The sequence below is a fragment of the Zingiber officinale genome, chromosome 9B (genome assembly GCF_018446385.1).
Source record: "Zingiber officinale cultivar Zhangliang chromosome 9B, Zo_v1.1, whole genome shotgun sequence".
NCBI classification, from domain to species: Eukaryota; Viridiplantae; Streptophyta; class Magnoliopsida; order Zingiberales; family Zingiberaceae; genus Zingiber; species Zingiber officinale.
Genome location: NC_056003.1, coordinates 99,742,187 through 99,814,275, shown reverse-complemented (window position 1 = coordinate 99,814,275; position 72,089 = coordinate 99,742,187). Strand labels below are relative to the sequence as shown.

The following is a 72,089-nucleotide window of genomic DNA, read 5'->3' as shown; positions in this document are numbered from 1 at the left end:
TGGGCAGAGGCTTGAAGGGTTGATTGATGTCTTGGATTGCTTGATTTGAGATCAGTGATCTGCTTGTTGATTCTTCCTTCTTGATCCGAGTGATCCAGCAGTAAGGCCCTGTTCTGTGGAAGACTTCCTGGTTCCAGCAATCAACAGCAGCTCAGTTAAGGAATTTCGGCTTGATGCATTGTTGATCCAGTGAGGTTCTGTTGCTGTGAGGCTGGGATTGTGATCTTTGAGGTGTATCCAGCAGCTTTCCCTAACCGGCAGCAACACCTTTGATTGTGATCTATTGGTGATCACTTTGGATTTGAGGTAAGGAATAGGATAATTGATCTTGTTGTAGATCATGTTTCGTATTTGAATATTAGTTTGATGATCTTGTTCTAGATGGATTAGGTTAAGGGTAATTGGTTAGTTGATTGTGATTAGATATAATTGTTTGAATTAATCTAATGGGGTAATTAGGGTTAGGGTAATTAACCCTAATTAACTATTAGATTTAAATTAGGTAGATTGTGATTGATGTGATTAGGGTTTTGCCCTAATTTAGTTTTAGGGATTTTATTTAGCTATTCATTTGATTTAGCTAAATAAAATATATATATTGTTTGTTGACACAGGACTCTGATTCGAGACGGGCGTCTCGACTTCGGATTTGGATTGACTGTACCTTCTATTTGAGGCGGGTACCCTTTGACTTATCTTTTGATAATGTCTTATGATATGTGTAGCTTATATATATTTACTAGTGGTAGATAGTAGATCATTTCTTCCCTGGTTTTAGCTAGTTGATACCTATCACATGCTTCATCTGCTAGTTGCTTTACTTCAGGATTGGATATTATATCTCTTGCCATGTGTATATATGATCATAGAGATGCATATCTATAGTGCTCTACTCTACTGGATTAGTTGCTTTACATGTGTGATACATGCTCTTGGATTCATGATACTTACATCATTGTTATATGTGATGTCTTTAGATTTATGCTGTTTATTATCCTTGTTATATATGTGTTTATCTGCTTGGCATCTACACATATGGAGGAGGATTTGTTCAGGTATGTCATATTGTAGCCGCATGCACCATATCGCATGATTACATGCTGGGCGATTGACGACTCCATTATTGTTGAGCTCGTCGGCCGGCTACATTGACCTGCACACCACGTGACCATTGCATGGGTAGTGGCACAGCACACAGGGTGTGTAGGTTGCCCGGTGGTGCTCCGCTGGAGGCTCCACTCATGGGTAGTGTGATAGGCAGCGTGGTAGCACACCGGGGTCCCTCCCCGTCATTGCGTACCGGGAGATGAGAGCATCGCGCTCCCTCCTATAGTTGAGGTTGGAGGATAGGTGTACTCCGGTGCATCCCGTCCACTCAGTCACTCTTCTGGGGTAGTGACGGCAGAGTGCACGGTGTCACAGCCCTACCCAGCCGACCATTGTGTCTGAGATTCGACGCCACTGGATTGATCCATATGCATCCGATCGTATGCATTGATTGATCATTTTGTGATTCGATGGTATGAAACATTGACCGATATTTTCTTCTTTACTATCTTGTATCTGTATGTTTACCGACGCACCTCCGCGTGAGGTTGATTTATTTCAGTTATGCATTTTCTTATTATTCTTGCTATAGACTGTACTTTATGCCTATTGCTGGTTACTACAGTTTATTTCAGCTATGTATATCTGTTATTCTGTTAGGAGACTATACCGTAGGTTGTATGGTTAGAGAACTGTACTCTTGATCCCATGGTTTAGGAGACTGTACCTTAGGCTATTACTGGTGGATATATATTGTTGTACATGTCTATTGGTTTACCTGCTGAGTTCTTTGAACTCACCCCGTTGTTACTATTTTTTCAGGTTGAGGCCGTCGGGAGATATTCCAGTCGCTAGCCCCATTAGCGCGAGGATTTTCTTTGTCGGATTTATTCTGCTTTTGCGTCTTATATACTGGTATTGTGGGTTTGTATTGTGGACTTTATGTCGAACCTTTGGGTTTGCTGCTTTTGTTTTCCGCTGCAGATTTTCACACTACTTCGTGGATTTGTTTTCTTCGTTGTAGTGGAGTATGATGTGTACGTATATCTTTGTTGGTTTTATATCGTTCTTCCTTATTAAACTGCGTGGATTGAGTATATGTTGAGCTGTGTGGAATATTGATATAAACTGCGTGGTTTGTTTCTTATTTGTATTGTATTGTTCCGGCCGAGTGTGGCCGAGGTATAGATAAATGTATACTGAGATTCATATTGTCCGCCGTACAGGGGAGATGCTGCCGAAATTTCTTCGGACAGGGACTACCTGGGGTGTGACAATTTATTTGGTATCAGAGCTAAATTTTTGATTTAGCTTGGATATTTCGGTATTTCGGATTGTACGGATTTTCGTCGATTTTATCGTTTCGGAATTCCGAGGTATTTTGACGAAGTTTTATTGGATCTATTTGGGGCTAAGCAGCGACAGGATATCTCCAGACGGCAATTTGGTAAACTAGGTAAAATTTTTCAGTTCTTATACCTGTAGTGATATTTGGGTAACATTTCTTTACAGATATGCCACCTACACGTGTACCGGCACCGAGACGTGGGCGGCCACGTAAGAGGCCGTTAGATTCTCCTGAGACAGAGTGTTCAGAGAGGTGCATCGGGTTGAGCCCGTCGAGGCGGACTCCTCAGTCATTGTGGTGCACGGTGCTTATCGGACCCGATAGCTCCGACTTAGGTACCTACCTCATTGTACCACCATGGTACCACCGTCGGCATATTCGGCACCTCCCAGAGTACCCGCGGTATACCCAAAGGCCCCTCTGGCCGCTACTACGTGCTTGGCACCCCGGATACTTGCGTTCTGCACACCACAGCGCAGTCTTACTCCTTATCCGTCTGCACCGTACCTCGATCGCCCCTACTTATGCCTACTCAGCAGTACCCATCCCAGGTTATACGACAGCACCAGTGGTACCTCTTCCGGCCTATCCCTCAGCACCACCCATAGGATCAGCTCCAGTGGCTCTACCTAGTTCCGCAGCGATCCCTACTGGTATAGTTGCGGCACGAGCACGGATCCCAGCCTTAGCTGAGTCGATGAAGAGTCGATTCACATTATTCCGCGGGGAGACTGATCCGAGCATAGCTCAGTCCTGGATTGAGACTATGGAGCGGACATTCTTTTACATGGCCTGCTCCGAGTGGGAGAAGGCCGAGCTAGCTGCTTACCACCTGCGAGATGGGGCAGAGATCTGGTGGGACACACAGCGCTCCATCATAGGTGATCAGCATATTACCTGGACGAGATTTAGGGAGGCATTCGAGAGTTAGTATTTTCCCCGAGCATATCAGATGACTCTTTGGCAGGATTTTCTTAGTCTGCGGCAGAATAACCGCTCAGTGATGGAGTATAATGCTGAATTTAATCGGTTGGCCAGATTCTGTCCTGAGTTAGTTGCCGATGACAGATCTCGTATGCTTCAGTTTGTCCAGGGGGCGGACATCTTCAGTGAAGATTTACGGTTTAGTACTTCATCATATCTTGAGACCTTTGGATAGAGCTCTCATGATTGAGTCTACTCATCGGAGAGTGAATGCGAGATAGGAAGAGGAAGCGGTGATCGGACTTGAGCTAGACCATAGTCTACGGGACGATGGCAGGCGAGACACTCGGGCGGGTGAGGTACTTGGGTCATCCGCCGACACAAGTCGGGGCGATCGGGGCGTTCCCGATGCCAGCAGAAGCAGATCCACTAGTGACTCTTTTGCACGGTCACGGATCCCGAGATCACATCACCTCGTGCTCCTTGGGACGATCGGTTTGCTATCATTGCCCGGACCTATAAGGCGAGGCTGTATCTTGAAGTCTCAACGGTAGCATCCGGGATTTCCGGGAGGCAGGTTGATCGATCCGCTACTCGTGAGGGGCGAAGGCCAATCTTATCGCCGGTGAGAGGCAGCTCCCCTGCTGCGGTGCATATGGCATGTACGGTCGGGAGCATTCGGTGTTACGATGGAGTCGAGGTTCTATTTACGGACCTCGATGTCGACTCGACCATCGGCCATGACGATTCTGACCCGACCGATTCGGTACATACTGCAGCCCATAGCCCCCGCTCTGACTCAGTATCCAGTACCGACTCAGTGGCAGGCTCAGACTCCGACATAGCAGCCTTTGGCAGTGCTACCGCCTCTACCACCGTCAGATACTGGACGAGTTCACGCGGTCACCCGAGAGGATGCACAGCGGGCCGACGGATCCGTTTTCCGCGGTACGATTTTACTTTATGCATTTTCTGCTGATATGCTAATTGATACAGGTAGTTCACATTCTTTTATATCTTGTGCATTTATGAGAGAGAATGGTAGACTACCTTCTTGTAGACCGCGACGACTGACAGTCTCCTTACCATCTGGTGATACCTTGGATGTCACTCAGGAGGTCAGAGGTTGCCCGTTAGATTTTGGTAGCATTATACTCACGGTAGATTTGTTAGTATTGGAAATGGTCGAGTTCGATATTATCCTTGGCATGGATTGGTTGTCTGCATACCATGCCACAGTTGATTGCCAGAAGAGGGTGGTTACTTTTCGACCTCCGAACCAACCCTCTTGGGATTTCACTAGCATCAGAGACGATGGGATATCGACCATTTCTACGATACAGGCACAGAAACTGCTATCACATGGATGTCAGGGATTTCTATTATTGTTGATTACTACTGATGACATCAGTAGCCCTCAGCTCTCAGACGTTCCAGTGGTCCAAGAGTATCCAGACGTTTTTCCAGACGAGTTACCAGGTTTGCCTCCTCGAAGGCAAGTGGAGTTTGCTATTGAGCTGATTCCAGGGACTGCACTAGCATCGAAAGCTCCGTATCGTATGGCACCGAAAGAGTTGGACGAACTGAAGGTTCAACTCCAGGAGTTATTAGATAGGGGATTTATTCGCCCTAGTGTATCTCCGTGGGGCTCTCCTGTACTATTCGTCAAGAAGAATGATGGTACTCTGAGGTTGTGCATTGATTACAGGCAGCTGAATGCAGTGACTATCAGAAATAAGTACCCCTTGCCACGAATTGAGGATTTATTTGATCAGCTTAGAGATACATCAGTATATTCCAAGATTGATCTGCGGTCTGGATATCATCAGCTGAGAGTCAGAGATTCTGATATTCAGAAGACAGCATTCCGCACCAGATACGGACATTATGAGTTTTTGGTAATGCCATTTGGGCTTACCAATGCTCCTGCAGTATTTATGGATCTGATGAACCGTATCTTTCTGGAGTACCTAGATCAGTTTGTTATTGTGTTTATCGATGATATATTGATCTATTCGCGTTCCGAGGAGGAGCATGCATGACATCTTCGCATAGTCTTGGAGACTCTTGACGACATCATCTGTATGCGAAGTTCAGCAAGTGTACATTTTGGCTTCCCTCGGTTGGTTTTCTAGGACACGTGGTGTCTAGCCGAGGTATTTCGTGGATCCTCGGAAGATCGAGGCTATCACTAGCTGGGAGCAGCCAAGAGATCCGTAGTTTCTTAGGACTGGCTGGATATTACAGACGATTCGTTGAGGGTTTCTCCGGCATTGCTATGCCGTTGACACGTCGACTAGGAAAGGCGTGAAGTTCACGTGGTCGAGGCTGCGAGACCGAGGAGCTGAAGCGGAGATTAGTATCGGCACCAGTCTTGGTTTTACCTTCGGTGATGACGGATTCATACTTTACACAGACGCATCTCTTCAGGGCTTGGTGTTGTTTTGATGCAACACGGTAGGGTAGTCTCCTATGCTTCTCGTCGGTTGAAGGAGCATGAGAAGAACTACCGAGTACATGATTAGAGCTAGCCGCTATTATCTTTGCTTTGAAGATTTGGCGACATCATCTTTATGGTATTACTTTTGAGATTCTTCGATCATAAGAGTCTCAAATATATTTTCACCCGGAAGGAGCTCAATCTCCGACGGAGGAGATGGATGGAGTTCTGAAGGATTATGATTGTACTATTAGCTACCATCGGGTAAAGCTAATGTGGTTCTTGATGCACTTAGCAGGAAGTCGAGAGGGACTTTAGCTTGTCATCGAGTTCTGATCACGGACTTGATTCGAGGATTCGCGAGTTAGGCCTTGAGGGCGAGGGCAGACGAGGCGGTATTCTTGTTACCATGGTGGCTCGATCGTCGATTAGGATGAGGATTCAAGAGGCCGGGCGGAGATCGGCATTCTGATTCATTAGCGGCGGATAGCTTCGGACGGATGAGTTTACGAGATGTCGGGGTATTGTTTATTTCAAGGATTATGTGTACCTCGGTCTCACCGGTCATGGAGGAGTTACTTGAGGCTCATCGTTCTAGATTTGCTATCCACCGGTGGGACCCGTATGTATCGTGATTTGAGGCGTTCCTATTGGTGGAGCGGTATGAAGAAAGACATCGCAGATTTTGTAGCTAGATGTCTTGTCAGTCAGCAGGTGAAGGCCGAGCACCAGACCTGCTGGATTACTGAGGATCCCTTTTCCCGAGTGGAAGTGGGAGCACATTACTATGGACTTCGTGGTTGGTTTGCCTAGGACTCGACGAGGCCATGATGCGATTTGGGTAATCGTGGATCGATTAACCAAATCCGCACACTTTTTAGCGATCCGGAAGACTGATTCTCTGGATCGATTAGCAGAGTTATACTGTCGTGAGATTATTAGATTACATGGTGTTCCTTTGAGCATCATATCAGATAGAGACCCACGGTTCACGTCCCGATTCTGGCAGAGTCTGCAGCAGGCCTTGGGCACACAGCTTCGTTTCAGTACGGCATTCCATCCGCAGACAGATGGGCAGTCAGAGCGGACTATTCAGACATTGGAGGACTTGCTGAGGTCTTGTGTCATGGACTTCGGAGGCAGTTGGGAGGACCACCTGCCATTAGTGGAGTTCGCCTACAACAACAGCTATCATTCGGCTATCCAGATGGCACCGTTTGAGGCGCTGTATGGTAGGCCTTGCCGGACACCCACCCTCTGGGAAGAGGTTGGGGAGGCTCAGTTGGTAGGACCTCAGAGAGCTCAGCAGGATGCAGAGCTGGTTCGCACTATCAGACGGAGGATGTCAGAGGCCCAGGACCGCCAGAAGAGTTATGCTGATCAGAGACGGAGACCCCTAGAGTTCTCCATTGGTGATCACGTATTTCTTAGAGTTTCACCCACGAAAGGGGTGAAGAGATTTGGTCTCCGAGGTAAGCTAGCTCCCCGATATATTGGACCATTCCAGATCTTGGAGAGGATTAGAGCAGTAGCTTACCGTCTGGCGCTACCACCATCTCTAGCTGGCATTCATGATGTATTCCATGTATCTATGCTGAGGAGATACGTATCCGATCCGGCACATGTTCTGTCAGATATATCTGTTCCTATTCAGCCTGATGTTACTTACGAGGAGGTTCCGGTACGGATTCTGGACCATAGAGAGTGTCAGCTGCGGAACAAGACTGTCCGACTAGTTAAAGTCGGATGGCAGCATCATTCTGATGAGGAGGCTACATGGGAGCTCGAGGATACGATCCGAGCTCGATACCCTCATCTGTTTACTTGAGGTATGTGGGTTAGAGTTCCTTTCAGCATTTATACTGTTGGTTATATTCTAGTGTTTGCCGTTGGTTATAGCGAAATTTGGGGACCAAATTTTTATTAGTAGGGGAGGATGTGAGATCTCGGAAAACTTAATTAATAGGGTTATTGGGAAAATAGCCTTATAGAATTTTTTCGAAATTTTTAGAAATTTTCTGAGAATTTTTCGGAGCTCGTACAACAGGTTTTGAGGGGATCAATTTCGGGTTCGGATAAAGCCTGTTTGGAATACCCGTTTAAGTGAGGAAAAGTTTTGAATTATAAATTCTTTTCCTTTTATTTCTTTCTCCCTTACAACGCCGATCCCAAACCCGAGCTTTCTCCTCTCTTCCCCGATCTCCCCTCTTCCTTCTCTGTTCTCTCTCTCGCGGACGAATCGGAGGCGACGGGAGCGGAGCTTCTCCGTTGGCGATCATCCTCGTTCGTCGGAGCTTGTTGGAGCACGGCGGAGCCTAGATCTTCTTCGGCCGAGGGGTTCTATCCCGTGAGTTCTGCGGCTAAGCGTCAACGGCGAGGTGGCTAGGGCACGGTGAGGAGCAAGATTCGTCGCCTCCCAACCGATCGACCTCCGTTCTTCTCTCCTCGCACTACTCATAGTGCGATCCACCTCTTCACTGTCCGAATCTGGATCGAGCCGTGCCACCCGATCGCCGGCGTGGAAGGGGCGATTAGGGCTTCAAAGGTAAGCAATCGAACCTTCTTTCTCGCTGTGGTTGTGTTCTTGTTGCAATCCCTGCCCTAGATCCATCATCAGTGCTCTGCTCTACGGATAATTGGTGCTGGATTGTTGTTACCGATACTCTATCCTTGATCCTCATCTTCTCGTGGTTGATTTAGGTTTCGGTTGATGATGATGGGATCCATTGAGTTGTTGGGCAGAGGCTTGAAGGGTTGATTGATGTCTTGGATTGCTTGATTTGAGATCAGTGATCTGCTTGTTGATTCTTCCTTCTTGATCCGAGTGATCCAGCAGTAAGGCCCTGTTCTGTGGAAGACTTCCTGGTTCCAGCAATCAACAGCAGCTCAGTTAAGGAATTTCGGCTTGATGCATTGTTGATCCAGTGAGGTTCTGTTGCTGTGAGGCTGGGATTGTGATCTTTGAGGTGTATCCAGCAGCTTTCCCTAACCGGCAGCAACACCTTTAATTGTGATCTATTGGTGATCACTTTGGATTTGAGGTAAGGAATAGGATAATTGATCTTGTTGTAGATCATGTTTCGTATTTGAATATTAGTTTGATGATCTTGTTCTAGATGGATTAGGTTAAGCGTAATTGGTTAGTTGATTGTGATTAGATATAATTGTTTGAATTAATCTAATGGGGTAATTAGGGTTAGGGTAATTAACCCTAATTAACTATTAGATTTAAATTAGGTAGATTGTGATTGATGTGATTAGGGTTTTGCCCTAATTTAGTTTTAGGGATTTTATTTAGCTATTCATTTGATTTAGCTAAATAAAATATATATATTGTTTGTTGACACAGGACTCTGATTCGAGACGGGCGTCTCGACTTCGGATTTGGATTGACTGTACCTTCTATTTGAGGCGGGTACCATTTGACTTATCTTTTGATAATGTCTTATGATATGTGTAGCTTATATATATTTACTAGTGGTAGATAGTAGATCATTTCTTCCCTGGTTTTAGCTAGTTGATACCTATCACATGCTTCATCTGCTAGTTGCTTTACTTCAGGATTGGATATTATATCTCTTGCCATGTGTATATATGATCATAGAGATGCATATCTATAGTGCTCTACTCTACTGGATTAGTTGCTTTACATGTGTGATACATGCTCTTGGATTCATGATACTTACATCATTGTTATATGTGATGTCTTTAGATTTATGTTGTTTATTATCCTTGTTATATATGTGTTTATCTGCTTGGCATCTACACATATGGAGGAGGATTTGTTCAGGTATGTCATATTGTAGCCGCATGCACCATATCGCATGATTGCATGCTGGGCGATTGACGACTCCATTATTGTTGAGCTCGTCGGCCGGCTACATTGACCTGCACACCACGTGACCATTGCATGGGTAGTGGCACAGCACACAGGGTGTGTAGGTTGCCCGGTGGTGCTCCGCTGGAGGCTCCACTCATGGGTAGTGTGATAGGCAGCGTGGTAGCACACCGGGGTCCCTCCCCGTCATTTCGTACCGGGAGATGAGAGCATCGCGCTCCCTCCTATAGTTGAGGTTGGAGGATAGGTGTACTCCGATGCATCCCGTCCACTCAGTCACTCTTCAGGGGTAGTGACGGTACCCACTCGGTCTCACCATTGTTGTGAGATCACCTCTTCACTGGCCGGATCTGGATCGATCCATATCACTGATGTGCATTGATTGATATTTAGGGATTCGATGGTATGAAACCTCGACCGATGTTTTCTTCTTTACTATCTTGTATCTGCCCTAGATTACCGACGCACCTCCGCGGTGAGGTTGATTTATTTCAGTTATGCATTTTCTTATTATTCTTGCTATAGACTGTATTTTATTGCTTGTTACTACAGTTTATTTCGGCTATGCATATCTGTTATTCTGTTAGGAGACTATACCGTAGGTTGTATGGTTAGAGAACTGTACTCTTGATCCCATGGTTTAGGAGACTGTACCTTAGGCTATTACTGGTGGATATATATTGCTGTACATGTCTATTGGTTTACCTGCTGAGTTCTTTGAACTCACCCCGTTGTTACTATTTTTCAGGTTGAGGCCGTCGGGAGATATTCCAGTCGCTAGCCCCATTAGCGCGAGGATTTTCTTTGTCGGATTTATTCTGCTTTTGCGTCTTATATACTTGTATTGTGGGTTTGTATTGTGGACTTTATGTCGAACCTTTGGGTTTGCTGCTTTTGTTTTCCGCTGCAGATTTTCACACTACTTCGTGGATTTGTTTTCTTCGTTGTAGTGGAGTATGATGTGTACGTATATCTTTGTTGGTTTTATATCGTTCTTCCTTATTAAACTGCGTGGATTGAGTATATGTTGAGCTGTGTGGAATATTGATATAAACTGCGTGGTTTGTTTCTTATTTGTATTGTATTGTTCCGGCCGAGTGTGGCCGAGGTATAGATATATGTATACTAAGATTCATTTTGTCCGCCGTACAGGGGAGATGCTGCCGAAATTTCTTCGGACAGGGACTACCTGGGGCGTGACACTAAAGATGATTTGAATTGATGTTCTGCCATTATAAAATTAGTAGACTGAATTTCATATCAGATTTGGTTTTATGTATTAGGTTTCAGATTTAGTTTGGGTGCATGTGTTATGAACAATTAGTCTCAATCTTTAGGTTCCTAAAGTATGAAATAGTTTCAGTTTTTAGGTTGTTTGTGACCTTATCTAGCTTTAGTTTTGTGTTGAATTACTAAGTGTGAACAACCTTTGGAGCTACTATACACTTTAGCTCACTGTTTAATTGCCGAGGCAATCTTAGAGCTTATAGAGCAGAATTCTGTTAGCTTAGCGTGCAGAATTTTAAGTGCACATTGCTTTCATTAAATGCAGATTTCTGTTAAGTTAGTATGCAGATTTTTATTAAGCTAGTATGAAGATTTCTGTTAAGCAAGTGCAGATTTTGTTAAGCTAGTATGCAGATTTTCGCTAAGCTATTATGCAGATTTTTATTAAGCTAGTATGCAGATTTCTGTTAAGTATTAGTGCAGATTTTTTATAACTATTGTATGTCAGATTTCTTTTGTATTCTATGCATGATTATGTGTTACATAGTTAGTTTCATTCATAGATGCATACGAAAGATACCCTAACAGTATTTTGGGTTTAAGAAAAGTATAAGAAAGATAAAGATAAGTATAAGAAAGATAAAGAAAAGAAAGAAAAGGCCGAGGCCTTAAGTAGATCCCAAAGTCGAGACTTTAGGGATTTTTGGCACACAAGGTGTCTATTAAAATGCCAAGGAATTTAAAGAAGAAGTAAATAAGCTAATAAGTATTTTACTTTTAAGAAGAGGCTAGTACCCGACTTCCGAGGTTGTCGTTAAACAAATCCAGGTGTCCAATTCCGAGGTCTTGGCCCTGGTAGACCAAGGTCTGCTCTTTTAGGATTGGTGGCTCGCACGCATAGCAAGTACAGTTGTCAGGCCCAAGAAGAAGTTGATTATTATTTTGAAGTATTATAAGTATAAGTTTTTGAAAGTTTTACATAAGTATAAAGTATTAAAGAATAAGTCTTTAAACAAGTGAAATAAGATTCAGAAAGTGTTTAGAATTCAGTAAGTTTAGTTCTTTATTCTACCATGTTTATCTAGTGGATGAGTAGTTTTCATGTTTACCTATTAGATGAGTAGCATGATTAGCGATTAGAATTACATGAGTAGATTTCTTAGCTTTTCTTTGCTATTAGTTTGACATGAGCAGTTATGTTTATGCTTTATTTCTTTTTAGAGCATATAGTTTTTAGTTCTTTTCGTATACATGCACATTCGTGATTTTGTGAGTTACATAGCGCTTACTAAGCAAATTTTGCTTATAGACTACACTTCCTCTTACTGCAGATACAGGAAAGGAAAAGATATAGAAAGGAAGGCGACAAGGTGGCGCGGATGGTATGTGATGCTAGGACTATGGAAGCCTTGGGACTTAGTTTAAGAATTTATTAAGATTGTCATTTATTAAGAATGTATTAGATGAGTCATTTAGTCTTCCGCTGTTAGTTAATTGTATGTTTTTATTTTGTTTCCACTATTCATTACTTGCATGATTTGATTTCATTAAACTGTGTGGTGATGTTATTCCTTTTGTGTGTTTGATATGTGTTTCAGCCGCCTGTGGCTGTGTATATTATGTTATGTATGTCAGTTTAAGGTCACCGGTACAGGGGAGACTCTGCCGAAATTTTTCGGTAGGGTTTCCATGTGATTTTTAATCATAAAGGTTAAGTAGAGTTAGTAGTTAAGTAACGGTCATCCTTAGAGAGTAGTAGTAGTAAGAAGGGTGGTCGTTACATTCGGTCAGTTCCACTTAGTCAAATGCACCAGGTTGAAGTCATATCTTCCTAGACATGCATAGACTAAGCTTCCCTAATGTACTATCATCCAAAATTTCACCAGTACCATTTTTCAAGTTAAACTTAGACCCCTTTTTAACTAGTCCTAGTTAACCTGTCGGGTAGGTTGATTAAGGTTACCCTATCGGGTAGGTTGGTTAGGGTTACCCTATCGGGTAGGTTGGTTTTGGAGGTGCCAGCTATTCTGGAGCCTCCCCCTGAATTATTAGCCGTTCATTTAATTTTTAGTTTTAGGTTTGTGTTTATTTCTTTTCTAGTTATAATTTACTTGGTGATAGTCCAAGTTTTGGTGAGTTTTAAAATATTTAGATTTTGAATTTTTTGGTTTAGGTTTGTATTCTTGTTTTTGATTTGGTTTATTTGACTTTACATAACATATTTTATCTTTAGGTATGTAATATTGGTTAAGTCCTACTTGTGTGGTCAAACATGCTTTCGGAACCCAGACTTTTCTCGTTGGTTTGTGTTGGGTTATTAATGATTTAAAAGTTTTATTTGAGTTTGACTTATATCCGAGTCCGATTTTATTATAACATGCTTTTTGATTATTTAAAATTAGATCTAAGTTTTTAGATCTTGTTGTAAAATTTTCTAACATTTCTTTTAAGTTATTAATTTCTAATTTTAGTGATAAATTTTCCTCCTCAAGTGTTAGATCTTGAGTTGGATTATTATTTACAATTTGTTCCTTGAGAATTTGATTTTCCTCAAGGAGTATTTTGTTTTTACTTTCTAATTTAATTAATTTACTATTCAAGCAAGAAATAATTTTAAAAAATTTCCGATTTAAGGTTAGGTATACCTCTTCGGAATCTTCGGAAACGAGTACAGACTCGTGGCTTGATTCGGGTTCGGACTCGTCTTCCGATTCGTCTTCCGACTCTGCTTCGCGGGCCATCAGCGCGAGGTGGCTCTGGTGCTTTTGATCTTCGACCTCCGATTCGTTCGAGGAGGAGTCGTCCCACGTCGCTTTGAGGGCCTTCTTGTTGGTCTACTTCGTTTTGTTGATCTTCAATCTTGGACACTCGTTCTTGTAGTGTCCCTTTTTGTTGCATCCGAAGCATGTTACATTCCTCGAATCGGCTGGAGAACTGATCTTTTGTAGATCCTTCTTGCTGAAGCTTCTCTTCCTCCTGGTGAACATCTTTCTTACCAGGTTCACCAGGTGCTCTTCATCTTCAAAGCTCTGGTCAGAGTCTTCTTCGGGTTCAGGCTTTTTCTTCTTAGAGGAACCTGCATATAAAGCAACACCTTTCTCAGCTCCGGCATTAGTCTGCTCATGTAATTCCAATTCACAAAACAATTCATCTAATTTAAGTTTAGTTAAATTCTTAGAAATTTTGTAGCCATCCACGATGGATGCCCACAAACTATTGCATGGAAATGCATTTAATGCATACCTGATTAGATCTCTATTGTCCATCTGGTGGCCTATCGCATGGAGCCCGTTGAGGATATCCTTGATCCTCGCGTGCAGCTGACTCATTGTTTCTCCATCCTGTATTTTTATATTAAATATTTTATTTAATAATAAATCCCTTTTTGTTACCTTGGCGTCGCTAGTTCCTTCATGCAGCTCGATCAATTTATCCCATAGCTCTTTAGCGTTCTGATGCGGTCCGACCCGGTTCAGTTCTTCTCTTGTTAATCCGAATTGTAATGTATTGATCGCCTTGTTCTCCTTTGATGCCTTCTTTTTTATGTCTGCTGTCTATTGTTCTGGATCGAGCAGATTTCCGGAGTTGTCAACTAGCAGTCTATAGGCTTTTGTGACGCTAAGCCATTGATCGAAGTTTGTCTTTAGATAGACTTCAATCCTTTTCTTCCAGTACGGAAAATCATCTCTGTAACGACCCGCCTTCTACTACTAGGCTGTAAGGTCGGTCGCCACAGTTATGCTGAGCTAACTGTGCGGAAAACTGGGCTAATCAAAATTTTTACTCTACTAATGATGGATACAACTGATAAGAAAGGTCTAAAGACCTTCTTTGCTAGTATACATACGCTAAGGAGGGGAAACTGAACATCCCAACTGAGCTAGGGACTAGAAACTGAACTTCCCAACTACCTACAGACATGCCGATCGATCCACAGATCGATCGGAGCTGCAGTCCTTCTGTTCCCAATTGGATCGGTCGGCTGACCGATCCAGGTATGTCTGGATCGGTCGACTGACCGATCCAGGCACCCGAAGCTCTCCTGGAACGCTACTGTATCGTGCTGGATCGGTCGGCTGACCGATCCAGGAGGATACAGTAGCATACTGTATCTGTCTGGATCGGTCGGCTGACCGATCCAGTGGCACTGCCCAGGCTCTGATCGGTCTGGAGACCGATCAGAGTTCTGATTTCGCCCGGGAACTCTGATTTCAGCACTTTGGCGTGCCAAAATCTCACACAACAATTCTAAAATCAATGGAAATACATTCTAACAACTATTAACCAGCATTCTAACATAATTACTAACAAACTAAATAAATCTCCCATGATTTTAAACACCCTATGGTTCAAAATTGCATAAAAGAAGAAATACTAAGACTTCTACTGTTTAAGCTTGCTAAAACCCCTGAGGATCTTTTATTCCAGTTCCTTCCACACACATCTTGATCTGCATTGACCTCCAGCCTCCGCTACTGGTCCACTTTTCCTTTACCTTTATCTGCAGTATAAGAAAAGTAGTATCTATAAGCTAAAAAGCTTAGTAAGAAACCATCTACCTCACAAAAACATGCAACGATGCAAATATGATTTTAAATCATGCTGTTTAAAACATATGCTGGATATACTGAATAAACTAAGCATGGCATGGCATATAAGCATACAATCATGGCATATCTAAAGCTGAACATATAAACATGTATAACTACTGCACATAAAGTTATCATGCATATTCACACGGAAAAACTAAGCTGGAGCATGATACTGAAACTGAAACTGAACTAAGCTAAAACTGATCTTAAACTATATTCACTGGATTAGATTAAGAGTTTGAAAAGTAATCATGCTGCTGTTGGGCCCGGTAACTGTACTTGCTATGCGCGCATCTCTAACTAGACCCGGGGTTGCAAATCCCGAATTTAGTAGAACTACTAGGTTATCTAAACCTAGGGACCGACTATGGGAGCTCATTGATGGATATCTAATCGATCTGATATGAAAAGTAAAATCTTGAGTATAGCTAAACTGTTCTAAATAAGTTGTTTCTAGGTTATACGAACCTAGAGCTAGGTTGTCTGAACCTAGAGGCCCACCCATTGGACCGTAGTCCCATATAAGCTAAAATAACTGATTCTTGATTTAGATGCTTCTAATGCATTCAATTGTGCTAATAAAAATACCTAGGTTGCATTTTTCTAAGCTAGTTATTTAATCGACCACTAGTGTGCTTTAACTCCCTCTCCATTAGGGAGACTACCTTTAGGCACCCAACAGCATCTAAACCTCCAACTGAAGGAGAAAAGGCGTGTCCGGCCCATCTAAAGGTACTCATTAAATCCCTAAACTTGCGAGGAAGGTTAAATACACCCTATATGTCGAAAACATACGCATATAACTAAACTAATGCACAGAAAATCCAACGGTAGCTATTATACTGCAGGTGAGGGGTTTCTTACCTCCTGTTCGTAATTTCTTACGATTCTATTCGCTAGAATTCTGGTGGAGATGACCTTCTCGACGATCCGCTCACGTCTTTGCGTTCCTCTCGCCGAGAAGAACCTTTTTCGTGTTGGAGTCGTCACCGGGAGAGTCCTTGGGGCTTGGGCGCCGAGAGAGGAGGAGGAAGAGGAGTGGGCGGCGGTGAAGGTTTTTGGGAGAGGGATAGGTCACGGTGAAATTTGATGTTGCCGAACCAAGTTCTCAAAATAAACCAACCCCCAACTTAACCTTCCTATTTATACTAAGTAACTAATTCGGCCAACCCAATTATAAATATAATTGGCCCCTTTCCTTTCAGCACGGCCCTCTGGGTTCAATTGGTTCCCAACATTATCCCTAAGCCATAGGTCTCGGGTTCGATTCCCGCCTAAGCTATTTTGCGGTTCTAATTATTTTTGTTGCTTCCGCTACTCGGAAAATTCCGGAAAAATATCTAAAAATTCCAAAAAAATCATACAATATTTATAATGCAGTTTCGAGAATTTTGGCGTTACAATCCCCCATACCTTATAAACTTAGAATAAGTCTGGGTACTTCTGTCTCATGCCTTCGTCTCCCAAGTTGCCTCTTATCTGTGTGAGTGTGCCAAATGACTTTGACTAATGGTACTTCCTTGTTCCGTAATTTCTTAACTGCTCGGTCTATTATCCGAATAGGCCGACTATCATAGCTGAGGTCCTCGCGGATCTGTCTTGACTGGGCTCAATCACCGGTGGCATCTGGGGTATGCTTCTTGACATAGAGACATGAAATACGTTGTGGACGGTGACATTTCCTGGGGTAGCTCTAGCTCGTATGCTACCTTGCCCACTCTTACGATAAGGTATGGTCCCACATATCCGGGACTAAGCTTGCCCTTCTTCCCAAAGCATCACTCCTTCATGGGAGCTACTCGAGGAACACTCTCTAAAGGTTGACGCCGTGTATCGGCATAGCTTTTCTGGCGGCTCTGAGCAGTCTCTATCCTCTGGCGGATCTGCTGTATTGCTGCTGTGGTATCTGTCTAGCTCTTTCTATTCACCACTCTCATACCAGCAGATTGGAGATCTACACCTCCGCCCATAGAGCCTCGTAAGGTGTCATGCCGATAGTGGCCTGATAGTTGTTGTTGTAATTCTGCTAAGCTCGGATATTTGCACCAACTTGAAGTCTAGGTGCTCGGAGCATATCTTGATGCACGGTTTTACTCGCTCCGTCGACCATACATGCGAGGATGGAATCTTGTGTTGAACTTTAACCTAGTGCCCAACACACTCCCGGAAGTGTGATGTGAATCTGCTTGTCTATCTGAAATGATGGTTCGTGGGACTCCATGTAGTCGATCTCCTGGAGATACAAATGAGCTAGCTTCTCCATGGAGTAGGATATCTTGATAGCTAAGAAGTGGGATGATTTAGTCGACTATTACCCGGATGGCGTCAAAACCATTCGTGGTTCCGGGCGGTCCACTATGAAATCCATAGAGATATCCTCCACTTCCATTGGAATCTGTATGCGAGAACTCCTCACAGTCGTGATGTTCGCCTTGACCCTCGGTGAGGTAGATGCTAACATATCGGCGATGTCTCGCTTCATCCGGGCCACCAAAAGCGGTTCTTGGTCTTGGTACATTTTGGTGGAACCTCGATGCATCGCATAGAGTCTTGTGAGCCTCATCTAAAATCTGTCTCCGTAGCTCCTCCTGATCTGAAACACAGAATACAACACCCCACTATTGGACACTCTGAATTCTCTACTGATTACTGCCCTTGCTTGATTTTACGAATTTGAGGTCCTGCTCTGGTGGTCGATATCACCAAGCAAGGTAGACCCTAAGGTCATAGTAGAGAGCTGTCCAACGATGAGTTCGAGACCGAAATCTCGATCTCCTACAGGGCGGTGACATGGTAAGAGATAATAAGGTATGCGGATTTTACGCTAAGTCGTCGGCTACCTTATTGGCTTTCCCTGGATGGTAGAGGATGTCTATATCGTAGTCTTTGACCAGCTCAAGCCATCTGCGTTGTCGCATGTTCAGATCATTCGAGTGAAGAAGTACTCAGGACTCTGATGCTGTATACACTCTGCACTGAGCTCCATATAAGTAATGTCTCCAATTTTGAGGGCGAACACTACTCTGCTGCAAGCTCAAGGTCATGAGTAGGGTAATTCTTCTCATAATCCTTGAGTTGTCTGGAGGCATAAGCGATCACCTTGCCGTTTGCATCAGATCTGCTCCTAGTCCCAACTTAGAGGCATCACTATAGATGTCAAAGTTGTTGGTGTTGTCTGGTAGAGCCAAAATAGGAACATTGGTCAATCTCCTTTTAGCTCATTGTTTCTCCATCCTCATCCTTTGAAATTTCTGTTCTTTACGGTAAGAGTCGGTGGGAGGCTATCTGGAGAAGTCCTCTACGAATTTTCAATATCCTGCTAATCCCGAAAGCTCCTGATTTCTTTGGCGTTCTTAGGTCTCTTCCACTACTTCTATCTTGCTGGGATCTACACTAATACCATCCTTTGAGATGATGTGACCGAAGGACACTGATCTAACCAAAATTCACATTTCATGAACTTGGCGTATAATTGGTTCTGCTGAAGTGTCAGTACTATCTTCAGGTGCTCTGCATGTTCTTCCTGAGTTCCCGAGTAGATAAGGATGTCATCGATAAACACAATAACAAACTTATCTAAATACTCCTTGAATACTCTGTTCATGAGATCCATGAATGTAGCTGGAGCATTGGTCACGCGAAAGGGCATGACTACGAACTCGTAGTGTCGTATCCAGTTACGAATGTTGTCTTGGGTATATCCCTTCTTTAACCTTGACATGATAACTTGATCGAGATCTATCTTGGAGAACTCTTCTTTGCTCCCTTGGTTGGTCGAGCAGTCAACGATTACGGGAAGGGATACCTATTCTTGATCGTGACTTGGTTGATGATCCGTAGTCTATGCACGATCGCATGCTTCCATCCTTCTTCTTCACGAACAATACAGCGCTCCCATGGTGAGTGACTCGGGCGTATGAAACCCTTGTCAAGCGGCTCCTGTAATTGCTCCAAGTTCCTTGATTCTGCTGGAGCCATGCGATAAGGCGCTTTGGAGATAGGATTTGTGGGAATGAGCTCTATCTCAAAGTCAATCTCACTGTCGGTGCTAAGCCTGGTAACTCTTCAGGGAAGGCTGCTGGGTAGTCACATCGACTCGAACCTCTGCTGTTGGTTCTTGTCCTGGTGGCGTTGACTCGTGTGCTAGGAATCTGCATCTGAATCCGGTAGCCACGTGCTTTCATAGTGAGAGAAACTTCTTGGCCTTTCTCTTTGGTTCCCATTGTATTCAAATTGCACTGCCGCTTCAGGTTGGAATGACCTTCATTTACGGCACTCTATGGTAGCACCGTATCTGATCAAAAGTCCATTCCGAAGATAACGTCATAGTCGGTCATTTCTAGCACTATCGGATCACAAAAGAGCTCTCTGTCGCTATAATGACGGCACTGCTCTGAGCCAGTGCGTGGATGCCATGATCTCGTCAGAAACTGACCACTGAGTACCTCTGAGGGTATTTCTAATTTTTCGGAGAACACCTTGGCTATATATGAATGGGTTGCCCCAGTATCAAATAGAACAGTAGCACTATACTGAAAAATGCTAATCTGACCTGTGACAACTGTCGAGGCATTGGCTATGTCCTCTCTGGTGAGTGAGTAGATCCTCGCATTCGCCATAGCTGGAGGGGCTTCTAATCTGCCCTGGCTGATAAGTGGACCTTCTAGAGCGGCCTGCATCTGATATAACTGAGCTGGCTGGCCTGCATACTGAATCTGCTGTGGCTGAGTGATGTGCGTAGATTATATACTCTTTTATGCATGTTTTTACGCACATTTACATACTTTGAGCATGCTTGATCTATGCATTTTTATACTTCCAGCTTTCCTTTTAGCATATTTACTCTTTTGGTTCGGAGATATGCTTTTTGTGCATTTTCTGTACACAGGAGTCGATTTGGTGAAGAATCTACATCTTTGGGCATGCATTGGAGGAAACGAAGGGAGAAAGCACCGGGCCGTGTACCTCACACGGCCATGCACTGGGATGGAGCTCGGGCCGTGTGGAGTTTGGCACCAACAGAAGAGGAAGATGACATGGCCGTGTGAACCTCGCACAGCCGTGTCAAGATTTGAAGCCAACCAGAGCAGAAGCCTTACATGGCCGTGTGGATCTACACGGCCGTGTGAGACTTCCAGAGACCAAGCGCTGTGGCGTGTGCACCACACGGCCGTGTATCATTTCCAGGAGCAGAAGGGTTCTGGCCGTGTGAATCTCACACGGCCGTGTCACGGGGTCGTGTGGCGCCCGAATCCCTCCTCTATTTAAACCCTCCTTCATGATTTGAAAGGGGATCTCTCCCCCTTTGGGAGAAAGCAAGATTTGGTGGTTTCCTCCCATTCTTGGGAGGATTTCTCGGCGATTCTAAGGGAGATCTCGACGATTTCGACTCCGGAGCGAGGATTGGATCCGAAGACAAGGCTTCTTCGTAGATAAGTTTTCTCTTTCCCCCTCTTCTTGTTTTCTTGGATTGGGGATTCAAGGAATGCTTGTAATCTCTATTTCTTCGGGTTTTCCTCCTCGATTCATGGAGTAGATCTTGTATTCTAGGATTAAGGGAGTATTTGTATGATGGATTGATGTAATCTCTTATGGATTTGCCATTTTCTTGTTTCAATGACATTATCTTGCTTGTATCAATTAGATCTTGAATGATTGATGGTGGTTTGTGCTTAATTCTCATTCTTGATTGATTGTTTGGATTTCTTATGGACTTGGTAAGGATAAACTCTCACTCGATCATCCGAGGGATCCACGTGACAGGTGCAAGCCCGTGTAAGGACGTTTGAGAGATAATCTTGAAGAGAAAATAGGAATATTACAGAGAGTAGGATGGATTCTATGATTAGCTTCTTGTATCTTTATAGATTAATAAGGTGTGGGCTTCTATGTTGATATCCGAGGAAGGCATAGTAATAGGTGCGCTTCTGTGTAAGGACAACGTAGGTTCATGTCTAATTAATCCTATTTAGATACATTTCTCAGTCCTTAGCCGGTTGTCTATTGCAAGAGGGAACCGGCAACTTTCTACATGCTTGGCAATTGAGGAATAAGAATTGGTGAACCATTTACACTCAAGAAATCTTACAAAGAAACCGAAACTCCTAGAATCTCCCTTTATCATAACCCAAAACACTAAACTCTTGTTTGTTGATCTCTAATATTAGATTTGTTTACCTTTACTTTGCTTTTGAAACGATTGGATAGTTGTTTAGCTAATTCGCATTGAGACATTTCTAGTGCTTATTCCAGTCCCTGTGGATACGATAATCTTTTATATTACTTGCGACATTTTCGTACACTTGCGGAGAGTAACAAGTTTTTGGTGCCGTTGCCGGGGACTGCGCTATAACATTAGGAATTATCAATTGAGTTAGACTAAACATAATTTTTCTTTTTTTTCTTTTGATTTGCATAGTTATAACTGATTGTTAGAATTCTGTTTTCGTAAGTTTTTCCTTTCTTGAATAACATTCTTGACAACTCTTTTTGTTGGAATTCTAATTCTAATTCTAACTTTGCATTCTTGATTTCTAGTACTCTAATCTAACTTTTCTCTGTTTTCTCTTTTGATCTTGTTTCTTTCTTCTTTTCTTTTGTAAACATATCTTGCAATTTTTAGCATATGAATTATTCTAGACATTTTTCTTTTTTCTTTTATCTTTTCTTTCTTGTTTTCATTATGCACTTTCTTTCTTGCAATTTAAATTCTGCATTTGCTTTCTTGCTTTTCATATTGCATTTTATTTCTTGTTTTTGATTCTTGATAATTTTCTTTTTCTTCTTGAATATCCATGAGCACTAACATGTCAAGCAGGCCCATGAGAAATTTTTCTATACCCTTTTCTGTAAGATTTTTATCTCCCATTGTGCAACCTCAAATTGAAGCAGAAAGTTTCCAACTAGACCCAGAGATAATTTTCATGATACAAGGTCACAAATTTAGAGGAGAAGTATCAGAAAGTCCTTATCTGCATCTTGAAACATTTTTAGAGATTTGTGATTTGGTGAAATGTGAAGGAGTATCAGCAGATGCAGTTCGATTGATGGCATTTCCTTTCAGTATCAAGGATAAAGCAAGGACTTGGCTATATTCTCTCTGTCCTCAAAGCATCACAAGTTGGGAACAATTGGAGAAGCAATTTCTGAATCATTTTTTCCCTCCAAGTAGAACGGTGTATATGAGGAATTGCATAACAAATTTTTCTCAGGCATATGGAGAATCATTATTTGAAGCATGGGATAGATTCAAGAGTCTTCAAAGACAGTGCCCTCATCATGGTTTTGAAAAATGGTTGATTTTGCACATATTCTATGGGAATTTCTCAGACAAGACTTTATTGGATTCATCAGCTGGAGGTTCTTTTATGGACAAAAGTGTAGATGAAGCTTATTCGTTAATTGATCAAGTGACATTGAACCTCCATCAATGGTCGAACAAAAGTTGGATGGAATTTCCCTCAGATATTCAAAAAGTGCAAGCGATAAATGTAAGAGAGCCTGTCAAACAAAATGAAATTCAACCACCTAAAAATGTTGAAATTCACAAGTCACAGAGTGAGGAGTTCAAACATTTGGGGGCAAAGCTTGATAGTATTGTTTCAAAATGGTTTAAAGAAGATCCCCCTCCTACACAGTCAAGATCTAATGAAAAGTGTGATGATGTTGGGTTGAGAAGTGGAAAAAATCATGAAGAACTTCTGAAGAACGACATGTTTAGAATTGAGGAGAAGAATAATAGAAGATCACAAGAACTCAGTTCCATTTCTCTAGGAAGTTCCCAAAGGCCAGAAGTACCTTTCCCTCAACGATTAATCACACCAACATTAGATAAGCAAGTTGGACCTCCTCCAAAAGCTCAAAGGGAATTTGGGAAAAAGGGAGTTCAGTCTTTCCCAGGACCTTCACTAAGGGTTCCTTTTCCACAAAGGTTAGTGGGGGTCAATGAAAATAAAGACTTCGGCAAATCCTGTGACACTAATATGGTTGAGTGTAGATTTTTGAATATATATGAAGATGAAGATTTTTCAGATGAGGATTTTATTGATAATGTAGTGGTAAATAAGTTTTCAGATCTATCTCAAAATTTTATAAGGTGTTATAGTGACATCAAATTTTCAGATGATGAATGTGATATGGTAGATCAACTTAAAACTGCAAGTGAAGTTATTGATCCTCTTGTTATTGATTCTCCTATTGAGGACATAGATGTTGGTTTATTTTTTGATGTATGTGTTGATGATGATGATATGGAAGAATGTGTAGGGAGCTGTGTTGTGGAAGCAGCATCTCAAGGATCACCACCTTTGTCAAGACAACCCTTAGAGGTTTTAAGAATTGATCATGTTGTGGAACAATGTGTAGGGACTTATACAGAGCTAGTAGAGTCTCGAGAATCACCATCATTGATATCATCAACACCTAAGCTAGAGCCAGAACCATCATTTGATTCAGAGGAAGTCACATCTACATGTTTAAAAATTTCAGGTATTTCTCAACAAAGTAAGGTTAGTATTTCTTGTGATCTTTTGGAAAACTTTTTGGAGGTACCTATAATTGACTTTGTTGGATGTGATTCAGTTTTTATTACTTATTCATCTTATCTTGATATGGTTCTAGCTCTATACTATATAACATGCTTGTGGGAGATTTGTTTTTCTTTTGGATGTGCAGATTTCACATGGGCCAATAATGGGAAGCTCAATCTGAACCGTCTTCGACCACCTGAAAAAATTTCCAAGAAGACGAAGATGGAGAGAGTTATACTTTACTTTGTAGCTCCTTTGATGAAAGCTCCCTCCATAATAAGAGCCCTTGGTAGGAGGGTTCTAAAATATTTTACCCCTCCAAGAGCAAGATTTAGATGAATCTAATGAGGTGGTCGAGCTAATGACCTTAAACAAGCGCTTCTTGGGAGGCAACCCAAGTTCATTTTCCTTATTTTCTTTTATGTCTTTAGTTCTCTCTTTATAATAAACATGTATCCTCTACTTAATTTTTCTTGTCTATCTTATTGTTGTAGAATTCAAAGTTGTGGAGGAATGTGAGTATTGGATGGAGGAGTATCTTTAAAAACATGAACGTCAACCATTTGGAGCTCATCACTTGGTAACTTCTTTTAAAATCTCCTCCACATTGTTTTTAGTTTTCATTGGGACAATGAAAAATTTAAGTCTGGGGGGATGCATCTGATTTGCTTTGTTTGTTTTTGTTTTTGCTTATGTCTTGCATTGTGTTTTGATTTTTTGTGGCATACATCTTGAGAACATCAAAACTTCACTTATATGCTTTCTTGGATTCAAGTGAAATGTTAGCACGATTATTGGCTTGATTCATGATGTTCGAATGATGCTAGTAGTAAACTTTGTGTAGTTCTTTTTTCTATCTTGGAAAGCATTAATAAGCTAAGAATCTTATGGTGATGAGTTTTAGTTTTGGTTCAACCTTAAGGATTTTATCTTCACTACACTTGTGCTTGATGCTTGAATAGTTGATGTCATTGAAATAGTCATGATTCATCTTGTTTGCTTAGTACTTGGTTTCCATGGTGATCTCTCAACTTTCATTTTGGTTACTGGATGAGGCTCAAATCATTAAAGCTCATTTGGAAAAATCAAAATATCCCAACATGTGTGCTAAAAGTACATTTGTGAATAAGTTTTGCACAATGCAAACACTTATAAAAAAAAAAAACACAATAAGGGATATAAAAAACAGTTGTCATGAGTGGAATCTAGCAAGTCACCCCTTTGAGACCGAGTTAGGTTACTGGGGAAATGACTGTTTAGCTTCTCTTGAGATTGAGCACACCTTTGAGACCTTGGGTTAGTTGAGAAATATGAACCAAGTGAATGGTAAGTAAGTGCCTATCACTGGTTACTTGTCTTTCACTGGAAACATTAGGAATTCAAATTTGATGACGACTTGACTAGGACATGGATTGAAACTTGAAGGGTGTTGAGTTACTTTTACACTGTGCACAAGATTCTTATGCTTGAACCATACTTTACTTGTTTCCATGATCATGCTTGTTAATGAAACTTTTTGATAGAATTAGGAAAGTGCACTAGGTTTTATGAATGTGTTGTAGAACATATGAATTTAGACTGCAGCATTTTGCTTGAGGACAAGCAAAGGTTTAAGTCTGGGGGTGTGATGTGCGTAGATTATATACTCTTTTATGCATGTTTTTACGCACATTTACATACTTTGAGCATGCTTGATCTATGCATTTTTATACTTCCAGCTTTCCTTTTAGCATATTTACTCTTTTGGTTATATGCTTTTTGTGCATTTTCTGTACACAAGAGTCGATTTGGTGAAGAATCTACATCTTTGGGCATGCATTGGAGGAAACGAAGGGAGAAAGCACCGGGCCGTGCCCTGCACTGGATGGAGCTCGGGCCGTGTGGAGTTTGGCACCAACAGAAGAGGAAGATGACATGGCGTGTCAAGATTTGAAGCCAACCAGAGCAGAAACCTTACATGGCCGTGGGGATCTACACGGCCGTGTGAGACTTCCAGAGACCAAGCAGGCTGTGGTCGTGTGCCCCACCCGGCCGTGTATCATTTCCAGGAGCAGAAGGGTTCTGGCCGTGTGGCGCCCGAATCCCTCCTCTATTTAAACCCTCCTTCATGATTTGAAAGGATCTCTCCCCTTTGGGAGAAAGCAAGATTTGGTGGTTTCCTCCCATTCTTGGGAGGATTTCTGGGCGATTCTAAGGGAGATCTCGACGATTTCGACTCCGGAGCGAGGATTGGATCCGAAGACAAGGCTTCTTCATAGATAAGTTTTCTCTTTCCCCCTCTTCTTGTTTTCTTGGATTGGGGATTCAAAGAATGCTTGTAATATCTATTTCTTCGGGTTTTCCTCCTCGATTCATGGAGTAGATCTTGTATTCTAGGATTAAGGGAGTATTTGTATGATGGATTGATGTAATCTCTTATGGATTTGCCATTTTCTTGTTTCAATGACATTATCTTGCTTGTATCAATTAGATCTTGAATGATTGATGGTGGTTTGTGCTTAATTCTCATTCTTGATTGATTGTTTGGATTTCTTATGGACTTGGTAAGGATAAACTCTCACTCGATCATCCGAGGGATCCACGTGACAGGTGCAAACCCGTGTAAGGACGTTTGAGAGATAATCTTGAAGAGAAAATAGGAATATTCAAGAGAGTAGGATGGATTCTATGATTAGCTTCTTGTATCTTTATAGATTAATAAGGTGTGGGCTTCTATGTTGATATCCGAGGAAGGCATAGTAATAGGTGCGCTTCTGTGTAAGGACAACGTAGGTTCATGTCTAATTAATCCTATTTAGATACATTTCTCAGTCCTTAGCCGGTTGTCTATTGCAAGAGGGAACCGGCAACTTTCTACATGCTTGGCAATTGAGGAATAAGAATTGGTGAACCATTTACACTCAAGAAATCTTACAAAGAAACCGAAACTCCTAGAATCTCCCTTTATCATAACCCAAAACACTAAACTCTTGTTTGTTGATCTCTAATATTAGATTTGTTTACCTTTACTTTGCTTTTGAAACGATTGGATAGTTGTTTAGCTAATTCGCATTGAGACATTTCTAGTGCTTATTCCAGTCCCTGTGGATACGATAATCTTTTATATTACTTGCGACATTTCCGTACACTTGCGGAGCGTAACACTGAGGAAGACCGGTCTTGTTCGGGCACTGCTTGGCCATGTGCCCTTCTTGTCCACATTCAAAGCATCCTCGTGTGCCCTTGCGATAAACTCCTGGGTGGAATTTCCCACAAGTAGCACACTTTGGATAACTGGGTCGCTTGCTAGATGGTCCTCCTTTTGGGTCACTCCCTGATTTGCGCTTGCTGTTGGAGTTCCCTTTCCAGTTAGAGCTGTGGCCTTGCTGTTTTTGAGTGTGAGAGTTTCCTTGGCCCTTGGACTCTGAGGAGACTTGCTTCTGCTGCTTTATGTTGTTCTGGTAATGTTCTGTGGTCAAGGCACTGCTCACTAACTCCTCTGTAGTTTGTGGCCTATGTATGCCACCAGCCACGTTCACTGCTATCTCTGGCCTCAGCATCTTGAGCATCAACCAGTTCTTTCTTCTGTGCTAACTAGCTCGGGCATAGACGAGCCAAACTGTTGAATTTCTTCACGGCTTCCTCAAGTGAAGGTTGCCCTGGCGAAACTCGGTGAACTCGTCGTAGTGGCGGTTTGTAAACCGCACGTGAAAGAACTCCTCGAAGAACTCCTTCTCAAGTCAACCCATGACAGATCCTTCGTTCTGATTCTTTCTCACCACATGCGTGCGGAGGCACACTTCACCTTCTCGTGTTACGGCCATCCAGAGCTCCATCGTGCTCTCCAGTGTTTTGAACCAGGTTTGTGCATCCCATGGTTCACTAGTGCGAGAAGTTTCGCTGCCACTGGATCGGATAGGCTTCCTTTCTTGGCTCATCTGCTGGGTCTTAGCTGGTGGAACCTCTAAGACTACCGGAGTCGTCAAATTCGGTTCCGGGGTGACTGTGGGCTGTGATTAGCCTTTAAGGTGGCTATTTCTTGTTGCTGGAGGAGGCACTGAACTGCCTGCCTCTTGCTGGGGCTCAGTAGCTAGTGCCCTTCTAGCTGGACGTCCTCGTGTCATTTCTAAAGACATAGAGAACATAACATAACTAATACTATCACAGTTATATAATTAATGATATCATGTTTAAAGACTATCACATACTAACAGGCAATAGGCATAAAAACATGAACTGTAACTAGAAAGTAAGAACAATAAAGAGAGTAGAGGTATTCTTACTTGGAAGCTGTAGGTTCAATGCTGATGTGTGTGTAGGAATTATGGAACACTGCTCTGATACCACTCTGTAACGACCCGCCTTCTACTACTAGGCTGTAAGGCCGGTCGCCACAGTTATGCTGAGCTAACTGTGCGGAAAACTGGGCTAATCAAAATTTTTACTCTACTAATGATGGACACAACTGATAAGAAAGGTCTAAAGACCTTCTTTGCTGGTATACATATGCTAAGGAGGGAAAACTGAACATCCCAACTGAGCTAGGGACTAGAAACTGAACTTCCCAACTACCTACGATGCGATCGATCCACGATCGATCGGATCCTTCCCAATCGATCGGTGGCCGATCCAGTGTGCTGATCGGTCGCCGATCCGTATGTCTGATCGGTCGGGCCGTCCGAGCACCAAGCTCTCTGGGCAGCCATCGTCTTGGATCGGTCCGCCGATCGGGAGGATACCGTATCTGTCTGGATTAGTCGGTGGCCGATCAATGGCGCTTGTGCCGATCGGTGCAGGCCGATCGAGTTCGATTTGGAACTCGATTTGACTTCACTGGCGTGCAAAATCTCACACAACAATTCTAAAATCAATGGAAATACATTCTAACAACTATTAACCATCATTCTAACATAATTACTAACAAACAAAATAAATCTCCCATGATTTAAACACCCTATGGTTCAAAATTGCATAAAAGAAGAAATACTAAGACTTCTACTGTTTAAGCTTGCTAAAACCCCTGAGGATCTTTTATTCCAGTTCCTTCCACACACATCTTGATCTGCATTGACCTCCAGCCTCCGCTACTGGTCCACTTTTCCTTTACCTTTATCTGCAGTATAAGAAAAGTAGTATCTATAAGCTAAAAAGCTTAGTAAGAAACCATCTACCTCACAAAAACATGCAACGATGCAAATATGATTTTAAATCATGCTGTTTAAAACATATGCTGGATATACTGAATAAACTAAGCATGGCATGGCATATAAGCATACAATCATGGCATATCTAAAGCTGAACATATAAACATGTATAACAACTGCACATAAAGTTATCATGCATATCACAGGAAAAACTAAGCTGATACTAAAAACTGATCTACTGCTAGAACTGTACTGAATTCACGAACTAATTTCTGAAAGGTTGAAAACCATATACATAGAGTAAGTGAAAATACTAAACATGTTGCTGAGGGGTCCGGCAACTGTACGTGCTATGCGCGCATCTCTAACTAGACCCGGGGTTGCAAGTCCCGAATTTAGTAGAGCTACTAGGTTATCTAAACCTAGGGACCGACTATGGGAGCCCAGCCCAATGGATATCTAATCCAGTACAGTGCCAACTGAATATAGCTAAATTTTCTTATCTTGTTATTTCTAGGTTATCTGAACCTAGAGGCGACTGTGGGAGCCCACCCATTGGACCGTAGTCCCATATAAGCTAGAATAACTGATTTACTGATTTAGATGCTTCTAATGCATTCAACTATGCTAATAAAAATACCTAGGTTGCATTTTTTCTAAGCTAGTTAATTAATCGACCACCTAGTGTGCTTTAACTCCCCTCTCCATTAGGGAGACTACCTTTAGGCACCCAACAGCATCTAAACCTCCAACTGAAGGAGAAAAGACGTGTCCGGCCCATCTAAAGGTACTCACTAAATCCCTAAACCTGCGAGGAAGGTTAAATACACCCTATATGTCGAAAACATACGCATATAACTAAACTAATGCACAGAAAATCCAACGGTAGCTATTATACTGCAGGTGAGGGGTTTCTTACCTCCTGTTCGTAATTTCTTACGATTCTATTCGCTAGAATTCTGGTGGAGATGACCTTCTCGACGATCCGCTCACGTCTTTGCGTTCCTCTCGCCGAGAAGAACCTTTTTCGTGTTGGAGTCGTCGCCAGAAGGTGATCCGAGAGTCCTTGGGGCTTGGGCGCCGAGAGAGGAGGAGGAAGAGGAGTGGGCGGCGGTGAAGGTTTTTGGGAGAGGGATAGGTCACGGTGAAATTTGATGTTGCCGAACCAAGTTCTCAAAATAAACCAACCCCCAACTTAACCTTCCTATTTATACTAAGTAACTAATTCGGCCAACCCAATTATAAATATAATTGGTCCCCTTTCCTTTCAGCACGGCCCTGCTGGGTTCAACTGGTTTTCAACATTATCCCTAAGCCATAGGTCTCAGGTTCGATTCCCGCCTAAGCTATTTTGCGGTTCTAATTATTTTTGTTGCTTCCGCTACTCGGAAAATTCCGGAAAAATATCTAAAAATTCCAGAAAAATCATAGAATATTTATAATGCAGTTTCGAGAATTTTCGGGTGTTACAATCCCCATTGAATAGGGGAGGACGCACCGTACTAAAACCTTCGATCTGAGACATCCTGCACACAAGTAAACAACTAGACAAAATATCCCAAGACTTGGTCTTGGATTAGTAGTGCGGGAAGAATTAAGATATAATGAAAAAGGAACTAAATTGGTGTTGCACCAATTTAGATTTAATTGCAAAGGAAAAATTTCCAAAAAGGTAATAATACCAGTTTGAAATTATACGAAAAACATAAAACCAAAGAAGAAAAGAAATAAAAATTTAAAACAGATCCCCCCTTTGTCTGATTGGTGGTTGCACCAAATCAGAGCGATACCTGCTCTGATACCACTTGTTAGATCATGAATTTCGATAGAGGGGGGGGTGAATATCGATCTAAAATTTCGAACGAGTACGCAGCGGAAAGTACAAAAATGAGACAAAGCTAACACAAACCAATTTTACTTGGTTCGGAGCCTTTGGCAACTCCTACTCCAAGGCCCGCACACAAGGGTGCTTTCGTTAAGAAATCCACTAGCAATTCAAAGAATGTTACAATAATGAATTCCAGGAATGCTAATAAGAAAATAAATACCGACAAAATGAAAGGAAATAAACTAAAAACAACGCTTTGTCGGAGTAGCCTCGCGGCGTCGTAAGAGCACAAGAGAGCAGTCTGAGAGTTCTGAGTTGTGTGTAGAGCTCCGCCTTTGAAACTCCTTTTATAGGATGCTCGGGGCGCCTGGATCCCTTCCGGGCGCACTGGTGTGGAGAAGCAGTCCCACCCAGCGAGCTCCACATGTCGACGCCGCGTCTTGGATAAAATTTGCCTCTGGGCGCCCGGACCCCCTTTCTCCAGAAGCTCCTTTTCTTGCAAGACAAGGTTAGTCCGAGGCAATCCATATCCTGCAAAACAAAGTGTTAGCACAGTTTAGAGTATGACTTACATTCCATCTTTCCGAGATCGGAATCTAGTCAAGATATCGACTTAGAGTTCCGAAATGGTTCTAAGTCGGATCGGCGCCTAAGTTCCCTTCTCGGGAATGCGTCCTCACAGTCACTCCCTTCCAGTGACTTACCTTTACTCATCTGCCAGACATCCGGTCAGCCCTTCGACCCGTTTGGACTTCGGTCAGCCTGTCGGCCCGCTTGGACTTCTCGCCAGCTATTCGGTCGGCCTGTTGACCTAGCTGGGCTTCGTGCTAGACATCCGGTCAGCCCGTCGACTTGTCTGGACTTTGCCTGCACACTCGATCAGAGTATTTAGACAACAACAAACCTAACTTAACCTAATTTGTCATTCATCAAAACCTGAGTTAGACCGTTAGTGCTAACCGCACTAACACATAGGTCTCATCATAGTCTAACCCTTCTACTTGATTGAACCCTTTAGCTACTAACCTAGCTTTGTTTCTAACTATTTCACCTTGATCATTTAATTTGTTTCTAAAGACCCATTTAGTATCAATTATGGTCTTGTTAACGGGTTTAGGTACTAATTCCCAGACTTGATTTCTTTCAAATTGAGCTAATTTTTCTTGCATTGCTAAGGTCCAGTCTAGGTCTGGCAGGGCTTCATCTATAGTTTTGGGTTTGATTTTGGAAATCAGGGCTATTTGGCTTAGGTTCCTATAAGATGACCTAGTTCTGACTCCTTGAGTTGGGTCACCCAAAATTTGGTCTGAGGTCTTATATTTGGGTTGGTAATTGGTTCTTGTGACTCATTAAGTTCAGGTTGAATTTCGTCATCATCTTCTGTGTTTCTTGAATTAACATTTTATGTAATATTATTTATTCTATTGGTTGGTTTATTCTCTTCATCAAATATTACATTTGTTGTTTCTTCAACTTTTAGGGTGTTTTTGTTGTAGACTCTATATGCTCTACTGGTTGTTGAGTACCCTAAAAATATTCCTGGGGTTGTTTTTGACAAAAATTTACCTAAGTAGTCTTTAGTGTTTAAGATGAATACTTTACACCCAAATACTTTTAAATAGTTTAAGTTAGAAATTTTATTATAATAAATTTCATAGGGTGTTTTATTCTGAAATTTGTTAATTAAAATTCTATTTTATATATAACAGGCTGTATTGATTGCTTTAGCCCAGAATTGATTAGATAGTTTATATTCGTTTAACATGGTCCTAGCAGCTTCTTGTAGAGTTCTATTTTTTCGTTCTACTAGTCCATTTTGTTGAGGGGTTCTAGGGTAGGAATATTCATGTTTATACCCATTAGTTTCATAAAATTCAGTAAAGTTGTGATTTTCAAATCCCCCCCTAATGGTCGCTTCTAATTCTTTTTATTTGAGTGTCTTTTTCATTTTCTAATAATTTACAAAAGATTTTAAATACTTCAAAAGGTTCATCTTTAGTTTTTATGAATTTTACCCAAGTAAATCTTGAATAATCATCGATTATTACTAAGCAATATTGGTTTTTGCTTAATGACTTGGCTCCATGTGAATCAAACAGGTCTATATGAAGGAGCTCAAGTATAGACGTTGTTCTATTTAAGTTGGTTAATTTGTGGGTTGATTTGGTTTATTTACCCTGTTGACAAACATTACAGATTAAATTTTCAACAATGTTTAGTTTGGCCAGACCTTTAACTAGACCATTTTGACTTATTTTTGAAATGAGTCTGGTATGAGTGTGACCCAGTCTCCTGTGCTACAACTCAGTTTCCTCTTATTGTGTTAGGAGACATTTTATTGAGGATGTTGGTAGATTAATTGTATAGATATTATCTCTCCTAATGCCCTTAAGTATGATTTCAGGGTTGTCGATATATTTAACTGTACATTCAGATTTAGTAAAGTTAACTGAGTATCCACTGTCACATAGTTGACTTATACTTAGTAAATTAAAGTTAAAATGTTCAACTAATAACACTTTTCGAATAAATGAAGTCGGTACTGAGTTCGATGTTACCTTTTCCGATTACCTTAAGTTTATCGTCGTTGCCGAATGCAACCGATCCTAAATTCTTTAATTTGAGCTTTGTGAACTTCAGTCTATCTCTAGTCATATGTCTGGAGCATCCACTATCCAACATCCATTGATCCAATTCTTTATATTCCTACACATTAAGTGTTTGAATTGGAGTCTATTAGATGAAATGATAGTTTGACTGAAGTAATTTGAGTTTAATTTGAATTAAGTTAAATACTTAAAGTAATTAATTATTAAGATATTAAAACATATTGTAAAACACAATTTTAGTCTGAAATAATATTTAAATAAGTTTTAAAATAATTTTAAAAGGGGTTTTAAAAGATTTTAAATAAGTTTTTTTAAAATTGATTAATTTTATTTGATTTTATTAATTTAATTTGATTTTATTTTATCTTAGTCCTTAGTCATCTCACTTGATCTAAAATTTTAAATCAGGGAATCCTATAATTTTATGAGATGAATTAGGTTTAATTTTAGGGTTTGATTTAAGTTTATGTTAGATTCAGGTTTAGCTTTGGGCTCAGCAAACAGACATTCTTTGGATAAACCTCTGGGCTATGGTAAGTCACTTGGACATCATTAAAGTAACCATGCCTTCAAATTTTTCCAAATAGTTCTATCCACTGAACTTAGTACAAAACCTTGGTCTAACTAGTTAGGATCCGTAAAGGGTAGCTTCGGTCAGTTCCACTTAGCCAAATGCACCAGGTCGAAGTCATATCCTCCTAGACATGCATAGACTAAGCTTCTCTAACATACTATCATCCCAAACTTCACTAGTACCGTAGGTCAAGTTAAATCTAGCCCCTTTAATTCTAACCCTAATTACCCTGATGGGTAGCTTGATTTCGATTACCCTACCGGGTAGGTTAGTTTTTGGAGGTGCCTCCTATTCTGAAGCCTCCCTATATTATTAAATTTCTTTTTAATTTGTTTTTATTTAATTCCAGTTTTAATTAAATTTATTTATTTATTAAGATAATTTTTCTTTTTGCTCCCCCTGGATCATAACCTCGATAAGGTCTATCAAGGTAATTGACTTGATCCTTGGGGGCCCAATATTGACCAAGTCCAACTTGATTGACCAAGTTGGACTTAGGTACCCATGCTTGGACTACCTTTTTATTTGATCTATTGACTAAGGTTAGATAGGATCGATATTTCTTTTTTGTCTTAAAACCTAATCCAGATTTGTTGTAAATGACTCTTTGTGTCCCAAGAATTAGGTCAAGATTCTTGGAGCCCAAAGAAAACCGTTCCAATATTTTCTTCAAATCCTTTACCTGAGTTTTCAGGCTGGTGTTTTCTTCCTCAAGTTTTTGGACTTGAGTTGAGTTTCCAGTCTGAACTGGGTCAGGCAAGGATTCGAAGTTGGTCACTTCTTTGAGGGTTGTTACCTCCTTTAGAAGCAACTTGATCCTAATGTTTGATTTCGCTAATTTACATAATAAATAATTAACAAAATTGTGTAAATGCGGGATACTTACAGCGGGGTTGGGTCCTTCAGAAACGGATGTGGATCCGTGGCTTCTCTCGGACTTGGCTCCCGATTCGTCCTCGCTTCCAGGTTCGTTGGTGTTGTCCCAGGCTGTCAATGCGAGAAAACTCGTCTGTTTGAGTTCTTCATCGTCGGATTATTCCGAGGATGACTCATCCCAGGTTACCTTCAGGGCCTTCTTTCTTCTTGGTTTCTTTGGATCCTTCTGGTTCGGACAGTTTGCCTTGATGTGCCTCTTCTGATTGCACCCGTAACACGTTACCTCGAACTTCACCTTTGGTTGAACTTCCTTGGTTTGAATTGCCTTCTTCAGGTCCTTCTTGTTGAAACCTTTCTTTTTCTTGTAAAGTTTCTTTACCAAGTTGACGAGTTCCGTTGTAAGTTCGTCTTCTTCATTTTTTTGAGTCAGGTTCTTCATCTGGCTCTAGTTCGGTTCTACGCCTTGATCTCGGTTTGCGCATTCTGCTACTACCTGCAACCAAAGCTATACCCTTCTCAACCGGGCATGCATTAGTCTTCTCATGCAATTCAAATTCAGAGAAGAGTTCATCTAATTTAATGGAAGACAAATCCTTAGAAACCTTGTAGGCATCTATCATGGATGCCCACAAAGTATTTCTCGGGAAGGCGTTTAAAGCATACCTCAATATATCACGGTTCTCCACTTTCTGTCCGATCGCGTGAAGCCGTTGATTAGATCTTGTATCCGGGCGTGGAGTTGACTAGACGTCTCATTTTCCTACATTTTAATATTATATAATTTATTGAAAAGCAGATCTCGCTTACTTACCTTGGTTTCTGATGTACCCTCATGTAGTTCGATTAGCTTTTCCCATAACTCCTTTGAACTTGAGAACGGTCCTACTCTGTTGAGTTCCTCCTTTGTCAGACCAGACTGGAGTGTCCAGGTTGCCTTTGCGATTGCTTCTACTTTCTTTATTAGTGTTGTGTCCGAGTCCTCGTATGGTAGTTGCTTGTCGGCGCCGTCAGTTGGTAATTGGAGCCCGGTTTTAACGATCATCCAAACTTCAAAATAAGTCTAGAGATATGCCTCCATCCGGCCCTTCCAGTACCCGAAGTCGTCTCCGGTGAAGAGCGATGGTCGAGCGGTGCTATAACCTTTTTGAAGTGCCATTTTAAAACCTGCACACAAAGAAAGGGAATCTGCTCCAAGACTGGGTCTTGGATTAGTAGTGCGGGATATATAAAGGAAAAAAATGAACTCGACTGGTGTTACATCAACTTCGAGCAAAAATCGATTCGAACGAGAAATAAATCGGAATATAGTAATTATACTAATTCTGGTCGACTCTGAAAAACTAAAAATACCATGAAAAATTGCTTGATTGGTGGTTGCACCAAATCAAAGCTACCCCGCTCTAATACTAATTGTTGGGTCGAAAGCGCTAGAGGGAGGGGGGTGAATAGCGCTCGTGACTTTCACTCGTTTCGGAATCAGAAAATGTTCGAGTTAAAGCAGTGGAAATGATAAACAGAATAAGCACAAACATAGAGAGACACCAAGGGTTTACTTGGTTCGGAGCCTAGGGCGACTCCTACTCCAAGGCCCGCGATCGAAGATCGCTTTCAGTGGGCAATCACTATCAGTTCAAAAAACTTTTACAATCAAGGATTACAAGTGCTGAATAAAGGAATGGTATCGACAATACATAATAATTACGAGGTCGTCAGTTGTCGGAGTAGCAACGCGTGTTGGAAGCGTTCGGAGAACATTCGGAAGCACCAGTTGTTCTGTTTGAGATTGATGTCTGGCTGCTTCCCGAGGCTCCTTTTTATAGGCTCTGTCATGTTGATCCAGATCCCTAAGTCTTGGGATCAGGCTTGACCCGAGTGGATCGGTCGACCGATCCCTGCGTTCGGTCGACCAATTAGGCGATCTCCTCCTATCCAATCCGTCCGATTCGCTCGCTCGGCTTCGATCTGGTCAAGTCTCATCTGGGGTTCGGTCGACTGACCCCACCGTTCGGTCGACCGATCCACTTCTCTGACCCGATCAATCTAGCCTGATCCAGTCGTCAATGATCCTTGGTTCGGTCGACCGATCATGAGGTTCGGTCGACCGATCCTCTGCTCGAGCCTGGTCTAATTTTTGGAAGTCTGATCTGCTGGCTTTGGGGGTTCGGTCGACCGATCCCAAGGTTCGGTCGACCGATCTAGGTCAGATCTAACCCTGCATTAAAATGTTAGTCACCTGCAAAACAGAGTTAGAACACAACAGATAATATACGAAAAATTGGTTTGACAGTTTTTGGACTGTCCGGTTCTGACTTCAGATTTCCATCCAGAAACCTAGGTCGAACTGACGCCTATTGTTCCCTCTTCTGGGGAGCGCATCCTCACCTACTCTGCTCAGGAGAAGTTACCTTTTGCAAGTTCGGTCCTCCAGACTGGCTGGACTTTTCCTCGACGCTCGAATCTTCCAGTCTTCATGCTGGACGCCCGCTCCACGACTCGTCCAGACTTTCACCTGGTTCGCGACACCAGGATTTCCACCTAGGGTTATCGCCCCCTAGGGGTTTTGCCCGAAGCTCCGACCCGCCAAGACTTTCTGCCTAAGGTTACCATCCCCTAAGATATACGGTTACCACCCCATATGGTTTTTCCTTTGCCTAACCGCAGCTAGGGCTTTTGCCTAAGTGATCTTAGGACTTTCCTGCAATCTCAATCAATATATTAGATAACAAAACAACTTAACTTTGAATCCTTTGCCATTATCAAAACTCGGGTTCGATCGTTGGATGCTTCCCGCACCTACATGATTAAATGCAAGATGATCTAAGGAATGCAATGAATTTAATTTGAACCGCACTATAAAAAAAGTTGAAAGACAACACTTTTTATACATTATCTATGTGGCTGAAAAAGTATTATTAAAAGCACTATTGTAAGAAGTCCGCTCAAAGACAATGCTTAAAAAGTGTAAGATATGACAAATTAAACAATAAGTGTTATTCGAGAAATAACCTTACAGAATTTTCTGAGAATTTTTTTAAAAAAATTAGGATTTATTCAAACTTGGATGACATGTTTCAAGGGGATAAATCTATTATGATTAGAAAAAGCCTATTTGGATTAACCATTTATGTGGGAATTGATTGAGAAATTAACTTAGGGTGTGTTTAGTTGGGGGTTATCTTTGATAACCTTAGTTATCCATCCAAGATTATCAATGAAAATCTTGTTTGATTTAGGTAATCGATGATTTCCGAGTAATGTTCCATGCCCGATACGTTAGCAAAAGGGGCATGCAACTCGAAATCGGAAAATCTCGGAAAATTGAGGTATTTTTTTATTCTGGGGTTAACAAAAATTTTTTACACAAAATACTCTCGAATAAAAGAAAAATGTGATAACAAAGAAAAATGTAAAGAAAAAAAAAATAAAATAAAAAATAAAATAAAAAATAAAATAAAAAACTTTAAAAAAGTAAAAAAAAACACTTAAAAAATTAAAATAGAAAAAATGTTAAAAAATTAAAAAATAATTAAAAAATGGAGGGGGGGAATAAAAAATAGAAAAACCTAAAAAAATTTTAAAAAATTAAAAACATAAAAAATAATAAAAAACATAAAAAATAAAAATATATATATATAAAATAAAAAAAAAGGGGGGGAAATTTTAAAAAATAAAATAAAAATAGAAAAATAGAAAATATAAAAAATATAAAAAATAAAAAAGTAAAAAGAAATTAAAATAAAAAAATTAAAAAAATTTGAAAAAAATGAAAAACAATTTTAAAAAATGAAAAAAATAAAAAAATAAAAAATAAACATATAAAAATAAATAAAAATGTGAAAAAGAAAAAATTTAAAAAAAACATAGAGTTTAAAAGATATATATATATGGTTGGTTTTGTAACTAAGGGTAATGTAGTAAAATATTAAATTAGGTTATTCATTAAAACCTTCAAACAAACAAGTTTTTGTTGCATTACCTAGGTTGAACCAAACAACATTTGGTTATGTTTTATTCTCCATAACCTTGGTTATGTGATTACTTGGTAATCACATAACCAAGATTATAAATGATAACTTGAACCAAACACACCCTTAGAGTTTAATTATTTAAACTAAGTTGTATTACTGTAAAACCTAAATATTCTTGATTCCTTCTCAATCCACCTGATCCCCATCCTCCTCTCCTCATCGATGACACCGCTGGTCACCATGCGTCGATGTCGCCGACCATCACGAGAGCCAACCTCCTCTCTTCATCTTCGGCGCATATCCACATCAAATACCTTTCCCGATCGCCACCGCCTTGATGACGATGCCCAAAAGCCCTCCAAGTGCCACCCGAGCATTGCATCTTGAAGTAACGCCGTTGTCTCCTCCATACAAAGACCACTCACAAATGTCGCAGATCTGTCCCCGACATCTTATTGTCGTCCAATCGCGCAGGATCTCTACTCGACGCTACTATCCGATCGAGCCAGCGCCACTCAGTAACCGTCCGAGTCATAGCACCCTTTTGTCGAGACAGTCCAACACTGCCAGCTATAGCAGTAGCTAGGGGGTGACTGTTCCTGTCAGCCAACCATTCTTCTTGTCCGACTATCTTCGAGCTAGTGCCTTAGCGTTGTCGCCGCCCTTTCCTCTGGCCGGCTCACCACCACAACCACATTCATATTCAGTCTGAGAGGAATATGTCGATATAGATCGGGGGGTCAGACACATTTGTTGTCAGATTTGCATAGGTTTGATTTCATTTTTGCTTTTGGGATATTATGATTAGCTACATGACAAATTCTTGTAGCTTCGACCATCAATTTCGACAATGGTTTTCTCCAGTTGTGGATCACCGATTGAGGCTTCAGATTTGGGTGAGTTTTAAAGTTGATTTCATTTATATATTGAATTTGATTAGTGTGATAAATAGCGGTGAATGATTGTGGGTTGGATTAATTGAGGTGGATGAATTATGTAGGGTTGATTCATGATGTTTAGTATATGATATAATAGATTGAATGATAAGTTAATTGATTATAGAAATTGATTGAAGATTATTGAATTTGTTGGATGATATGATTAAACCTAAACTAATCAATTGGATGAATTAGGTATGTTGGAATTATGTTGAGTTTACTTGTTAGTAAATGGATTGGTACATAGATCAATGAAAGAGGTGATAATGTTGGCTTAAAACTAATTCAATTAAGGAATTGATATTTGTAAACTACTGAATAAAATGATAATAAAATAATAAGGTTAATGGGTGAATAATCTTATTGGAATTTTTAGAAGTTTTTAGGAATTCTCTGAAAATTTTTCGGAGCTCGTATGACGAGTTTAAGGGGATGAAGTTATAGGCTAAGGGGAAGCCTATGAATATCCCAATTAAAGTGGGAGTTAATAAATTTAATTAACTTATGGTATATGTATCAAAACCAAGATTAATTTTATTTTATTTCCTTCTCCTCTTTTCTTCCTCCCGATCCCTTTCCGCCGCCTCCTCTCTGCTCGATTCCTTTTCTTCCACAACGTCGATGCCACAAGGGAACTGATCGCCGGCGGCTGAGCATCCCTTCTCCTCCACCGATTGCTCGAGTTTGTCAAGCCACACTCGATCTCCCCTCTCCTAGCCGTGGACATGCTGGCAGCAAGCTTTCTTCCGTGCCTTAGATTGCTGGATCGTCGATCCACAATCGGTTGAGCGAGCTCTTTTTCTCCGATCGTTGCCATCATTCGCACCTTTTCTTTTTGTCGTTCGGTTCCGAGATGCAGTAGACAAAGTCGTCGAGGGAGGTGATGCCGTGGGTCATTGGGAGAGCCGTCGAACCCTTCCACCGCTGCCCTCTTCCTTTCTCTCGACTATTTTGCACTCTTTCTACTTTCGATTTCTAGCCGCTGACGCCTTGATTACCAACCAAAGCCGATCCTTCCTCTCCTTCTCCGTTTACCTTCGAGCCGGTGCCCTAGTGTCGTAGCCACCTGGTCGGCTACAAGAAGGTATGAGGTGACCCATATTCTACTTCCTTGTCAAACAATCATTACAACTTGTCATCAGATCGGCACATTCTGGGTTGTAGATTTGTACCTGTGGTGACCCCATGTTATTCTAGATTCGTGCCACCATTGTAAATTATCAATCCCTGAGGTGCTGAGGACTGCTGGATAGATTCACCATCGCCAATAGAGCTGAGAGCTACTAATTTGGGTAATAAACTGAATCTGACAAGATTAAATGTGTTGAGTAATCTATCCCTAGCTGATAGTGTTGGATTTAGTAGGGTTTGTATTGGTTTAGAATATGTGGATAAGTGGTTGATGGTTAGTTTTAGCAGATAGTTCTTGTATTATGATTAAAACTAAAGGATGATTGTCTTAGTCGAGAACCGTTGATTATGGAGATTTGATTTCACTTTTAGTTGTGGATGGATTCAGAATTTAGTTGTAGATTTGGATTCATTAGTAATCATTTATTTGGAGAATTGTTAGAGTGGATAATGTTAACTGAAATTGATTCAGTTGTGGGATAATGTTTTATTAATTGGATTTAGTGGATTAATAGTTGATTGGATGATTTTATTTATTTAGGTGATTTAGATGATTACATGATTGTTAATCAAAAATAATTGAATTGATATTGTGTTTAATTAGGTGGATTTCGACATACGAATTAATGGGTGGAGAGGTGTGATATACAAGTCTGTCATACTCGTAAATCAAATTAACAATGTATAATTCCATTAACCCCTTATCTACATAATCATGTTGTAGTAACGAGCCCAGGATCGAACCTCGAGGAACTAACGGTAGGATGTAATTTTAGGATCGTATTTTATTCCTATTTTTGGGGGTTTTAACATGAAAATGGGGGTTTGAACTTGAATCTAAGTCTAACAAAAGTGAAGCACAGCAATAAAGAAATTAATGTAAAGCAAGAGTGAAACCTAACTAGGTGCCAATGATCAAACTATAACGCATTGTCACCCTACGTCATAATTAAACCATCAATACACTTAAACTAAATATGAAATGACGATACACAATTAAATCTGATCTAAAGCAATATGTAAACCCTAACTTAGAACTTAAACACTAAACAATTAACCAAACATCAAATAAGACTTAAACTAAACTTCAATGAAATTATAACTACTAAACATGATAAGGAAATGCTAAATTGTAGTGATAAGAACATAACAAAAACCAAAATAAATCTGTTCTAATTACAAAAAAAATAATAATAAAAGGAAATAAACCCTAACCAATCCATTCTTAGAACCAATCTATCAAGCTTCACTCTCTTGCCGTCACACAAGAATGTCAAAGTCGAGAACACCCAACTCTGGACCTCAGTGGAGAAGCTCTACAGCGTATCAGCTTGAGGAATACTCAACAATGGCGATGGACCACCTCCGGCGAGCTAGAACACAACCCTAAACCCAATAATGGCTGAAAATCTAGAAATCTTCAAACCTTGACCTCTGAATCTGGAATGGAAGCTACGGATTGCGGATTGTGGTCGGATGAAGCTCAGTAACGCCGGAGGACCACCGCCGAACATTTCTGATGGGAATCGGAGCTCAGATTTGGAGGAACACCTCCAAATCTGATGGAAACAGAGATTTGCCGAGATGAGAATTCCGCTAGAGAGAACACCCTTTGATGGGTCCAGAAGATCGGGATGGACTGCCGTGAAACTTTACAATGAAGTTGAAGCTCGAGAGGTTGATTGGAGAAGGAATCGGGGCCGAAATTCGAAAGAAGTCACGCACCGGGACGAAGCTGCACGCTGTGGAGGATCGACAACCAGAGCTACTGTAGCTTCTGGGTTTAAATCAGATCTGAGATCTGGACGGACGGCTGGGATGATTTTAAGCTAAATCAACGGTAACAGTAGCCTAAAATCTGATCCGAAGGTATTGATCTTGATCTAGGGTCTGGATCTACTTTCCCTTAGGTTGGATCGACCATATATCCACTGGATGGTTCAGATCTGCCCAATATTTGATGAACGGTTTAGATTAATTCGAGATTGATCAATGGCTGTATGAACTCAGATCTGGATCAAAACCTCTGGATCTTCATCTATAGCTGTGATCTCCTCCTCATTAGGTTGGATGGGCTAGATCGTCAATGGATGACTCAGATCTGCTTGATTGTAGATGAACGGTCCAAATAACTCCAAGGTTTGATCGTCTCGTTTAAACTCCTATTCGAGCCCAATTTCGGTTCGAATAGATCCAAATCCAAGATCCTTTGATGCCTACAAAATAAAAATCAAATATTAGCATCAAATAACACAAAAATAAGGTAATTTGCAATTAAGTCCAAGAATACACACAATGCACAAAATGTGATGTAACCATGATTTAAACCTATGAAATCAACATCAACCAATGCATATATGAATCAATATAATACAGTAAAATCATGATTATCAAGGTGACTAATGGTTTGATGAAATATTGGATTTATGGATTCATTATTTAGTTGAATTCATTTGTTGGGTGGTTAGTTTATATCTTGTTTGGATAATCAAAGCATGTTATCCAGAATGGTTACATGGATCCATTAAGGAGTTGGTAATGATGAGTAAAATCTAATTCAATCAATGGATGTGGGTGAATTGGTGTTTAATTGAGGATCATATTCTATTTGTAGTTACCCTAGATAGGTTTAAAGATTTGATTTAGCTATTTAATTTATATGTAATCAACTAAATCTATACGTCATGGATTTGCAGGACTTTGATTTGAGACGAGTGTCTCGACATGGAGATAGTTCAGGACGATTTACATTTAAGACGGGTACCTTTGACTTATCTCTTTTTATATTATCATTATGATATGCGTACTATTTTATAGCTAGTAGTAATGGATGTGTTTAACTACCATTGGTATGTCACTACTTGATACCTATAGCATGCCTTTGTTTGTTATTATCTATTATGCATTTAGACTTATATTCTTTTGTTCTTGCCATGTGCACTTATGATCATATAAGTAGTGACATATATTGTCATACTGTGCACAGGACTAGTTACTAGTCATACCTGACATGTGTACCTAGTTTCATTATACTTAGATTTTTGTTAGATTTCTTTATCTTTTTGGTATATATTATGGAGGAGTCAGGATTTACATGTTGTAGTATCATGCACCATCTTGCATAATTACATCCTGAGCGATTGTCGGCCCATTATTGTTGAGCACATCGCCAGTTACATGATCTGCACACACAACCACTCATGGGTTAGTGGTACATCAGGCAGGGTGTGCGCAGTTTGCTCTATCAGGGCTCTGTTGGTCCGACATGGGTAGCGATGACTGCAGCGTGTAGCAGGCAGGGATCCCTCCCCTTGACCATGATACAGGGAGATGAGAGATTAGGCTCCCCTACTACGTTTGGGGTAGGAGGATAGGTGTACTCTGACAGCATCCTGTCCACTCGGTCACTCAGGAGTAGTGATGGCAGAGTGCACGGTTGTCATAGCCCTACCCACTCGGTCTCACTATCGCGTATGAGATGGCTGACTAGCGTCAGGGGTGACCATGTCATATTTACATCATATGCATGGATTGCATTTATTGTTTGTGGTTGCTGCATTTTGTATGTTGCATTTTTGGTGGGTGTATATGATTGACATGCATACAAGGGACATTTTGTGTCTGGTCTGATGACCCTTATATCCGGATAGGAGGTCCTGGTGAGTACAGTTTCTTCATTATTTCCAATTCACATTTCCTATTATTGTTCGGGAAACTGTACTGCATGATTATCACTGGTAGTTCTATTTTACTATGTATGTTCGCTAGATACCCACTGAGTTGTTGAACTCACTACCCCTTATTTTTCCTGTTGTTTTTAGGTTAGCACATAGATATGTCGTGTCGCTCAGAGTATCCTGTTTACCAATCTGACGTCACATTAAAAGACGGTTTATCTCGTGATGTGCGTAGATATTATGATCATTTATGCATGTTTTAACGCACATTCACGCGCTTTATTTGTATATACTCTTTGCACGATCATCTCTCTTATCGTTTATTCAGTATTTATTACTTTTTTGTCGGAGATCTGCTCTTTGTTCGATTTTTTGTTGATAGGGACAACTTTTGGAGCGAAAATGACGATTGTCGATGCACCCGAGCAAAGCAGAGCACGACCGTGCAACCTCGTACGGTTGTGTGGCCATTCCAGACAGAGAGCAGAGCATGACCGTGCACCCTTACATGACCGTGCACCCTTGCACGGCTGTGTTTCCCTGAGAGAGAGTAGAGCACGACCGTGCAAACTTACACGGTCGTGCCTTACAACCAGCAGCTAAGATCCACACGGCTGTGCAATGCAGCCTGAGCCAAAGCAAGACACGACCGTGCAGATGTGGCACGACCGTGCCACTTTACCCAAAGAGAAGAAGAGCTTGGCCATGCAGATTGTTGGTCTCCACAAGTGTACGAAAATATCGCAAGTAATATAAAAGATTATCGTATCCACAGGGACTGGAATAATTACTAAGAATGTCTCAAAGTGAATTAGCTAGACAACAAATCAATGGATTAACAAAGTCTAAGTGTAACTATGAAAAGTAAACAAAAGAATGAAAGAATATGCAACAAGAATAGAGGCAATGATAAGGGATATTCTATGAGTTTTGGTTTCTTTGTAAGGTTCTTTAATGTAAATGATCTATCAAATCTTATCTCTCAATTGTCCACCGTTTATAGAAAGTTGCCGGTTCTCTCTTGCAATAGACAACCGGCCTAGGACTGAAATACATCTAAATGCGATCGATTAGGAATGAACCCTATGTTGTCCTTACACGGGCTTACACCTTTCACGTGCTTCCCTCGAAAAATCTGTTGGTGCAACCTTAGGTCAAGGTTGACCTGGTTAACCCGACTCGAGTTGACCTGACTCGAGTTGTATTTTGATGTTTGACGAAAATAGAAGAGTTGTATTTTGATGGAAGATTGTTAGTGCAACCTTGGTCAAGGTTGACCTGGTTGACCCGAGGTGAGTTGACCTGACTCGGAAAAGTCCAAGAAGGGAGCTTGGCACGGGAAAAGACCAAGCAGGGAGCTTGGCATGGGAAAAGTCCAAGTAGGGAGTTTGGCATGGTGAAAAGTCCAAGCAGAGAGTTTGGCACGGAAAAAGTCCAAGTATGGAGACTTGGCACGGAGAAGTCCAAGTATGGAAACTTGGCATGGGAAGTCGGAGAGGGCTCGGTAGCTCGTTCTCCGGACTGAGGTCAGAGAGGGCTCGGGAGCTCGTTCTCTGGACCGGATGGAAGTCGGAGAGGGCTCGGTAGCTCGTTCTCTGGACTGAGGTCAGAGAGGGCTCGGGAGCTCGTTCTCTGGACCGCATGGGAAGTCGGAGAGGGCTCGGTAGCTCGTTCTCCGGACTGAGGTCAGAGAGGGCTCGGGAGCTCGTTCTCTGGACCGGATGGAAGTCGGAGAGGGCTCGGTAGCTCGTTCTCCGGACTAAGGTCAGAGAGGGCTCGGGAGCTCATTCTCTGGACCGGATGGAAGTCGGAGAGGGCTCGGTAGCTCGTTCTCCGAACTGTGGTCAGAGAGGGCTCGGTAGCTCGTTCTCTGGACCGGATGTGGAAAGTCCTGGTGAGTGAAGCCAGGCAGAAAAGAAAGTCCTGGTGAGTGAAGCCAGGCAGTGGGAAAGTTCTGGTGAGTGAAGCCAGGCAGTTGGAAAGTCCTGGTGAGTGAAGCCAGGTAGACGGAAAGTCCTGGTGAGTGAAGTCGGGCAGTTGGAAAGTCCTGGTGAGTGAAGTCGGGCAGTTGGAAAGTCCTGGTAAGTGAAGCCGGGTAAATTGGAAATCCTGGTGAGTGAAGCCAGGTGAAAACCCTAGTGAGTGAAGCTAGGTAAAAGTCCTGGTGAGTGAAGCCAGGCAAGGGAAAATCCAGATGGATCAAGGGTGATCGGACATCTGGTGTTGAGAAGGTCAAGTAGGTCAAGGGAGTAAGAGAGAAGTCCAAGTGGGTCAAAGGGATTGACCGGACACTTGGTGAGGAGTCTTAGCAGGTCAAGGGAGTGACGGGATGCTAAGCATGATATACCAACTAGTCAAGGTTGACTGGATGTTGGTGTGGGAGACTTGGGACTTGGTTTGGGCAAAAACCAAGCTCTGGATCGATCAGTGGATCGATCCGATCTGCTATCGATTGGTGCGGTGACCGATCGATAACGATCGATGGCTTCGAGGCTCTTCGATCGGTGCAGGCCGATCGAGACGAGCCAACTCTCGAGAGTTGGCGATCGGGGACCGATCGGCCTAGCTGATCGGTCCACTGCATCGAGCACGATCGATGGCTCTGTGAAGATAGGGCTGATCGGTCCGGGACCGATCGACTAGAGCCTGATCGGTCCCATGACCGATCGAGAGGGACCGATCGAGGTGGAGCTGATCGGTCAGTCTAGCCATTGCGACACAACGCTAGTTCTGTGTCTTCTTCTTGCAGTTATAAAAGGAGATCGAGCCTCGCTTCTTCTTCTTCTTCCTCACTCTTGCGATTTGAGCTCGTCTTCTTGAAGCTTCGCGTGAGCTTCGTCTGGTTTTCTAGCTGAGCTTGCATCACGGACTCCGACGAGAAGGCAAGCAAGTGTGTTTACAATTTCTATTGTTCTTGTTTGTTTCCTCTATTCTTGTACTCCTATTCTTGCTGGTGCAAGAAAGATTGTGGCGAGGTTTCTCCACCCAGAAGGAGTATATATATTAGCCGGTTCTCCGGGGACTCATCCACCGACGGATTGATAGGCTTCGTCCACCTTACGGACACGCCGAGGAGTAGGAGTTTCATCTCCGAACCTCGTTACATCGACGCGTATTGAGGTTTGATTTCTTGTCTTCGTTTCTTGTTTTTATTTCCGCTGCGCTAACCCTAATCGTAGGAAGAAACGAAACGATTTGGGGTCGGCTATTCACACCCCCCCTCTCTAGCCGCGATCATCGATCCTAACAAGTGGTATCAGAGCGAGGTCGCTCTTCGCCGGATTAACACCCGAGGGAGCACAAGCTAGAGATGGATCAACTCGGAGAAGACATCACCATTCCACCCTTCTACGATCGCGACGACTTCGCGTATTGGAAGGTAAGGATGAAGTATTTCTTTATGACTAACATTGAAAATTGGAGTTGTGTACAATTAGGTTTCACTCTTCCGATGGATAAAGAAGGAAAACCTCTTGAGAAGAAGAAGTGGATGAAGGAGCAAATCCACCAATCCACAATCAACGACGAGGTAATGAAAATATTTGAATTCTCATTACCTAACGATATATTGTGTAGGATAGGTGGATACAACAATGCCAAGGAGTTGTGGAATAACTTGGCCAAGTTCCATGAGGAGAGCTCCACTTCAAGCCATGAAGAGGAGTCAAGTGAGCTAAGTAGCTCACACCATGGAGGAGAGGAATTAGAAGTTGAGGGTTACTCAACATCTAAGGAAGAAGAGGAGGAGAGCACTTCTTCAAGATTGGAGCAAGAAGAAGCATCTACCTCCGGAAAGGATGAAGGAGAGAGTCTACATTCATCCTCAACCCTAGGTAACTCAAGCACTTTAATTTCAAGCAAATTACACATAATGTGTTTTGAGTGTAGGGAGCTTGGGCACTACAAGAGTAAGTGTCCAAAGAGGATTAGAAAGTCTCCACCGGCGCCAAAGGTCAAGGAAGCCGAGTCCCGACACGCAAGGGCAAGGAGCACGTGATGTGCTTCCAATGCAAGCGAAGGGGACATTATCGGAGCCAATGTCCGAGGGGGAGGCAACCTCACAAGGACAAGAGATCGAGCACATGTATAGAGGGAGCTAGGGCAAACCCTAAGGTAATCTCTAAGGCACATTCTTGCAATTCTAGTAGGATGCATGCTAGTAGCCTTATTGCTATTATCAAGAATGATAAGCATGTTAATTATAGAAATCGATACACATGCTTAGGTGTCAAGCATGTGAGCCTAGATAAGGATAACACTAGGAAAGCCAACTCTAGGATCAACTCATCTAAGGTTAAGGAGAACCTAGGTAGAAATCCCAAATCAACTAGACACATGCCTAGGAATACCTCAAAGAAAAATGAAAAATTAAAAATTGAGGTATTAGAGAAGGAGAATCAAGTCTTGAGGTCAAGACTTGATACTTTGGAAAAGGTTCTTAAGAACTTGGAGAAGTCATCTCTAGGGTTTAAGGGTCAAAAACCAATGTCCAAGGACAAGAAAGGTTTGGGTCACAAACCTAAGTCCCAAGTGGTCAAGCCCACTTATCACAATGTTCCATTCGATTATGGAACAAAATCTAGGGCTAGGAAGACCATCACCAAGGTTACAAGGGGAGTCACCCCTAGAGTTGATCTCGATGAGTCCCAAATGACCAAGGCTTCAAATTCTAGGAGGGTCATTAGGAGGGTTGCTAGGGAAGTCATCCCTAGTGAATACTTAGTGAACCCAATGAGCTCAAATATGTATTGAGTTCCTAAGAGCGTGATTTCATCACGCTAGATGAGTTAGGGTGTGCCAACCTTACTTGAATAGGTAGTTAATCTAATCATGGCAAAAGGTGGCACTTTAGGAATTTTCAAGGTGCAATCAAGCCTTGAAAATGAATTTGAAAATTATTCCTAAGGTGATTAGGATGTGCCAATCACATTTGAGGAGTTCTCTTAGGTCAATTAAATTGGCACATAGTGATCTAAACATCCTTGGTATGTGATTTTAGGTCTATTACACTTAGGAATATAGAATTTATGGCAAAATGATCTAAATTATCAAAAATGGCAACTAAGGCTAGAATTAGGTATTTTCTATACCTTTACATGTTATTTTCCATATATTGTTTGCCATATGCCATGTCATGACATCATATTTATTTTATGATCATTTAAAATGTCATGATAATGCTTAGGTTAGTTTAAATGTCATGCTTTATTTAAGTCTCACACTTTATGCCATGACATCATGACATTGGCACATGTTTCCATTTATGATACAATTATATGTCATGTCATCATCTTGTGCATTAATGATCAATGAAATTGATTTAAGGATAAGAAACACAATTTGATGTGGAGATCAAATTGTTGTTTAGAAAAATACATGAGAACTTAGATTAAGCTAACCTAAACTCATATCTCACATCAAAATTGACTTGAATGTGTTTGATACACCTTAGATGTGTGTGAGATATTAGGATGATGAGTTAGGATCAAGGTGCATAGTTCTTGTACCTAGATGAGCCTAATTCGAAGATGGGGATCATAGGGAAAGCTTATGTACAAGTCATGTACATTTAGCCCAAAGATTGTGGTCCTAAATTAAATGTTTTAAAATCATTTCAAAATTGATTTGAAAAATCTTGATGAAGCTTTTCTAGTGATAGCATTCATCATTGAGCAAAATGATACAAAGTTGAGTTTAACTTTGATCTATTTCAAAGACTTTTGAACTTCGTATCAAGATTGAAAAATGGAAGTTATTTTCATAGAAAACTATTTTTCCATGATAGTATATGTTATGAGGAATGTATCCTCAAAATTTTATAATTTTTGAAATTTTCTATGATTTTCTAGAGGTTTCTGAATTTCGGGAGAAGAAAAATTCAGAAATCAAAGGTCGTGGACCGATCAGGAGGTTCCCTGATCGGTCCAGGTCTGTGTGGATCGGTCACTAGACCGATCCAGAGGAAGCCTGATCGGTCCGGTGACCGATCAGGGCGTGCCAACTTGCTGAATTTCGACTGTTTGTCTGAAATTGCAGTTGTGGAAGTGGTGTTTTGGTTTTCTAAAGGTTTGGAACTCTCCAAGACATTGTTGGTGCAATGATCAAGGGGGAGTTGATCTTTAGGGGGAGTTTTACCTATTAGTCAAGGGGAGTTGACTTTTAGGGGAAGTTTTTACTCCTAAAGACTTGAGTGATATGGGATTATCACTAAGTTAATTGTTGACCTTAGTATCAAGGGGGAAATTAAGAGTTTCAATGAAAGGTATGAGACTTTCATTAGGAAGAAACTCTTGACCTTGATTCACTCTTTTTGATGTGTGTCAAAAAGGGGGAGAGTGTAGATTTGGGGAGAATGTTCAAGGAAGAACATTAGAAAACCTAAGTTAGGTTATGGTTTTGTCAAACATCAAAAAGGGGGAGATTGTTGGTGCAACCTTAGGTCAAGGTTGACCTGGTTGACCCGACTCGAGTTGACCTGACTCGAGTTGTATTTTGATGTTTGACGAAAATAGAAGAGTTGTATTTTGATGGAAGATTGTTAGTGCAACCTTGGTCAAGGTTGACCTGGTTGACCCGAGGTGAGTTGACCTGACTCAGAAAAGTCCAAGCAGGGAGCTTGGCACGGGAAAAGACCAAGCAGAGAGCTTGGCATGGGAAAAGTCCAAGAAGGGAGTTTGGCATGGTGAAAAGTCCAAGCAGGGAGCTTGGCACGGAAAAAGTCCAAGTATGGAGACTTGGCACGGAGAAGTCCAAGTATGGAAACTTGGTATGGGAAGTCGGAGAGGGCTCGGTAGCTTGTTCTCCGGACTGAGGTCAGAGAGGGCTCGGGAGCTCGTTCTTTGGACCGGATGGAAGTCGGAGAGGGCTCGGTAGCTCGTTCTCCGGACTGAGGTCAGAGAGGGCTCGGGAGCTCGTTCTCTGGACCGCATGGGAAGTCGGAGAGGGCTCGGTAGCTCGTTCTCCGGACTAAGGTCAGAGAGGGCTCGGGAGCTCGTTCTCTGGACCGGATGGAAGTCGGAGAGGGCTCGGGAGCTCGTTCTTTGGACCGGATGGAAGTCGAAGAGGGCTCGGTAGCTCGTTCTCCGGACTGAGGTCAAAGAGGGCTCGGGAGCTCGTTCTCTGGACCGGATGGAAGTCGGAGAGGGCTCGGTAGCTCGTTCTCCAGACTGAGGTCAGAGAGGGCTCGGGAGCTCGTTCTCTGGACTGGATGGAAGTCGGAGAGGGCTCGGTAGCTCGTTCTCCGAACTGTGGTCAGAGAGGGCTCGGTAGCTCGTTCTCTGGACCGGATGTGGAAAGTCCTGGTGAGTGAAGTCATGCAGACAGGAAAGTCCTGGTGAGTGAAGCCAGGCAGTGGAAAAGTCCTGGTGAGTGAAGCCAGGCAGTTGGAAAGTCCTGGTGAGTGAAGCCAGGCAGACGGAAAGTCCTGGTGAGTGAAGTCGGGCAGTTGGAAAGTCCTGGTGAGTGAAGCCGGGTAAATTGGAAATCCTGCTGAGTGAAGCCAGGTGAAAACCCTAGTGAGTGAAGCTAGGTAAAAGTCCTGGTGAGTGAAGCCAAGCAAGGGAAAATCCAGATGGATCAAGGGTGATCGGACATCTGGTGTTGAGAAGGTCAAGTAGGTCAAGGGAGTGACCGGATACTTGACACAAAGAGAGAAGTCCAAGTGGGTCAAAGGGATTGACCGGACACTTGGTGAGGAGTCTTAGCAGGTCAAGGGAGTGACGGGATGCTAAGCATGATATACCAACTAGTCAAGGTTGACTAGATGTTGGTGTGGGAGACTTGGGACTTGGTTTGGGCAAAAACCAAGCTCTGGATCGATCAGTGGATCGATCCAGCGATACGCTGGCTATCTGATTGGTCTGGTGACCGATCAGATAACGATCAGTGGCTTACTGAGGCTCTTCTGATCGGTCTGGAGACCGATCAGAGACGAGCCAACTCTCACAGAGAGTTGGCTGATCGGTCTGGGGACCGATCAGCCTAGAGCCTGATCGGTCCACAGACCGATCAGAGCACGATCAGTGGCTCTGTGAAGATAGGGCTGATCGGTCTGGGGACCGATCAGACTAGAGCCTGATCGGTCCCATGACCGATCAGAGAGGCTCTGGACCGATCAGGGTGGAGCCTGATCGGTCCAGGTCCTAGCCATTGCGACACAACGGCTAGTTCCTGTGTCTTCTTCTTCGCAGGTTATAAAAGGAGATCGAGCCTCTGCTTCTACTTCTTCTTCTTCCTCACTACTGCGATTTGAGCTTTGCTGAGCTCCTCTTCGCTGAAGCTTCGCGTGAGCTTCGTGCTGGTTTTCTAGCTGCAGGAGCCGTGAAGCTGCTGCTTCATCAACGGACTCCGACGAGAAGGCAAGCAAGTGTGTTTACAATTTCTATTGTTCTTGTTTGTTTCCTCTATTCTTGTACTCCTATTCTTGCTGGTGCAAGAAAGATTGTGGCGAGGTTTCTCCACCCAGAAGGAGTATATATATTAGCCGGTTCTCCGGGGACTCATCCACCGACGGATTGATAGGCTTCGTCCACCTTACGGACACGCCGAGGAGTAGGAGTTTCATCTCCGAACCTCGTTACATCGACGCGTATTGAGGTTTGATTTCTTGTCTTCGTTTCTTGTTTTTATTTCCGCTGCGCTAACCCTAATCGTAGGAAGAAACGAAACGATTTGGGGTCGGCTATTCACACCCCCCCTCTCTAGCCGCGATCATCGATCCTAACAAAATCAACATAGAAATCACTACTTCTCAACATCATTAAGATATAAGGATTAATGCATACAATCTATCATACTCTCTTGAAATACCTAATTTTCCTTTCAAGATCCTCCCTCAAACATCCTTACACGGGCATGTTCCTGTCACGGAGATCCCTCGGAAAATCTAATGAGGAATTACCTCTACAAGATCCACAAGATATCCAAACATTTAATCAAGCATGGTAATTAGGCACAATCACAACATTCCACACAAGATCAAATAGATACAAAATAGGACAAAATCATAGAAATGAGGAATTGGCATATCCACAAGAGTTTTACATCAAGAATTCCTTACAAATACTCCCTCCATCCTAGAACAAGATATCTACTCCATAAATTGAAGAAAGAATCTGAAAGAAACCAAGATTACAAGCATTTCAAATCCCTCAAATCCAAGAAAGGAGAGAAAGAAAACTTATCTACGAAGAAGAATGGTCTTCAGATCTAATCCTTCGATCTTGGAGTCGAATCGGTAAAGATCTTCCCTTAGCTCGCCCAGAAATCCACCCAAGAATGGAAGGAATCACCCAAATATTCCTTTCTCCCAAAGGGGAGAAGATCCCCTTTCAAATCTTGAAGGAGGCCTTATATAGAAGAGGGGTTTGGGCACCACATGGCTCCGAGGCACGGCCGTGTGAGGTTCACACAGCCTGCTCCACTCCCTTCTCTGCTAGTCTCACACGGTCGTGTGAGGTACACGGCCGTGGCTTGCCTCTATCAACACTCCCCTTGCACGACCGTGTAGATCCACACGGCCTGCACTGCCTTCGCCTCTGGAAACCTGGCACGGTTGTGTGGTGCACACGACCAACACTCTCCTGCTCTTTGGAAACCTCACACGACCGTGTAGCGCACACGACCAAGGCTTCTCCTGTCTCTGGAAAACTGACATAACTGTGTGGTGTACACGACCCAGGCTTCCTTAGGCTTCAAAACTTGGCAAGGCCGTGTGAGGTTCACACGACCATGCCATCTTCCTTCTCTAGTGCAACTACATGGCCTCTCATCCTTACACGGCCTGGGCAACCCCCCATGGCAGGGCCTTGTAGGGTTCAAGTGTCAGTGCTTCCTCCATCGCTTTGCTTGCAGATTTGGTGTAAGATACCCTAAAATTAAAATAATAAATATTATTGGACCAAAAATCTTATTGGATTTTTTTAAAAAATTTTTAAAATTTTTTCGGGATTTAAACGGGGTTAGTATGACTCATTTTGAGGGGATGAATTCGGGGTACAACGGAGCCTGTATGGGATACCCATTTAAATGGGAGTTGATTTAGGATTTATCTTAAGGTTTAATTAACTTAAACCTAGGTTTTATTTTCAAATTTCTCGAATTCCTTCTCATTTTCCCCCGATCCTTTCGTTTCCTTCCCTCACGTCTCTGCTCGATGTCGCCGACGCCGATCTCTCCCGACCATGCCATGCCGCCCGACGCCGCTGAGCGCCGCCCATCACCGATGTAGCCCTAGCAGCGTTCTTCTCCCTAGATCGTTGCCCTAGTGCGAGCATATCTTTGGCCAGAAGCGGGAGAATTCGAGCCCTAGCTCTGATTTTTCGCTGGCGACCACCGAGCTTGATACCGATAGCGGTGAGGTCGATCTCTCTGTTTCACATTTAATTCATGCCCTAATATTGCTCACCTGCCATACCTCATGATCTTGATCTTGTCCTGTGCGATGCTCGGCTCAACGACATCATTATCGATCGGTGATCTAGGGCACCCGATCGGATAGGGGTCTTGGAGAGAAGGATGATCACCAGAACATTGTTCTTTGCGGATTTGAGGAGGAGTGCCTACATCTTCTATTCCACCAGTGACACAGGTTGTTGCCTAGCTGCCAGAAGTGGGTTCTCCATATGAATTAGATCTATTGGTACTAAATTGGGGTAGGGTATGATTCATATCAGATTTGTAGCGATCCGATTTCTATTTTTGAAAGATTGTGAGTAGTTACTTGACAGGTTGATGTAGTTTTGATCATCCTTTCCAGTAGCAGGATCCTGTTTTGGCAGTGAAGTCCTTCGGCTATGTTTCACCAGCTGCCACTTTGGAGTTGGGTAAGTGGTTTGATGTTTAGATGTGATTAGGGTTTGTATTGGGTTGGACTTTGTGGATATGGTGATTGGTTGATATGGATTGTTATGTGATCATTCATTGGATCATTGGATTGATTGTTGGTTGGGTTATCAGATGTGGTGGTTTGGTTAGTTATTGATGATGATGTTAGGTTGTTGTGGATTTATGATAGAGATTTGATTTTGTGATAGGTTATTGTGGGTTGATATCATTATGAGATGAATTGATATTAGAGAGATGGATTTGTTATTGGATTAAAGGATGTGTTAATTTGGGGGATTAGTCAGAGATCAGATTTGATTGGAGTGAACCTATTGGGTTAGGGATGTTATTTATCTATTTAATTCATATGAATTTAGCTAAATAAAATATAAACATATTGATTGCTGCAGGACTTGGATTCAGGACAAGTGTCTCGATGCTGGATTACTTGGCATGATCTACATTTTAAGGCGGGTATTTCTTCCTTTGCCTCTATGTAGATTTTCTTTGAGCTTGGTGCATGGTTGTTATTTGACGGATTATGTTACTTTACCTTATATCGTGTTTGGTTGTTGTTTTTCCTGCTTGTTACTTTTGCTTGAGCTTAGAGATGATCTATTTAATTCATATCTATTCTCAACTCTTGATATCTACTCTGTTGTGATTACACGTGTAGAGTATGTCTTGTAGGGATTGTCGGGTTGTTGGAATTACCATGCTGATTGTGCATATGTTGTGGATTGTACATAGGTGGGTATGTGTTATAGGAGTCATCATGTTGACCGTACATTTGCATGTTGTATGTACACACATATTTGGTATGTACTTTTGAAGGAGTTGTGCGATTGTATGTTTGAGGTATATACACATGTCTGTTGTGTTTTTACTGGAGGTTTCATGTTGATTATACAGGTGTAGTTGTATACATGTGTTTGGTGGGATATGCGGAGATATCATTGCGATTATATTCATCTTGTAGGGTACTCATGTGGTTTGGAGATTGCATGGATGATGATGGTGTTCGTATCATGATTATATATATATATATATCATGTTCATCATTCATTGCATACTGACGATTATCGTCTCCTTTGTGGTTGAGGGTTGTCAGTCTTTTATAGTTGTCCATTCGGACACTATTGGAGAGAGGTAGCTTGGAGCTAGTTCTATCGTGCTTACTCAGCCGCTCAGTGTTCTGTCAGCTTTGACCACTCTGGAGTAGTGAGTCTTGAGGGTACAGTAGTCAGAGGGCTAGAGATATGAGTGGTTAGAGACCCTTAGCTATGTAGTTAGATAACTACTTAGCTGACCGTCAGCTTCGGCCGCCTATAGCGGTGCATGTACTGGAGGCTAGTACGGTTTGTCAAGGACCCAAGCCTCTCGGCCATACAGGGGTCGTGGTGTCTAGAGAGGTGGCGGGGGTGACCATGGAGCATGCATACGCATTTTGCATATGATGCGCGGTGCATCTTTGGAGATATATTTGCATACATGCCTAGTAGATACTAGATGCATGTGATTGTGGTTGTTGCACTTGTTTGAGATATCCTTGTTGCATATGTTTGTCATGCTGCATACATGTCATTTATTTTACATGTATATGCAGTTGTATTTATATTGCACAGGTGTCATAAGTGGGTTTGTTGTAGATCTGGTGAGTTTACTGATCATTGTACCATGTGTCGTCTCCAGATTGGGTATGTGATTATCATCTTGTCAGTTGTGGTATGTGCAGTTTTGTATGTCAGTTATAAGCATTATATCATGTGAGATAGACTAGTACTGGTAGTTGTGTTTATTGGATATGTTAGTATGATCATGTTCTTTATTCTCTGCTGAGACTGTATACTTTTGATCTCCATGTTTATTTATAGACCATGCACTATCCTGTCTATTACCCGCTGAGTTACCTATACTCACCATCGCATTTGTACCTTTATGTTTTCAGGTAACAGGTAGGTGGTTGGTGTGTCGCTTGGAGTATCCTGTCTGCCGGGTCCTACGTCACATCCGAAGACTGTTTCGGGTTTTATATATGCTTTATTTGTATTTGGTATTTGTTGTATATGGTGTGTTGTTGTATTTGTTGTTGTGGTTGTTGTATGGTTGTTGTATAAAGCCTAGCTGGCTAGCAGTGTGTTGATTGTGTTGTATTGGGCTTTCCGTTATCGTTTTTTCGCTGTGTTTTTAGTACAGCCGTGTGGGCTGCTTTGTATATAACTGTGTGGTTGTGATTGTTTCATTCCAGCCGAGTGGACTGTGATTATAACTGCGTGGTTGTGTACATATTCCAGCCGTATGTGGTTGATGTATATTTTGTATGTATTTATGTTTCAAATTGTCATCGGTACAGGGGAGGTGTTGCCGAAATTTTTCGGTAGGGACTCCTTTGGGGGCGTGACATTTGGCCTTGAACACGCATCTTTCACCAGATTCGACTCCTGCGTACAAAAATGCACAAAAGCAGATCTCCGAACAAAGAGAGTAAATATGCTAAAAATGAAAGCTGAAAGTGCGAAAATGCATAGATCAAACATGCTCAAAGTATGTGAATGTGCGTCAAAACATGCTAATAAGTGTATACAATCTATGCACATCACGGATCTCGCAGGGCCGTGGCACGGGCCGTGCGACGCCCGTGCCCTAGCCTATATAAAGGCTTTTAACTCTTCTCCTGAGGGGGGGGGGGGGGGGGGGGGGCGAGCCGTCAGAAGAGATTTACCTTGGTGTTGTTCCACGCTATCCCGGACTTTCGTTCAATGATCCGAGATCACCTTCATCATCACATCAACTCCAGAAGCAAAGGATTGGATTCGAAGATCACTCGACGTTATTGGATAAACATCTTTTCTCTTTCTCTCTTCTTGTTTGAGGATTATATGCTTACTTATATTATGTCTTTGGATTTTTCTCCTGCGTCTATGGAGTAGATCCCTTGTTCTAGGATCAGGGAGTAGTTGTTGATAGGGTTTGATGTAAGACTCATTTTTATGCCTTTACTTATTGGATGATTTCGCTTGCCTTGTTTCTATTTGATATGCATGAGACTTATTGCTGAGATTACCTTGTCAGATTAGTTGACTGTGTAGGAATTGCTAATTTCGTAAAGAGAGGATCTTAAATCGTATACCCGAGGGGTCCTAGTGACAGGGGTAACTCATTCACAGAAATCTAGGATACCCCCTTAAAAGGAGAGGCAACTTCTCCACAAGGAAGTAAGAGACCAAACCAAACCCCTATCTCTATCCTTAATGATACTGATTAGATTTGTATTCTTGTGATCTACCGAGGCGCCCTAGTGGCAGGGGTTAACCGTAACAGGATTTCACAGGGATTTTCTTTGTTTAGTGCTTAAGGATAGTAGCTTTAACTTTCGGCGAATGCATGTTGATTGACAATGAGGAAAAGATAGAGAATGATACATCAGGTTCCACCACAACGAAATCGAACTCCTAGAACTCTTCCCAAGCCAAGTTAACCTTTCTCTCTTTTGCTAGTTCTCACATCTACTCCCCATTTCCTTTCTTCTTAGGAAATAGATAACTTATAACCATCGGTAGTTTAGCTAATTCTACATGAACAATCACTAGTGCTTATAACCAGTTCTCGTGGGATCGATAATCTTTTATTACTGACAACGTATCCGTGCACTTGTGGAAGCGTAACAAGTTTTTGGCGCCATTACCGGGGACTACGCCTATAACATTAGTGAAAATCGTATTAGATTAGACTTGACTTTGTTTTTCTTTATTTCACTTTACTTTCTACATTTTTATTAAAACGCTAAAAAAACATAAAAAAAAAGGGAAAAAAAATTAATTCTTTATTTTACACTTAGATTATTCAATATCTTGTTCTCGCATGCGAAGAGCTAATCTTTCAGGAGAACTTCTGTCGTTCGATCCAGAAATTGATAGAACTTTCCTGAGGAGAAGAAACTTACAGAAACTCCAAGCAGAACAAGAAACTTCCGAAATGGCTGACAAACTTTTGAAGGATTACGTAGCACCTTATACACGAGGGCTTCGGTCTAGCATCACTCGACCACCAATTGAATCCAACAATTTTGAAATCAAGCCTGCAGTAATCCACATGGTCTAGCAAAATCAATTTCGAGGAGGACCGCACGGTGATCCAAATCATCACTTGGAGCTTTTCTATGAGATCTGCAGTACTATGAAAGTAAATGGGGTCCCTCCAGAAACAGTAAGGTTACTTCTTTTTGGATTTCCCCTGAAAGACAGAGCCAAGTAGTGGCTTAATTCTCTACCAGCAAATGGCATAACATCTTGGGATCAGTGTGAGCAGAAATTTTTGGACAAATTTTACCCGTCGAGTAAAACTGCACACATGAGGAATTAAATTGCAAGCTTCAAATAGATATACTCAGAATCGCTATTCGAAGCATGCGACGGATTCAAGAGTATACTGAGATAGTGCCCCCATCATGGCCTCGAGAAGTGGTTGGTGCTACACACGTTCTATAATGGAATCAACTATCACACGAAGGTGTCCCTCGATTCTGCAGCAGGAGGGGTGTTAATGAACAAGAGCCTTGATGAAGCTGAAGAGATCATAGAAAATGTGGCACAAAACCACCATCAGTGGGCAACTGAAAGATCTGGAGGTTCTTTCTCTTGGAATCCAATAAGGGCATCAGGAAAATTCGACATAGATGTAGTCACGCTCATGTCTGCAAAGCCGGATGCTCTGACCAAGAAGCTTGAGATCATGGGGAACAACATAGCCAATGCAATAGTGTGTGTTTGCAAAACTTGCGAAAGTTCGGATCATGCTCAAGATACTTGCCCCCTAGGACTAATCCAAGCATAAATAAAGCAACTTGAGCAATGCGATGCGATAGTCAGTTATAACCAAAAGTAAAATAATCCCTACTCCAACACATACAACCCTGGGTGGAGGAACCACCCAAATTTTTCTTACCGGGGCAATCAAGATCAAGGACCAGCAAAACAAAGTTACCAACCTGGGCAACAAAGCTACCCACCAGGACAACAGACTTATCAACAACAGCAACCTTCACAACTGTCCATAATCGAAAAGATGCTTCAAGAAGCTCTCTTGGAGCAAAAAGAGATGAAGAACAAAATCAAGCAATTGAATCAAAGATTAGAATATTCTGAAAAGCATCAAAAGATGCAAGACAGCCAAATCGCCCAGATAGCCCAGTCCTTTTCAAGAGCATCGGGAGCATTTCTTAGAAAGCCCGACATAAACCTGGTAGAACATTGCAACTGCATTGAGCTGAGGAGAGAACGGACTTTGGGATACCCCCAAATGACTGCTCAGAAAGGAATTGACTCAGAAGAAGAGCCCTCTCCTCTCATGCCTAATTTGGTCCAGAACAAGGATAGGGAGGAGATCACCAAGAAGTTTGAAGGGACTCTCCCACTTCCCCCACAAAGTCAGACAATTTCTTTCCCCCAGAAACTAATTACATCCCAAAAGGATGAAGAGTTCCACCGATTCCTTAAGAAGATTAAATAAATCTGCATTGAATTACCTCTGACAGACGCACTGCACCAAATGCCGAAGTTCGCCAAATTTTTTAAAGGTATTCTATCTAACAGAAGATAGAAGGGCGACTTCGAGACTGTAACATTGGTAGAGAAGTGCAGCTCTCTACTCATGGCAGATATTCACCCAAACCTCCAGGATCTAGGAAGTTTTTCTATACCGTGTAAAATTAGCTCTAAGCTTATACAAAAGGCTTTCTACGACTTAGGAGCGAGTGTTAGCCTACTACTTCGAGACTGTAACATTGGTAGAGAAGTGCAGCTCTCTACTCATGGCAGATATTCACCCAAAGCTCCAGGATCTAGGAAGTTTTTCTATACCGTGTAAAATTAGCTCTAAGCTTATACAAAAGGCTTTCTGCGACTTAGGAGCGAGTGTTAGCCTACTTCCATACTCATTATGTAAGAAGCTAGGACTCCAGTGTTAGGATCCTTCGTACGGAGGCTAGAGAGGGGGGTGTGAATAGCCGACCACAATTGCTCGCGTTTCTTTCTACAATCTAGGGTTAGCGCAGCGGAAACTAAATGCAGAAAGAAAACAGGAGAAGAAATCAAACCTCAACGCAAGGATGTAACGAGGTTCGGAGATGATACTCCTACTCCTCGGCGTGTCCGTAAGGTGGACGAGCCCTATCAATCCGTCGGTGGATGAGTCCCCGGAGAACCGGCTAATATCAACTCCTTGTGGGTGGAGAAACCTCGCCACAATCACTTGCAACAGCAAGCTAAGAGTACAACAGAATACAAGAAGTAAATACAATGAATGTAACAATACAAGCTTGCCTTCTTGTCGTCGACTGAAGTCCTGGAAGCAACAACTTCACGGACGAATGCCAACAAGCAACTCAGCCGAAAGAAGCTCACGCGGGGCTTCGGAAGTGAGCTCAACAAAGCTCAGTCGAAGCTTAGCAGCACCAAGAACAGGAAGAAGGAAGAAGAAGCAGTTGCACCAAAGCCTTGATCTCCTTTTATAACCTGTGAACCTGCACAGCGAAGACAGAAGCCAGCGGAGAAGACGGAGCGGCCCGTTGTGACTCAACGGTCGAATCGTGGACCGATCAGGCTCCACCCTGATCGGTCGGAACCTCCTGATCGGTCCCGATCGCTGGTGATCGGTCCTAGACCGATCAGATTGCTCCAGAAAGTGCCCAACTTTGGTTTCTGATCGGTGCGTGGACCGATCAGGGATCGGTCCACGCCGATCCCACCTCTCGGTTGCGTCTCGATCGGTCGTGAGACCGATCGAGCTTCATCTTGATCGGTCCCGGCCGATCGGTAAGCTGCGCTTTGCCTTCGTTTGTTATCGATCGGTCACGGATCGATCGGATACCAATATCGTGGATCGGTGTGCACCGATCCAAAGCTTGTTTTGCCCAAACCAAGTCCAAACCAACATCCGGTCAATCTTGACTGTTGGTACATTGCGCCTAGCATCCGGTCACTCCTTGACCTGCTAGGACTCCCGCTAAGTGTCCGGTCAATCCCTTTGATCCACTTAGACTTTTCTCTTCGTGCCAAGTATCCGGTCACTCCTATGACCTACTTGGACTTCCCATCACCGGATGTCCGATCACCCTTGATCCATCTGGATTTTCCTGCTTTCACTCACGGGACTTTCACTAACATCGATTAGGACTTCCCCACCGCCAGCTTCACTCACGGGACTTTCCACTGCCTAACATCCCGTTAGGACTTTCCCAGCTTCACTCACCGGGACTTTCCACACCGCCTAACATCCCAATTAGGACTTTCCCACCGCTGGCTTCACTCACGGGACTTTCCACACCGCCTAACATCCCGTTAGGACTTTTCCAAGTCTCCATACTTGGACTTTTCAAGTCTCCATACTTGGACTTTTCCGTGCCAAGTCTCCATACTTGGACTTTTCGCGTGCCAAGCTCCTGCTTGGACTTTTCGATGCCAAGTCTCCATACTTGGACTTTTCTAGTGCCAAGCTCCTGCTTGGACTTTTCCAAGTCTCCATACTTGGACTTTTTCCCGAATCAGGTCAACCAGGTCAACCTTGACCTACGGTTGCCCCAATAATCTCCCAAACATCTATTCTTGTCCCATATCAAGAATACAACTCTTCCACGAGTGTCAAACATCAACATGCACTCAACTAGGTCAACCTTGACCTAAGGTTGCACCGACAATCTTCCCAAGTCAAACATCAAAATACAACTCGAGTCGGTCAACCAGGTCAACCTTGACCCAAGGTTGCACCAACAATCTCCTTTTGATGTTTGACAAAACCCATAATCAAGTTAGGTTAACCCGATAACCTAACTTAGGTTTTTCAATCATCTTCCAATGTCCAATGTTCTTTCCTTGAACATTCTCTGGACATTCTCCCTTAGGTTAACCCGATAACCTAACTTGGGTTCTCCAATAATTCTCCCCTTTTTGACACACATCAAAAGAATTCCAATGTTCTTCCTCGAACATTCCTTGACATTCTTCCCTTAGGTTAACCCGATAACCTAACTTGGGTTTCTCCAATGAACACTCTCCCTTTTTGACATACATCAAAAGAAAAGGAGGGTATCAAGGTCAAGAGTTTCTTCTAATGAAAGTCCCATACCTTTCATTGAAACTCTTAATTTCTCCTTGATACTAAACTCAACAATCAACTTAGTGATAATCTCATATCACTAACCCTCAAAAGTCTTAAGTAAAAACTCCCCTAAAGTCAACTCCCCTTGACAATTAGGTAAACTCCCCTAAAGGTCAACTCCCCTTGACCATTGCACCAACAATGTCTTTGTGAGTTCCAACCTTTAGAAATCACAAAAACCCAACTTCCAATTGAAATTTCAGACCAACGGTGAAAATCAAGCATTTATACGATCGGTCACGGACCGATCGAGATTCTGGATCGGTCACAATGACCGATCCGACATCTGCCGATCATCCCCTCTGATCGGTCCACAAATCGATCATCGATTTCTCCCGAAAACCTCTAGAAAATCACAGAAAATTTCAAAAATTATAAAATTTTGAGGATACATTCCTCATAACATACACTATCAAGGAAAAATAGTTTTCTATGAAAATAACTTCCATTTTTCAATCTTAATACAAAGTTCAAAAACTTTGAAATAGTTCAAGTTTAACTCAACTTTGTATCACAATTTTCAATGATGAATGCTATCACTAGGAAAGCTTCATCAAGGTTTTTCAAATCAATTTTAAGATGCTTTTAAAACCATTTGAATTTAGGACCATAATCTTAGGGCTAGATGTACATGACTTATACACAAGCTTTCCCTATGATCCTTAATTTCTTGAATTAGGGTCATCTAGGTACAAGGACAATGCACCTTGATCCTAACTCATGATCCTAATATCTCACACACATCTAAGGTGTATCAAACCACATTCAAGTCAATTTGATGTGAGATATGGATTAAGGTCAACTTAGGCTAAGTTCTCATGCATTTTCTAAACACCAATTTGATCTCAATATCAAAATGTGTTTTTCATCCTTAAATCAATTCAATTGATTATTAATGCAAGAGATGATGACATGGCATAAAATGGTATCATAAATAAAGACATGTGCCAATGTCATGATGTCATGGCATAAAGTTTGAAACTTAAATAAACATGACATATAAACTAGCCTAAGCATTATCATGACATTTCAAATGATAATAAAATAAATATGATGTCATGGCATGGCATATGGCAACCAATCATGGCAAGTTAGCACAAATAAAATACCTAAATTCCCTATCTAAGTATCCTTAGCCTTAGCTAACTTAAAATCTAACCCTAGATTGCCCATATATCCCTAAGAGAAAACCAAAATCCCAATTATGGTATTTCTCTAGGTTTTCTTAAATTGTGCCAAATAAGATTAAAATCGATATTTTTCAAATATGACACAATTTACTCTTCAAGGAGTAAATAATAATTCTTTTTCATTTTCAAAGGTTATCAAAACCTTGAAAATGCTCCTTGAGTGTCAATTTCCTCAAAGTTGGGTTAACTACCCTTCTAATTGGAGTTGACACTCTCTAACCCATCTATGGGATAGAGAAGATGCTCCTAGGAACCCAATACCTATTTGAGCTCATTGGGTTCACTAAATATTCACTAGGGATGACTTCCCTAGCAACCCTCCTAATGACCCTCTTAGGCTTTGAAGCCTTGGTCATTTGGGTCTCATCAAGGTCAACTATAGGGGTGACTCCCCTTGTAACCTTGGTAATGGTCTTCCTAGCCCTAGGTTTTGTTCTATAATCGAATGGAACATTGTGGTAAGTGGGCTTGACCACTTGGGACTTAGATTTGTGACCCAAACCTTTCTTGTCCTTGGACATTGGTTTTTGACCCTTAAACCCTAGAGATGACTTCTCCAAGTTCTTAAGAGTCTTTTCCAAAGTATCAAGTCTTGACCTCAAGACTTGATTCTCCTTCTCTAATACCTCAATTTTTAATTTTTCATTCTTTCTTGAGGTGTTCCTAGGCATATGTCTAGTTGTCTTGGGGTTTCTACCTAGGTTCTCCTTAGCCTTAGATGAGTTAATTCTATGGTTAGCATTTCTAGAATTGTTCTTATCTAGGCTAACATGCTTGGCTCCTAAACACATGTATTGATTCCTAAGGTTATCATGCTTGTTATTATCGACAAGTGCAATAAAATTCCTAGCATGCATTTTATTAGAATTGCAAAAATGAACCTTAGAGGTTACCTTAGGGTTTGCCTTAGCTCCCCCTATCGATGTGCCCGGTCTCTTGCCCTTGTGAGGTTGCCTCCCCCTCGGACAATGGCTCCTATAGTGTCCCCTTTGCTTGCATTGGAAGCACACGATGTGCTCCTTGCCCTTGCGTTTCGGGACTCCGGCTTCCTTGACCTTTGGCGCCGGTGGAGTCTTTCTTACCCTCTTCGGACACTTACTCTTGTAATGTCCATGTTCCCTACACTCAAAGCACATAATGTGTAATTTAATTGAACTTAAATTGCTTGAGTTACCTAGGGTTGAGGGTGGATGCGAGCTCTCTTCTTCATCCCTTCCGGAGGTAGAAGTTTCTTCTTCTTGCTCCGACCTTGAAGAGGAACTCTCCTCCTCTTCTTCTTTAGATGTTGAGTGGCCCTCAACTTCTAAATCTTCTCCTCCATGATGTGAGCTACTTGGCTCACTTAGCTCCTCTTCATGGCTTGAACTTGAGCTTCCCTCATGGAACTTGGCCAAGTTATCCCATAATTCCTTGGCATTGTTGTAACCTATCTTACACAAGATGTTAGTAGGCAATGAAAATTCAATTATTCTCGTTACCTCTTCGTTGATTTCGGATTTGTGAATTTGTTCTCTTGTCCACTCCTTCTTCTCAAGTGGTTTTCCTTCCTTATCCACCGGAGGAGTAAAACCTTCTTGTACACAAAACCAATTCATTATGTTAGTCATAAGAAAGTACTTCATCCTTACCTTCCAATACGCGAAGTCGCCGCATTCGTAGAAGGGTGGAATGGTGATGTCTTCTCCATAGAGATCCATTCTCTAGCTCATGCTCCCCGGGTGTTAATCCGATGAAGAGCAAACCTTTGCTCTGATACCACTTGTTAGGATCCTTCGTACGGAGGCTAGAGAGGGGGGTGTGAATAGCCGACCACAATTGCTCGCGTTTCTTTCTACAATCTAGGGTTAGCGCAGCGGAAACTAAATGCAGAAAGAAAACAAGAGAAGAAATCAAACCTCAACGCAAGGATGTAACGAGGTTCGGAGATGATACTCCTACTCCTCGGCGTGTCCGTAAGGTGGACGAGCCCTATCAATCCGTCGGTGGATGAGTCCCCGGAGAACCGGCTAATATCAACTCCTTGTGGGTGGAGAAACCTCGCCACAATCACTTGCAACAGCAAGCTAAGAGTACAACAGAATACAAGAAGTAAATACAATGAATGTAACAATACAAGCTTGCCTTCTTGTCGTCGACTGAAGTCCTGGAAGCAACAACTTCACGGACGAATGCCAACAAGCAACTCAGCCGAAAGAAGCTCACGCGGGGCTTCGGAAGTGAGCTCAACAAAGCTCAGTCGAAGCTTAGCAGCACCAAGAACAGGAAGAAGGAAGAAGAAGCAGTTGCACCAAAGCCTTGATCTCCTTTTATAACCTGCGAACCTGCACAGCGAAGACAGAAGCCAGCGGAGAAGACGGAGCGGCCCGTTGTGACTCAACGGTCGAATCGTGGACCGATCAGGCTCCACCCTGATCGGTCCAGAACCCTTCTGATCGGTCTGGGGACCGATCAGGCCCTGGGCTGATCGGTCCCTAGACCGATCAGATTGCTCCACAGAAAGTGCCCAACTTTCTGTTCGTTTCCTGATCGGTCTGTGGACCGATCAGGCCACAGCTGGATCGGTCCACAGACCGATCCCACCTCTCTGTGTCGGTCGTGGAGACCGATCAGGCTTCATGCTGATCGGTCCCCAGACCGATCAGTAAGCTCACAGAACTGCGCTTTGCCTTCTGTTTGTTATCTGATCGGTCACCAGATCGATCAGATACACACGTATCGCTGGATCGGTCTGCACACCGATCCAAAGCTTGGTTTTTGCCCAAACCAAGTCCAAACCAACATCCGGTCAATCTTGACCTGTTGGTACATTGCGCCTAGCATCCGGTCACTCCCTTGACCTGCTAGGACTCCCCGCTAAGTGTCCGGTCAATCCCTTTGACCCACTTAGACTTTTCTCTATCAAGTATCCGGTCACTCCTATGACCTACTTGGACTTCCCATCACCAGATGTCCGATCACCCTTGATCCATCTGGATTTTCCCTTGCCCGGCTTCACTCACCAGGACTTTCACAACTGCCTAACATCCCAGTTAGGACTTTCCCACTGCCTGGCTTCACTCACCAGGACTTTCCACACTGCCTAACATCCCAGTTAGGACTTTCCCACTGCCTGGCTTCACTCACCAGGACTTTCCACACTGCCTAACATCCCAGTTAGGACTTTCCCACCGACTTCACTCACGGGACTTTCCACACCGCTAACATCGCTTAGGACTTTTCCGTGCAAGTCTCCATACTTGGACTTTTCCAGTCTCCATACTTGGACTTTTCCGTGCCAAGTCTCCATACTTGGACTTTTCGCGCGCCAAGCTCACTTTTCCGTTCCAAGTCTCCATACTTGGACTTTTCTAGTGCCAAGCTCCCTGCTTGGACTTTTCCGTTGCCAAGTCTCCATACTTGGACTTTTTCCCGAATCAGGTCAACCAGGTCAACCTTGACCTACGGTTGCCCCAATAATCTCCCAAACATCTATTCTTGTCCCATATCAAGAATACAACTCTTCCACGAGTGTCAAACATCAACATACAGCTCAACTAGGTCAACCTTGACCTAAGGTTGCACCGACAATCTTCCCAAGTCAAACATCAAAATACAACTCGAGTCAGGTCAACTCGAGTCAGGTCAACCAGGTCAACCTTGACCCAAGGTTGCACCAACATCCAGAACATCAAGCTTACTACTATGACACTACAATTGGCTGACCATTCATGTAGATACCCAATGGGTATAGTGGAAGTAGAGGTAGGTGGATGCATCATTCCCACAAATTTTATTGTCCTAGATATGGAAGAGGATCCCAAGATCCCAATCATCCTTTGAAGACCATTCCTCGCCACTGCTGGAGCACTCATCGATGTGAAAAATCATAAGTTATCCTTGGGGATCGGCAAAGAAAGGTTAGAATTCGATTTATCTGATTCTCCTAACTGCATCTCTTCTTCTCAAGGAAATTCTAGCAAGAAGAATATATACAAAGCTGAGGAATGCAGTTTCCAAGAGAGGTAACCTCCAATAAGAAAAGAGAAGTACATCTGTCTTGCACGCACGAAACTGAAGGAGTAGACTGGAGCATTAACCCTAGGAGGAGAGCCGTGCTTCCATGGGTTTAGTCCACACTAACTAATATGGGTTCAAGCTAAAGACCTAAAACAAGCGCTTCTTAGGAGGCAACCCAAGGGTTTTCGTTTTAATTCGTTATCAATTTGTCATTCTATTTTTTAATTAGTTCAATGAAGTTTTTTTTATTGCCGGATCTTTTTTTTATGAATGTGCATAACCTCCACGAGCTGGCCATGATCGTTTCATGGGCATGAGGGCATTAGAGGAGTCAAAAAGGTGAAGGGTGAGACACTACGCCCGTAAGGGAGTCGGTCGTGTGACCCACACGACCGTGTGAAGCTAACAGAGGAATAAATGCCACTAGCCGTGCAACTCTGCACGACCGTGTGGCCCCACTACGTGCGAAGTCACCAGAGGGGAAGAGGGCCCGGGCCATGCAGATTTGGCACGACCGTGCGATCTCGGCTGAGAGGAGAAAAGAAGGGGTCATGCCAACTGGCACGACCGTGTGGCGACCCAAGCTACCTGGTCGTGTCTTTAAGACATGGTCGTGCCTTATCCGTGTATGCCACCAACTTCCCTAAAAAGCCCTAATTCCCATCTCCTTCTCTCCCAAAAGCTTTTTCCTCCCCACTACACCTCATCAACCTGTTGGATTGAGACACGCTAGAAGGGGGGGGGGGGGGGTGAATAACGCTCGCGGCTATTTCGTTCGATTCGTAAAACTATTGGAGTTAAAAACAAGCAGTGGAATAAAGAAACACAAACACAGAGACAGTGGAATTTACTTCGTTTGGAGCCTTGATCAACTCCTACTCGAAGGCCCGCGATCCTTGATCGCTTTCCGTGGGCAACAACTATAAGTTCGATAAGAATTACAAACTAATTACAATGAAAGTATAATAACAACTTTATACCGACAACTAAAGAAGAAGAAACAGAGCTCCGAGTCGTCGGGAGGTTATTGCAGCACTTCTAGATCGTGTCGTTAGCTGCTATATGCAAAGGAATCGCTTGGAGTGAATTGTCTCAAGCTGCTGGTAGAAACCCCCTTATAAAGGGTGTTCAAGGCTGTAACGACCCAAATTTCCTCCTTTTGAGCCCCAAAAATAATTCAAAAATATTTAAAAATACTATAGAAAAATTCTACAGATTTTTATAAAATTTTAAAATATTTTTATGTAATTTTTGGAGGTCATTTGATATTTTTACTAAACGAAGGAAGTTTTGAAAAAAAAATATCTAAGTCGAGGTTCAAAGCAGCAACCTCTGATCTGGGCAAAACCCGGCTAATCAAGTGAGCCGGCGGTTATTACTATCAAGTATGGAATGAAATATTTTTAGGCAGTAGATAGATAATAGGAAACCCTAGTATAAGAAATTAAGTTTCTTTTTTTCCCGAAAATTTTCTCACCTTTCTCCTCTCACGCGGCGTCGGCGCTTCCTCTTTCGGGCGAAATGGAACCGGAGCTAGGGTTCTTCCTTCGGCGGCCGGCGAGGGGTTGTTTCGAGAGCTTCTCATATCTTCAGGTCCGTCTCACCAAGGAGAACAAGAAGATAGGGAGAGATCGTCGAGAAAGCGAGTTTATCCGAACCCTAGAGCTGCCTTTCTCCTTCGGTAGTGAGATCAAGAACGCACTGTAAGTTGCTTCCTCACCTGCAGTGGAGTAGCTCCCGATTTTTGTAGAGTTTCAGGTTCGATTTGAGTTTTCCGTGAGGTCTTTGAGCCAATTCTGAAGTTTTCATGAGGATTTTGTTTCGGCTTGGCATTTTTGGTTAAAATGGGATAAGTTGAGTACTGATTTCTTATGTTGTGATGTTTGTTTCCGAGATAGCTTATAGTTTGGGACAGACTCATGTTGGTTGAACTCCTCTGATGATCTGATCTCTCTTTTGCTCACGAGTGATTCCAGGAATAGCTGGGTAATTAGAGGTAGAATCGAAGGTGCCTTGATTTTGAATTAGTTATGATCTTGTGGGCAAATCAAAAAGGTGATAACATGAATTCAAAGTGATTCTGTTCTAAGTGTTGGCTTTGGATGTTGATTACTTATTTTTGGTCAGGCAGCAAGTTACGGTTCTGTTTGCTGTAAAGGGATTTGAATGGTTTAGATCTACTCTAGTTTAAAGCATGCAGTGTTAACTTTAGATACTTGCTGTTTAGATTTCCTTTGTTTTGGAACTTGCCGTACAGAATTGAGGATTGATAGAGCTTTAGTTCCTTTCATGATTTCAGAACATGCATAATTTAGGCTTGGGTTCCTTTGTTGCTGTGATATTGAACTTGAATTTCCTTCCTATGGTTCAGATTAGAGTTTCTTTTGGTTGTAGTGGTCCTTTTAGCAAGTGCTTAGATCTGTTGTCGTTTCCAGATTGTTGCTTCTCAAATCTAGCAAGTATAAAAGTCAACTTGCTGGTAGAGGCTAGTTTTATATTAGTGGTCCTTCATATGATGCAGAACTTATACTTTTCAGATTGTTGTTTCTTGATCTTTATAGGTTGGTCATGAGTCATGCTGGTAATAAAAAAAATCGTGGGATCAGTTGGGCTAGAAGTTGCATTGGTAATGGTAGGCTTTGGAATACATTCAACAGAATCTAAACTAAAGATGAGTTAAGCTTAGATTGGTAGTGTTCTGCTACTTCTTATGTTTCTGTGGAGTTTGGACTTTCTTTGCTGTAATGCGTAATGTAGGTAAAACAAGATTAAGGTCAATGTGCTTGTGTGAAGCAATAGGATTTAAGTTCTTATATGCTCCTGTTAACTGAAACAGCTATGAACTGTTATAGAAAAGAATTTGTGAATATTGTTGAATTGCCATGATCAGTTATTTGCCTATAGGTTAATGCTATTGTGAGTAGTTGATCTATTAAAAATTTGATGTGGAGTCCTGATGACATTGTCGATTAGCATATAACAGATTTACAAGGTTTACATCATTATCAGATTTTAGTGGTCAAATATCAGTTAACCTCCATTCTAGTTAAGCATGGGATGCTAGATGTTAAGGTGAGAATTGGTGTTCTGAATTAGCAGATCTAAATTTCTAACTATTTGGCATCATGATAACATTATAAGTTTATAAAAAGAATGATAAAATTTGTACCTCTGATACTATCATTAGATGGAGAATTACTCATTGAGAATGTACTGGTTATGAGTGATACGACATTTAGCTTGTCCTAGGGAGTTCA

The 72,089-nt window shown here is 42.2% G+C and overlaps 1 non-coding gene and 1 pseudogene across 1 annotated transcript; both read right to left on the bottom strand.

Moving 5' to 3' along the window:
* Positions 1-22,595: 22,595 nt before the first annotated feature.
* On the bottom strand, positions 22,596-22,701 carry LOC122025825. The gene has a single exon (XR_006123851.1). It is a non-coding gene; the product is annotated as a small nucleolar RNA R71 (small nucleolar RNA).
* Positions 22,702-59,874: 37,173 nt separating this feature from the next.
* LOC122025972 lies at positions 59,875-59,946 on the bottom strand (annotated as a pseudogene).
* Between the last annotated feature and the right edge of the window lie 12,143 nt (positions 59,947-72,089).